We start from the raw sequence: 72,089 nt of genomic DNA on the forward strand, positions 1-72,089 counted from the left end.
GCAGATGTGGGTCAGATCCTTGGGGCTGAAGCTGCTCTGGGTCATATCTATTGGGCAGCAGCAGCTTTACATATGATGTGTGTCAGATCTATGGGGCAGGAGCTGCTGTGGGGCTGATGTGGGTCAGATCTATGGGGCAGGAGCTGCAGTGGAGATGATGTACGTCAGATCTATGGGGCAGGAGCTGCTGTGGGGCTGCTGTGGGTTAGATCTATGGGGCAGGAGCTGTTGTGGGTCATCTATTGGGCAGCAGCTGCTTTACATTTGATGTGTGTCAGAGCTATGGGGCAGGAGCTGCAGTGGGGCTGATGGGGGTCAGATCTATGGGGCAGGAGCTACTGTGGGGCTGATGTTGGTCAAATCAATGGGGCAGAGCTGCTCTAGGGAACATGTGGGTCAGATCAATGGGGCAGGAGCTGCTGTGGGGCTGCTGTGGGTCAGATCTATGGGGCAGGAGCTGCTGTGGTTAAGATCTATTTGGCAGGATCTGCTGTGGGGCAGATTTGGGTCAGATCTATGGGGCAGGAGCTGCAGTGGAGATGATGTACGTCAGATCTATGGGGCAGGAGCTACTGTGGGTCTGATGTGGGTCAAATCAATTGGACAGAGCTGCTCTTGGGAACATGTGGGTCAGATCTATGGGGCAGGAGCTGCTGTGGGGCTGATGTGGGTCAGATCTATAGGGCAGGAGCTGCTGTGGGTCATATCTATTGGGCAGCAGCTGCTTTACATATGATGTGTGTCAGATCTATGGGGCAGGAGCTGCTGTGGGGCTGATGTGGGTTGGATCTATGGAGCAGGAGCTGTTGTGGGGCTGATGGTGGACAGATCTATGGGGCAGGAGCTGCTGCGGGGCTGATGTAGGGCTTATCTATGGGTCAGCAGCTGCTGTGGGTCTGATGTGGGTCAGATCTATGGGGCAGGAGCTGCTGTGGGGCTGATGTGGGTCATATCTATGGGGCAGGATATGCTGTGGGTCAGATCTATGGGGCAGGAGCTGCTGTGGGGAACATGTGGGTCAGGTCTATGGGGCAGGAGCTGCTGTGGGGCAGATGTGGGTCAGATCTATGGGTCAGCAGCTGCTGTGGGTCTGATGTGGGTCAGATCTATGGGGCAGGAGCAGCTGTGGGGCTGATGTGGGTCAGATCTATGGGGCAGGAGCTGCTGTGGGACAGATGTGGGTTAGATCTATGGGGCAGGAGCTGTTGTGGGTCATATCAATTGGGCAGCAGCTGCTTTACATATGATGTGTGTCAGATCTATGGGACAGGAGCTGCTGTGGGGCTGATGTGGGACAGATCTATGGGGCAGGAGATGCTGTGGGGCAGATGTGGGTCAGATCCTTGGGGCTGAAGCTGCTGTGGGTCATATCTATTGGGCAGCAGCTGCTTTACATATGATGTGTGTCAGATCTATGGGGCAGGAGCTGCTGTGGGGCTGATGTGGGTTAGATCTATGGGGCAGGAGCTGTTGTGGGGCTGATGGGGGTCAGATCTATGGGGCAGGAGCTACTGTGGGCCTGATGTTGGTCAGATTTATGGAGCAGGAGCTGCTGTGTTGCAGATGTGGGTCAGATCTATGGTGCAGGAGCTGCTGTGGGGCAGATGTAGGGCATATCTATGGGGCAGGAGCTGCTGTGAGGCTGATGGGTGTTAGATCTATGGGGAGGAGCTGCTGTGGTGCAGATGTGGGTCAGAGCTATGGGGCAGGAGCTGCTGTGGGGCAGAAGTGGGTAAGATCTATGGGGTAGGAGATGGTGTGTGGCAGATGTGGGTCAGATCTATGGTGTAGGAGCTGCTGTGGGGCTGATGTGGGTCAGATCTATGGGGCAGGAGCTGCTGTGGTTAAGATCTATTTGGCAGGATCTGCTGTGGGGCAGATTTGGGTCAGATCTATGGGGCAGGAGCTGCTGTGTGGCAAATGTGGGTCAGATCTATGGGGCAGGAGCTGCTGTGGTTAAGATCTATTTGGCAGGATATGCTGTGGTTCAGATTTGGGTCAGATCTATGGGGCAGGAGCTGCCGTGGAGATGATGTACGACAGATCTATGGGGCAGGAGCTGCTGTGGGGCTGCTGTGGGTTAGGTCTATGGGGCAGGAGCTGTTGTTGGTCATATCTATTGGGCAGCAGCTGCTTTACATATGATGTGTGTCAGATCTATGGGGCAGGAGCTGCAGTGGGGCTGATGGGGGTCAGATCTATGGAGCAGGAGCTACTGTGGGGCTGATGTGGGTCAAAACAATGGGGCAGAGCTGCTCTTGGGAACATGTGGGTCAGATCTATGGGGCAGGAGCTGCTGTGGGGCTGCTGTGGGTTAGATCTATGGGGCAGGAGCTGCAGTGGAGATGATGTACGTCAGATCTATGGGGCAGGAGCTGCTGTGGGGCTGATGTGGGTCAGATCTATAGGGCAGGAGCTGCTCTGGGTCATATCTATTGGGCAGCAGCTGCTTTACATATGATGTGTGTCAGATCTATGGGGCAGGAGCTCCTGTGGGGCTGATGTGTGAGATCTATGGGGCAGGAGCAGTTGTGGGTCTGATGTGGGTCAGATCTATGGGGCAGGTGCTGCTGTGGGGCTGATGTGGGTCAGATCTATGGGGCAGGAGATGCTGTGTGTCAGATCTATGGGGCAGGAGCTGCTCTGGGGATGATGTGGGTTGGATCAATGGAACAGGAGCTGTTGTGGGGCTGATGGGGGTCAGATCTATGGGGCAGGAGCTGCTGCGGGGCTGATTTGGGTCAGATCTATGGGTCTGCAGCTGCTGTGGGTCTGATGTGGGTCAGATCTATGGGGCAGGAGCTGCTGTGGGGCTGATGAGGGTCAGATCTATGGGGCAGGAGATGCTGTGGGTCAGATCTATGGGGAAGGAGCTGCTGTGGGGAACATGTGGGTCAGGTCTATGGGGCAGGAGCTGCTGTTGGGCAGATGTGGGTCAGATCTATGGGTCAGCAGCTGCTGTGGTTCTGATGTGGGTCAGATCTACGGGGCAGGAGCAGCTGTGGGGATGATGTGGGTCAGATCTAAGGGGCAGGATCTGCTGTGGGTCAGATCTATGGGGCAGGAGCTGCTGTGGGCCTGATGTTGGTCAGATTTATGGAGCAGGAGCTGCTGTGTTGCAGATGTGGGTCAGATCTATGGGGCAGGTGCTGCTGTGCTACATATGTGGGTCAGATCTATGGGGCAGGAGCTGCTGTGGGGCTGATGTGGGACAGATCTATGGGGCAGGAGATGCTGTGGGGCAGATGTGGGTCAGATCTATGGGGCTGAAGCTGCTGTGGGTCATATCTATTGGGCAGCAGCTGCTTTACATATGATGTGTGTCAGATCTATGGGGCAGGAGCTGCTGTGGGGCTGATGTGGGTTAGATCTATGGGGCAGGAGCTGCTGTGGGTCAGATCTATGGGGCAGGAACAGATGTGGGCCTGATGTTGGTCAGATTTATGGAGCAGGAGCTGCTGTGTTGCAGATGTGGGTCAGATCTATGGGGCAGGTGCTGCTGTGCGACATATGTGGGTCAGAACTATGGGGCAGGATCTGCTGTGGGGATGATGTGGGAAAGATCAATGGGGCAGGAGATGCTGTGGGGCAGATGTGGGTCAGATCCTAGGGGCTGAAGCTGCTGTGGGTCATATCTATTGGGCAGCAGCTGCTTTACCTATGATGTGTGTCAGATCTATGGGGCAGGAGCTGCTGTGGGGCTGCTGTGGGTTAGATCTATGGGGCAGGAGCTGTTGTGGGTCATATCTATTGGGCTGCAGCTGCTTTACATATGATGTGTGTCAGATCTATGGGGCAGGAGCTGGTTTGGGGCTGATGTGGGAAAGATCTATGGGGCAGGAGCTGTTGTGGGGCTGATGGGGGTCAGATCTATGGGTCAGGAGCTACTGTTGGGCTGATGTTGGTCTGATCTATGGGGCAGGAGCTGCTGTGCGACAGATGTGGGTCAGATCTATGGGGCAGGTGCTGCTGTGCTACATATGTGGGTCAGATCTATGGGGCAGGATCTGCTGTGAGGCTGATGTGGGAAAGATCTATGGGGCAGGATCTGCTGTGGGGCAGATTTGGGTCAGATCTATGGGGCAGGAGCTGCTGTGTGGCAAATGTGGGTCAGATCTATGGGGCAGGAGCTGCTGTGGGTCAGATCTATGGGGCAGGAACAGATGTGGGCCTGATGTTGGTCAGATCTATGGAGCAGGAGCTGCTGTGTTGCAGATGTGGGTCAGATCTATGGGGCAGGTGCTGCTGTGGGGCAGATGTAGGGCTTATCTATGGGGCAGGAGCTGCTGTGAGGCTGATGGGTGTTAGATCTATGGGGAGGAGCTGCTGTGGTGCAGATGTGGGTCAGAGCTATGGGGCAGGAGCTCCTGTGTGGCAGATGTGGGTCAGATCTATGGTGCAGGAGCTGCTGTGGGGCAGATGTGGGTCAGATCTATGGGGCAGGAGCTGCTGTGGGGCAGATGTAGGGCATATCTATGGGGCAGGAGCTGCTGTGAGGCTGATGGGTGTTAGATCTATGGAGAGGAGCTGCTGTGGTGCAGATGTGGGTCAGAGCTATGGGGCAGGAGCTGCTGTGGGGCAGAAGTGGGTAAGATCTATGGGGTAGGAGATGGTGTGTGGCAGATGTGGGTCAGATCTATGGTGTAGGAGCTGCTGTGGGGCTGATGTGGGTCAGATCTATGGGGCAGGAGCTGCTGTGGTTAAGATCTATTTGGCAGGATCTGCTGTGGGGCAGATTTGGGTCAGATCTATGGGGCAGGAGCTGCAGTGGAGATGATGTACGTCAGATCTATGGGGCAGGAGCTGCTGTGGGGCTGCTGTGGGTTAGATCTATGGGGCAGGAGCTGTTGTGGGTCATATCTATTGGGCAGCAGCTGCTTTACATTTGATGTGTGTCAGATCTATGGTGCAGGAGCTGCAGTGGGGCTGATGGGGGTCAGATCTATGGGGCAGGAGATTCTGTGGGGCTGATGTGGGTCAGATCTATGGGTCAGCAGCTGCTTTGGGTCTGATGTGGGTCAGATCTATCGGCAGGAGCTGCTGTGGGGCTGATGTGGGTCAGGTCGATGGGGCAGGAGCTGCTGTGGGGAACATGTGGGTCAGGTCTATGGGGCAGTTGCTGCTGTGGGGCTGATGTGGGTCAGATCTATGGGTCAGCAGCTGCTGTGGGTCTGATGTGGTTCAGATCTATGGGGCAGGAGCTGCTGTGGGGCAGAAGTGGGTAATATCTATGGGGTAGGGGATGGTGTGTGGCAGATGTGGGTCAGATCTATGGTGTAGGAGCTGCTGTGGGGCTGATGTGGGTCAGATCTATGGGGCAGGAGCTGCTGTGGTTAAGATCAATTTGGCAGGATCTGCTGTGGGGCAGATTTGGGTCAGATCTATGGGGCAGGAGCTGCTGTGGTTAGGATCTATTTGGCAGGATCTGCTGTGGGGCAGATATGGGTCAGATCTATGGGGCAGGAGCTGCAGTGGAGATGATGTACGTCAGATCTATGGGGCAGGAGCTGCTGTGGGGCTGCTGTGGGTTAGATCTATGGGGCAGGAGCTGTTGTGGGTCATATCTATTGGGCAGCAGCTGGTTTACATATGATGTGTGTCAGATCTATAGGGTAGGAGCTGCAGTGGGGCTGATTGGGGTCAGATCTATGGGGCAGGAGCTACTGTGGGGCTGATGTGGGTCAAATCAATGGGGCAGAGCTGCTCTTGGGAACATGTGGGTCAGATCTATGGGGCAGGAGCTGCTGTGGGGCTGATGTGGGTTAGATCTATGGGGCAGGAGCTGTTGTGGGTCATATCTATTGGGCAGCAGCTGCTTTACATATGATGTGTGTCAGATCTATGGGGCAGGAGCTGCTGTGGGGCTGATGTGGGTTAGATCTATGGGGCAGGAGCTGTTGTGGGGCTGATGGGGGTCAGATCTATGGGGCAGGAGCTGCTGCGGGGCTGATTTGGTCAGATCTATGGGTCAGCAGCTGCTGTGGGTCTGATGTGGGTCAGATCTATGGGGCAGGAGCTGCTGTGGGGCTGATGTGGGTCAGATCTATGGGGCAGGAGATTCTGTGGGTCAGATCTATGGGGCAGGAGCTGCTGTGGGGAACATGTGGGTCAGGTCTATGGGGCAGGACCTACTGTGGGGCAGATGTGGGTCAGATCTATGGGTCAACAGCTGCTGTGTGTCTGATGTGGGTCAGATCTATGGGGCAAGAGCTGCTGTGGGGCTGATGTGGGTCAGATCTATGGGGCAGGAGCTTCTGTGGGTCAGATCTATGGGGCAGGAACAGATGTGGGCCTGATGTTGGTCAGATATATGGAGCAGGAGCTGCTGTGTTGCAGATGTGGGTCAGATCTATGGGGCAGGTGCTGCTGTGCGAAATATGTGGGTCAGATCTATGGGGCAGAATCTGCTGTGGGGCTGATGTGGGAAAGATCTATGGGGCAGGAGATGCTGTGGGGCAGATGTGGGTCAGATCTATGGGGCAGGAGTTGCTGTGGGGCTGATGTGGGTCACATCCTTGGGGCTGAAGCTGCTGTGGGTCATATCTATTGGGCAGCAGCTGCTTTACATATGATGTGTGTCAGATCTATGGGGCAGGAGCTGCTGTGGGGCTGATGTGGGTTAGATCTATGGGGCAAGAGCTGTTGTGGGGCTGATGGGGGTCAGATCTATGGGGCAGGAGCTAGTGTGGGGCTGATGTTGGTCTGATCTATGGGGCAGGAGCTGCTGTGCGACAGATGTGGGTCAGATCTATGGGGCAGGTGCTGCTGTGGGGCTGATGTGGGAAAGATCTATGGGGCAGGATCTGCTGTGCGGCAGATTTGGGTCAGATCTATGGGGCAGGAGCTGCTGTGTGGCAAATGTGGGTCAGATCTATGGGGCAGGAGCTGCTGTGGGTCAGATCTATGGGGCAGGAACAGATGTGGGCCTGATGTTGGTCAGATTTATGGAGCAGGAGCTGCTGTGTTGCAGATGTGGGTCAGATCTATGGTGCAGGACCTGCTGTGGGGCAGATGTAGGGCTTATCTATGGGGCAGGAGCTGCTGTGAGGCTGATGGGTGTTAGATCTATGGGGAGGAGCTGCTGTGGTGCAGATGTGGGTCAGAGTTATGGGGCAGGAGCTGCTGTGGGGCAGATGTGGGTCAGATCTATGGGGCAGGAGCTGCAGTGGAGATGATGTGGGTCAGATCTATGGGGCAGGAGCTGCTGTGGGGCTGCTGTGGGTTAGATCTGTGGGGCAGGAGCTGCAGTGGAGATGATGTACGTCAGATCTATGGGGCAGGAGCTGCTTTGGGGAACATGTGGGTTAGATCTATGGGGCAGGAGCTGTTGTGGGTCATATATATTGGGCAGCAGTTGCTTTACATATGATGTGATTCAGATCTATGGGGCAGGAGCTGCTGTGTGGCTGATGTGTGTCAGATCTATAGGGCAGGAGCTGCTGTGGGTCATATCTATTGGGCAGCAGCTGCTTTACATATGATGTGTGTCAGATCTATGGGGCAGGAGCTGCTGTGGGGCTGATGTGGGTCAGATCTATGGGGCAGGTGCTGCTTTGGGGCTGATTTGGGTCAGATCTATGGGGCAGGTGCTGCTGTGCGACATATGTGGGTCAGATCTATGGGGCAGGATCTGCTGTGGGGCTGATGTGGGAAAGATCTATGGGGCAGGATCTGCTGTGGGGCAGATTTGGGTCAGATCTATGGGGCAGGAGCTGCTGTGTGGCAAATGTGGGTCAGATCTATGGGGCAGGAGCTGCTGTGGGTCAGATCTATGGGGCAGGAACAGATGTGGGCCTGATGTTGGTCAGATTTATGGAGCAGGAGCTGCTGTGTTGCAGATGTGGGTCAGATCTATGGTGCAGGAGCTGCTGTGGGGCAGATGTAGGGCTTATCTATGGGGCAGGAGCTGCTGTGAGGCTGATGGGTGTTAGATCTATGGGGAGGAGCTGCTGTGGTGCAGATGTGGGTCAGAGTTATGGGGCAGGAGCTGCTGTGGGGCAGATGTGGGTCAGATCTATGGTGTAGGAGCTGCTGTGGGGCTGATGTGGGTCAGATCTATGGGGCAGGAGCTGCAGTGGAGATGATGTACGTCAGATCTATGGGACAGGAGCTGCTTTGGGGAACATGTGGGTTAGATCTATGGGGCTGAAGCTGCTGTGGGTCATATCTATTGGGCAGCAGCTGCTTTACATAGGATGTGTGTCAGATCTATGGGGCAGGAGCTGCTGTGTGGCTGATGTGGGTTAGATCTATGGGACAGGAGCAGTTGTGGGTCTGATGTGGGTCAGATCTATGGGGCAGGTGCTGCTTTGGGGCTGATTTGGGTCAGATATATGGGGCAGGAGATGCTGTGGGTCAGATCTATGGGGCAGGAGCTGCTGTGGGGAACATGTGGGTCAGGTCTATGGGGCAGGAGCTGCTGTTGGGCAGATGTGGGTCAGATCTATGGGTGAGCAGCTGCTGTGGGTCTGATGTGGGTCAGATCTATGGGGCAGGAGCTGCAGTGGAAATGATGTACGTCAGATCTATGGGGCAGGAGCTGCTGTGGGGCTGCTGTGGGTTAGATCTATGGGGCAGGAGCTGTTGTGGGTCATCTATTGGGCAGCAGCTGCTTTACATTTGATGTGTGTCAGAGCTATGGGGCAGGAGCTGCAGTGGGGCTGATGGGGGTCAGATCTATGGGGCAGGAGCTACTGTGGGGCTGATGTGGGTCAAATCAATGGGGCAGAGCTGCTCTAGGGAACATGTGGGTCAGATCTATGGGGCAGGAGCTGCTGTGGGGCTGCTGTGGGTTAGATCTATGGGGCAGGAGCTGCCTTAGAGATGATGTACGTCATATCTATGGGGCAGGAGCTGCTGTGGGGCTGCTGTGGGTTAGATCTATGGGGCAGAAGATGTTGTGGGTCATATCTATTGGGCAGCAGCTGCTTTACATATGATGTGTGTCAGATCAATGGGGCAGGAGCTGCAGTGGGGCTGATGGGTTCAGATCTATGGGGCAGGAGCTACTGTGGGTCTGATGTGGGTCAAATCAATTGGACAGAGCTGCTCTTGGGAACATGTGGGTCAGATCTATGGGGCAGGAGCTGCTGTGGGGCTGATGTGGGTCAGATCTATAGGGCAGGAGCTGCAGTGGGTCATATCTATTGGGCAGCAGCTGCTTTACATATGATGTGTGTCAGATCTATGGGGCACTAGCTGCTGTGGGGCTGATGTGGGACAGATCTATGGGGCAGGAGATGCTGTGGGGCAGATGTGGGTCAGATCCTTGGGGCTGAAGCTGCTGTGGGTCATATCTATTGGGCAGCAGCTGCTTTACATATGATGTGTGTCAGATCTATGGGGCAGGAGCTGCTGTGGGGCTGATGTGGGTTAGATCTATGGGGCAGGACCTGTTGTGGGGCTGATGGGGGTCAGATCTATGGGGCAGGAGCTACTGTGGGGCTGATGTTCGTCTGATCTGTGGGGCAGGAGCTGCTGTGCGACAGATGTGGGTCAGATCTATGGGGCAGGTGCTGCTGTGCGACATATGTGGGTCAGATCTATGGGGCAGGATCTGCTGTGGGGCTGATGTGGGAAAGATCTATGGGGCAGGATCTGCTGTGGGGCAGATTTGGGTCAGATCTATGGGTCAGGAGCTGCTGTGTGGCAAATGTGGGTCAGATCTATGGGGCAGGAGCTGCTGTGGGTCAGATCTATGGGGCAGGAACAGATGTGGACCTGATGTTGGTCAGATTTATGGAGCAGGAGCTGCTGTGTTGCAGATGTGGGTCAGATCTATGGTGCAGGAGCTGTTGTGGGGCAGATGTAGGGCTTATCTATGGGGTAGGAGCTGCTGTGAGGCTGATGGGTGTTAGATCTATGGGGAGGAGCTGCTGTGGTGCTGATGTGGGTCAGAGCTATGGGGCAGGAGCTGCTGTGTTGCAGATGTGGGTCAGATCTATGGTGTAGGAGCTGCTGTGGGGCTGATGTGGGTCAGATCTATGGGGCAGGAGCTGCAGTGGAGATGATGTACGACAGATCTATGGGGCAGGAGCTGTTGTGGGTCATATCTATTGGGCAGCAGCTGCTTTACATATGATGTGTGTCAGATCTATGGGGCAGGAGCTGTTGTGGGGCTGATGGGGGTCAGATCTATGGGGCAGGAGCTACTGTGGGCCTGATGTTGGTCAGAGTTATGGAGCAGGAGCTGCTGTGTTGCAGATGTGGGTCAGATCTATGGTGCAGGAGCTGCTGTGGGGCAGATGTAGGGCATATCTATGGGGCAGGATCTGCTGTGAGGCTGATGGGTGTTAGATCTATGGGGAGGAGCTGCTGTGGTGCAGATGTGGGTCAGAGCTATGGGGCAGGAGCTGCTGTGGGGCAGAAGTGGGTAAGATCTATGGGGTAGGAGATGGTGTGTGGCAGATGTGGGTCAGATCTATGGTGTAGGAGCTGCTGTGGGGCTGATGTGGGTCAGATCTATGGGGCAGGAGCTGCTGTTGTTAAGATCTATTTGGCAGGATCTGCTGTGGGGCAGATTTGGGTCAGATCTATAGGGCAGGAGCTGCTGTGTGGCAAATGTGGGTCAGATCTATGGGGCAGGAGCTGCTGTGGGTCAGATCTATGGGGCAGGAACAGATGTGGGCCTGATGTTGGTCAGATTTATGGAGCAGGAGCTGCTGTGTTGCAGATGTGGGTCAGATCTATGGGGCAGGTGCTGCTGTGGGGCAGATGTGGGTCAGATCCTTGGGGCTGAAGCTGCTGTGGGTCATATCTATTGGGCAGCAGCTGCTTTACATATGATGTGTGTCAGATCTATGGGGCAGGAGCTGCTGTGGGGCTGCTGTGGGTTAGATCTATGGGGCAGGAGCTGTTGTGGGTCATATCTATTGGGCAGCACCTGCTTTACGTATGATGTGTGTCAGATCTATGGGGCAGGAGCAGCTGTGGGGCTGATGTGGTTCAGATCTATGGGGCAGGAGCTGCTGTGTGGCAAATGTGGGTCAGATCTATTGGACAGGAGCTACTGTGGGTCAGATCTATGGGGCAGGAACAGATGTGGGCCTGATGTTGGTCAGATTTATGGAGCAGGAGCTGCTGTGTTGCAGATGTGGGTCAGATCTATGGGGCAGGTGCTGCTGTGCGACATATGTGGGTCAGATCTATGGGGCAGGATCTGCTGTGGGGCAGATGTAGGGCTTATCTATGGGGCAGGAGCTGCTGTGAGGCTGATGGGTGTTAGATCTATGGGGAGGAGCTGCTGTGGTGCAGATGTGGGTCAGAGCTATGGGGCAGGAGCTGCTGTGTGTCAGATGTGGGTCAGATCTATGGTGTAGGAGCTGCTGTGGGGCTGATGTGGGTCAGATCTATGGGGCAGGAGATGCTGTGGGGCAGATGTGGGTCAGATCCTTGGGGCTGAAGCTGCTGTGGTTCATATCTATTGGGCAGCAGCTGCTTTACATATGATGTGTGTCAGATCTATGGGGCAGGAGGTGCTGTGGGGCTGCTGTGGGTTAGATCTATGGGGCAGGAGCTGTTGTGGGTCATATCTATTGGGCAGCAGCTGCTTTACATATGATGTGTGTCAGATCTATGGGGCAGGAACTGCTGTGGGGCTGATGTAGGTTAGGTCTATGGGGCAGGAGCTGTTGTGGGGCTGATGGGGGTCAGATCTATGGGGCAGGAGCTACTGTGGGGCTGATGTTGGTCTGATCTATGGGGCAGGAGCTGCTGTGCGACAGATGTGGGTCAGATCTATGGGGCAGGATCTGCTGTGGGGCTGATGTGGGAAAGATCTATGGGGCAGGATCTGCTGTGGGGCAGATTTGGGTCAGATCTATGGGGCAGGAGCTGCTGTGTGGCAAATGTGGGTCAGATCTATGGGGCAGGAGCTGCTGTGGGTCAGATCTATGGGGCAGGAACAGATGTGGGCCTGATGTTGGTCAGATTTATGGAGCAGGATCTGCTGTGTGGCAGATGTGGGTCAGATCTATGGTGCAGGAGCTGCTGTGGGGCAGATGTAGGGCTTATCTATGGGGCAGGAGCTGCTGTGAGGCTGATGGGTGTTAGATCTATGGGGAGGAGCTGCTGTGGTGCAGATGTGGGTCAGAGCTATGGGGCAGGAGCTGCTGTGGGGCAGATGTGGGTCAGATCTATGGGGCAGGTGCTGCTGTTCTACATATGTGGGTCAGATCTATGGGGCAGGATCTGCTGTGGGGATGATGTGGGAAAGATCTATGGGGCAGGAGATGCTGTGGGGCAGATGTGGGTCAGATCCTAGGGGCTGAAGCTGCTGTGGGTCATATCTATTGGGCAGCAGCTGCTTTACATTTGCTGTGTTTCAGATCTTTAGGGCAGGAGCTGCTGTGCGACAGATGTGGGTCAGATCTATGGGGCAGAGCTGCTCTTGGGAACATGTGGGTCAGATCTATGGGGCAGGAGCTGCTGTGGGGCTGCTGTGGGTTAGATCTATGGGGCAGGAGCTGCAGTGGAGATGATGTACGTCAGATCTATGGTGCAGGAGCCTCGGTGGGGCTGCTGTGGGTTAGATCTCTGGGGCAGGAGCTGTTGTGGGTCATATCTATTGGGCAGCAGCTGCTTTACATATGATGTGTGTCAGATCTATGGGGCAGGAGCTGCTGTGTGACATATGTGGGATGGATCTATGGAGCAGGAGCTATTGTGGGGCTGATGGGGGTCAGATCTATGGGGCAGGAGCTGCTGCGGGGCTGATTTGGGTCAGATCTATGGGTCAGCAGCTGCTGTGGGTCTGATGTGGGTCAGATCTATGGGGCAGGTGCTGCTGTGCGACATATGTGGGTCAGATCTATGGGGCAGGAGATGCTGTGGGTCAGATCTATGGGGCAGGAGCTGCTGTGGGGAACATGTGGGTCAGGTCTATGGGGCAGGAGCTGCTGTGGGGCAGATGTGGGTCAGATCTATGGGTCAGCAACTGCTGTGGGTCTGATGTGGGTCAGATCTGTGGGGCAGGAGCAGCTGTGGGGCTTATGTGGGTCAGATCTATGGGGCAGGAGCTGCTGTGGGTCAGATCTATGGGGCAGGAACAGATGTGGGCCTGATGTTGGTCAGATTTATGGAGCAGGAGCTGCTGTGTTGCAGATGTGGGTCAGATCTATGGGGCAGGTGCTGCTGTGGGACATATCTGGGTCAGATCTATGGGGCAGGATCTGCTGTGGGGCTGATGTGGGACAGATCTATGGGGCAGGAGATGCTGTGGGGCAGATGTGGGTCAGATCCTTGGGGCTGAACCTGCTGTGGGTCATATCTATTGGGCAGCAGCTGCTTTACATATGATGTGTGTCAGATCTATGGGGCAGGAGCTGCTGTGGGGCTGATGTGGGTTAGATCTATGGGGCAGGAGCTGTTGTGGGGCTGATGGGGGTCAGATCTATGGGGCAGGAGCTACTGTGGGGCTGATGTTGGTCTGATCTATGGGGCAGGAGCTGCTGTGCGACAGATGTGGGTCAGATCTATGGGGCAGGTGCTGCTGTGCGACATATGTGGGTAAGATCTTTGGGGCAGGATCTGCTGTGGGGCTGATGTGGGAAAGATCTATGGGGCAGGATCTGCTGTGGGGCAGATTTGGGTCAGATCTATGCGGCAGGAGCTGCTGTGTGGCAAATGTGGGTCAGATCTATGGGGCAGGAGCTGCTGTGGGTCAGATCTATGGGGCAGGAACAGATGTGGGCCTAATATTGGTCAGATTTATGGAGCAGGAGCTGCTGTGTTGCAGATGTGGGTCAGATCTATTGTGCAGGAGCTGCTTTGGGGCAGATGTAGGGCATATCTATGGGGCAGGAGCTGCTGTGAGGCTGATGGGTGTTAGATCTATGGGGAGTAGCTGCTGTGGTGCAGATGTGGGTCAGAGCTATGGGGCAGGAGCTCCTGTGGGGCAGAAGTGGGTCAGATCTATGGGGTAGGAGATGGTGTGTGGCAGATGTGGGTCATATCTATGGTGTAGGAGCTGCTGTGGGGCTGATGTGGGTCAGATCTATGGGGCAGGAGCTGCTGTGGTTAAGATCTATTTGGCAGGATCTGCTGTGGGGCAGATTTGGGTCAGATCTATGGGGCAGGAGCTGCAGTGGAGATGATGTATGTCAGATCTATGGGGCAGGAGCTGCTGTGGGGCTGATGTGGGTCAAATCAATGGGGCAGAGCTGCTCTTGGGAACATGTGGGTCAGATCTATGGGGCAGGAGCTGCTGTGGGGCTGCTGTGGGTTAGATCTATGGGGCAGGAGCTGCAGTGGAGATGATGTACGTCAGATCTCTGGGGCAGGAGCTGCTGTGGGGCTGCTGTGGGTTAGATCAATGGGGCAGGAGCTGTTGTGGGTCATTACTATTGGGCAGCAGCTGCTTTACATATGATGTGTGTCAGATCTATGGGGCAGGAGCTGCAGTGGGGCTGATGGGGGTCAGATCTATGGGGCAGGAGCTACTGTGGGGCTGATGTGGGTCAAATCAATGGGGCAGAGCTGCTCTTGGGAACATGTGGGTCAGATCTATGGGGCAGGAGCTGCTGTGGGGCTGCTGTGTGTTAGATCTATAGGGCAGGAGCTGTTGTGGGTCATATCTATTGGGCAGCAGTTGCTTTACATATAATGTGTGTCAAATCTATGGGGCAGGAGCTGCTGTGGGGCTGATGTGGGTTAGATCTATGGGGCAGGAGCTGTTGTGGGGCTGATTGGAGTCAGATCTATGGGGCAGGAGCTGCTCCGGGGCTGATTTGGGTCAGATCTATGGGTCAGCAGCTGCTGTGGGTCTGATGTGGGTCAGATCTATGGGGCAGGAGCTGCTCTGGGGCTGATGTGGGTCAGATCTATGGGGCAGGAGATGCTGTGGGTCAGATCTATGGGGCAGGAGCTGCTTTGGGGAACATGTGGGTCAGGTCTATGGGGCAGGAGCTGCTGTCGGGCAGATGTGGGTCAGATCTATGGGTCAGCAGCTGCTGTGGGTCTGATGTGGGTCAGATCTATGGGGCAGGAGCTGCTGTGTGGCAAATGTGGGTCAGATCTATGAGGTAGGAGCTGCTGTGGGTCAGATCTATGGGGCAGGAACAGATGTGGGCCTGATGTTGGTCAGATTTATGGAGCAGGAGCTGCTGTGTTGCAGATGTGGGTCAGATCTATGGGGCAGGTGCTGCTGTGCTACATATGTGGGTCAGATCTATGGGGCAGGATCTGCTGTGGGGCTGATGTGGGTCAGATCTATAAGGCAGGAGCTGCTGTGGGGCAGATGTGGGTCAGATCCTTGGGGCTGAAGCTGCTCTGGGTCATATCTATTGGGCAGCAGCAGCTTTACATATGATGTGTGTCAGATCTATGGGGCAGGAGCTGCTGTGGGGCTGATGTGGGTCAGATCTATGGGGCAGGAGCTGCAGTGGAGATGATGTACGTCAGATCTATGGGGCAGGAGCTGCTGTGGGGCTGCTGTGGGTTAGATCTATGGGGCAGGAGCTGTTGTGGGTCATCTATTGGGCAGCAGCTGCTTTACATTTGATGTGTGTCAGAGCTATGGGGCAGGAGCTGCAGTGGGGCTGATGGGGGTCAGATCTATGGGGCAGGAGCTACTGTGGGGCTGATGTTGGTCAAATCAATGGGGCAGAGCTGCTCTAGGGAACATGTGGGTCAGATCAATGGGGCAGGAGCTGCTGTGGGGCTGCTGTGGGTCAGATCTATGGGGCAGGAGCTGCTGTGGTTAAGATCTATTTGGCAGGATCTGCTGTGGGGCAGATTTGGGTCAGATCTATGGGGCAGGAGCTGCAGTGGAGATGATGTACGTCAGATCTATGGGGCAGGAGCTACTGTGGGTCTGATGTGGGTCAAATCAATTGGACAGAGCTGCTCTTGGGAACATGTGGGTCAGATCTATGGGGCAGGAGCTGCTGTGGGGCTGATGTGGGTCAGATCTATAGGGCAGGAGCTGCTGTGGGTCATATCTATTGGGCAGCAGCTGCTTTACATATGATGTGTGTCAGATCTATGGGGCAGGAGCTGCTGTGGGGCTGATGTGGGTTGGATCTATGGAGCAGGAGCTGTTGTGGGGCTGATGGTGGACAGATCTATGGGGCAGGAGCTGCTGCGGGGCTGATGTAGGGCTTATCTATGGGTCAGCAGCTGCTGTGGGTCTGATGTGGGTCAGATCTATGGGGCAGGAGCTGCTGTGGGGCTGATGTGGGTCATATCTATGGGGCAGGATATGCTGTGGGTCAGATCTATGGGGCAGGAGCTGCTGTGGGGAACATGTGGGTCAGGTCTATGGGGCAGGAGCTGCTGTGGGGCAGATGTGGGTCAGATCTATGGGTCAGCAGCTGCTGTGGGTCTGATGTGGGTCAGATCTATGGGGCAGGAGCAGCTGTGGGGCTGATGTGGGTCAGATCTATGGGGCAGGAGCTGCTGTGGGACAGATGTGGGTTAGATCTATGGGGCAGGAGCTGTTGTGGGTCATATCAATTGGGCAGCAGCTGCTTTACATATGATGTGTGTCAGATCTATGGGACAGGAGCTGCTGTGGGGCTGATGTGGGACAGATCTATGGGGCAGGAGATGCTGTGGGGCAGATGTGGGTCAGATCCTTGGGGCTGAAGCTGCTGTGGGTCATATCTATTGGGCAGCAGCTGCTTTACATATGATGTGTGTCAGATCTATGGGGCAGGAGCTGCTGTGGGGCTGATGTGGGTTAGATCTATGGGGCAGGAGCTGTTGTGGGGCTGATGGGGGTCAGATCTATGGGGCAGGAGCTACTGTGGGCCTGATGTTGGTCAGATTTATGGAGCAGGAGCTGCTGTGTTGCAGATGTGGGTCAGATCTATGGTGCAGGAGCTGCTGTGGGGCAGATGTAGGGCATATCTATGGGGCAGGAGCTGCTGTGAGGCTGATGGGTGTTAGATCTATGGGGAGGAGCTGCTGTGGTGCAGATGTGGGTCAGAGCTATGGGGCAGGAGCTGCTGTGGGGCAGAAGTGGGTAAGATCTATGGGGTAGGAGATGGTGTGTGGCAGATGTGGGTCAGATCTATGGTGTAGGAGCTGCTGTGGGGCTGATGTGGGTCAGATCTATGGGGCAGGAGCTGCTGTGGTTAAGATCTATTTGGCAGGATCTGCTGTGGGGCAGATTTGGGTCAGATCTATGGGGCAGGAGCTGCTGTGTGGCAAATGTGGGTCAGATCTATGGGGCAGGAGCTGCTGTGGGTCAGATCTATGGGGCAGGAACAGATGTGGGCCTGATGTTGGTCAGATTTATGGAGCAGGAGCTGCTGTGTTGCAGATGTGGGTCAGATCTATGGGGCAGGTGCTGCTGTGGGGCAGATGTGGGTCAGATCCTTGGGGCTGAAGCTGCTGTGGGTCATATCTATTGGGCAGCAGCTGCTTTACATATGATGTGTGTCAGATCTATGGGGCAGGAGCTGCTGTGGGGCTGATGTGGGTCAGATCTATTAGGCAGGAGCTGCTGTGTGGCAAATGTGGGTCAGATCTATTGGGCAGGAGCTACTGTGGGTCAGATCTATGGGGCAGGAACAGATGTGGGCCTGATGTTTGTCAGATTTATGGAGCAGGAGCTGCTGTGTTGCAGATGTGGGTCAGATCTATGGGGCAGGTGCTGCTGTGCGACATATGTGGGTCAGATCTATGGGGCAGGATCTGCTGTGGGGCTGATGTGGGAAAGATCTATTGGGCAGGATCTGCTGTGGGGCAGATTTGGGTCAGATCTATGGGGCAGGAGCTGCTGTGTGGCAAATGTGGGTCAGATCTATGGGGCAGGAGCTGCTGTGGGTCAGATCTATGGGGCAGGAACAGATGTGGGCCTGATGTTTTTCAGATTTATGGAGCAGGAGCTGCTGTGTTGCAGATGTGGGTCAGATCTATGGTGCAGGAGCTGCTGTGGGGCAGATGTAGGGCTTATCTATGGGGCAGGAGCTGCTGTGAGGCTGATGGGTGTTAGATCTATGGGGAGGAGCTGCTGTGTGGCAGATGTGGGTCAGATCTATGGGGCAGGAGCTGCTGTGGTTAAGATCTATTTGGCAGGATCTGCTGTGCGGCAGATTTGGGTCAGATCTATGGGGCAGGAGCTGCTGTGGAGATGATGTACGTCAGATCTATGGGGCAGGAGCTGCTGTGGGGCTTCTGTGGGTTAGATCTATGGGGCAGGAGCTGTTGTGGGTCATATCTATTGGGCAGCAGCTGCTTTACATATGATGTGTGTCAGATCTATGGGGCAGGAGCTGCTGTGGGGCTGCTGTGGGTTAGATCTATGGGGCAGGAGCTGTTGTGGGTCATATCTATTGGGCAGCAGCTGCTTTACATATGATGTGTGTCAGATCTATGGGGCAGGAGCTGCTGTGGGGCTGATGTGGGTTAGATCTATGGGGCAGGAGCTGTTGTGGGGCTGATGGGGGTCAGATCTGTGGGGCAGGAGATACTGTGGGGCTGATGTTGGTCTGATCTATGGGGCAGGAGCTGCTGTGCGACAGATGTGGGTCAGATCTATGGGGCAGGTGCTGCTGTGCGACATATGTGGGTCAGATCTATGGGGCAGGATCTGCTGTGGGGCTGATGTGGGAAAGATCTATGGGGCAGAATCTGCTGTGGGGCAGATTTGGGTCAGATCTATGGGGCAGGAGCTGCTGTGTGGCAAATGTGGGTCAGATCTATGGGGCAGGAGCTGCTGTGGGTCAGATCTATGGGGCAGGAACAGATGTGGGCCTGATGTTGGTCAGATTTATGGAGCAGGAGCTGCTGTGTTGCAGATGTGGGTCAGATCTATGGTGCAGGAGCTGCTGTGGGGCAGATGTAGGGCTTATCTATGGGGCAGGAGCTGCTGTGAGGCTGATGGGTGTTAGATCTATGGGGAGGAGCTGCTGTGGTGCAGATGTGGGTCAGAGCTATGGGGCAGGAGCTGCTGTGGGGCAGAAGTGGGTAAGATCTATGGGGTAGGAGATGGTGTGTGGCAGATGTGGGTCAGATCTATGGTGTAGGAGCTGCTGTGGGGCTGATGTGGGTCAGATCTATGGGGCAGGAGCTGCTGTGGTTAAGATCTATTTGGCAGGATCTGCTGTGGGGCAGATTTGGGTCAGATCTATGGGGCAGGAGCTGCTGTGTGGCAAATGTGGGTTAGATCTATGGGGCAGGAGCTGCTGTGGGTCAGATCTATGGGGCAGGAACAGATGTGGGCCTGATGTTGGTCAGATTTATGGAGCAGGAGCTGCTGTGTTGCAGATGTGGGTCAGATCTATGGTGCAGGAGTTGCTGTGGGGCAGATGTAGGGCTTATCTATGGGGCAGGAGCTGCTGTGAGGCTGATGGGTGTTAGATCTATGGGGAGGAGCTGCTGTCGTGCAGATGTGGATCAGAGCTATGGGGCAGGAGCTGCTGTGTGGCAGATGTGGGTCAGATCTATGGTGTAGGAGCTGTTGTGGGGCTGATGTGGGTCAGATCTATGGGGCAGGAGCTGCTTTGGGGCTGATGTGGGTCAGATCCTTGGGGCTGAAGCTGCTGTGGGTCATATCTATTGGGCAGCAGCTGCTTTACATATGATGTGTGTCAGATCTATGGGGCAGGAGCTGCTGTGGGGCTGCTGTGGGTTAGATCTATGGGGCAGGAGCTGTTGTGGGTCATATCTTTTGGGCAGCAGCTGCTTTACATATGACGTGTGTCAGATCTATGGGGCAGGAGCTGCTGTGGGGCTGATGTGGGTTAGATCTATGGGGCAGGAGCTGTTGTGGGGCTGATGGGGGTCAGATCTATGGGGCAGGAGCTACTGTGGGGCTGATGTTGGTCTGATCTATGGGGCAGGAGCTGCTGTGCGACAGATGTGGGTCAGATCTATGGGGCAGGTGCTGCTCTGCGACATATGTGGGTCAGATCTATGGGGCAGGATCTGCTGTGGGGCTGATGTGGGAAAGATCTATGGGGCAGGATCTGCTGTGGGGCAGATTTGGGTCAGATCTATGGGGCAGGAGCTGCTGTGGGTCAGATCTATTGGGCAGGAACAGATGTGGGCCTGATGTTGGTCAAATTTATGGAGCAGGATCTGCTGTGTTGCAGATGTGGGTCAGATCTATGGTGCAGGAGCTGCTGTGGGGCAGATGTAGGGCATATCTATGGGGCAGGAGCTGCTGTGAGGCTGATGGGTGTTAGATCTATGGGGAGGAGCTGCTGTGGTGCAGATGTGGGTCAGAGCTATGGGGCAGGAGCTGCTGTGTTGCAGATGTGGGTCAGATCTATGGTGTAGGAGCTGCTGTGGGGCTGATGTGGGTCAGATCTATGGGGCAGGAGCTGCAGTGGGGCTGATGTGGGTCAGATCTATGGGGCAGGAGCTACTGTGGGGCTGATGTGGGTCAAATCAATGGGGCAGAGCTGCTCTTGAGAACATGTGGGTCAGATCTATGGGGCAGGAGCTGCTGTGGGGCTGCTGTGGGTTAGATCTATGGGGCAGGAGATGCAGTGGAGATGATGTACGTCAGATCTATGGGGCAGGAGCTGCTGTGGGGCTGCTGTGGGTTAGATCTATGGGGCAGGAGCTGTTGTGGGTCATATCTATTGGGCAGCAGCTGCTTTACATATGATGTGTGTCAGATCTATGGGGCAGGAGCTGCAGTGGGGCTGATGTGGGTCAGATCTATGGGGCAGGAGATGCAGTGGAGATGATGTACGTCAGATCTATGGGGCAGGAGCTGCTGTGGGGCTGCTGTGGGTTAGATCTATGGGGCAGGAGCTGTTGTGGGTCATATCTATTGGGCAGCAGCTGCTTTACATATGATGTGTGTCAGATCTATGGGGCAGGAGCTGCAGTGGGGCTGATGTGGGTCAGATCTATGGGGCAGGAGCTACTGTGGGGCTGATGTGGGTCAAATCAATGGGGCAGAGCTGCTCTTGGGAACATGTGGGTCAGGTCTATGGGGCAGGAGCTGCTGTGGGGCAGATGTGGGTCAGATCTATGGGTCAGCAGCTGCTGTGGGTCTGATGTGGGTCAGATCTAAGGGGCAGGAGCTGCTGTGGGGCTGATGTGGGTCAGATCTATGGGGCAGGAGCTGCTGTGGGTCAGATCAATGGGGCAGGAACAGATGTGGGCCTGATGTTGGTCAGATTTATGGAGCACGAGCTGCTGTGTTGCAGATGTGGGTCAGATCTATGGTGCAGGAGCTGCTGTGGGGCTGATGTGGGTCAGATCTATGGGGCAGGAGCTGCTGTGGTTAAGATCTATTTGGCAGGATCTGCTGTGGGGCAGATTTGGGTCAGATCTATGGGGCAGGAGCTGCTGTGTGGCAAATGTGGGTCAGATCTCTGGGGCAGGAGCTGCTGTGGGTCAGATCTATTGGGCAGGAACAGATGTGGGCCTGATGTTGGTCAGATTTATGGAGCAGGAGCTGCTGTGTTGCAGATGTGGGTCAGATCTATGGTGCAGGAGCTGCTGTGGGGCAGATGTAGGGCTTATCTATGGGGCAGGAGCTGCTGTGAGGCTGATGGGTGTTAGATCTATGGGGAGGAGCTGCTGTGGTGCAGATGTGGGTCAGAGCTATGGGGCAGGAGCTGCTGTGGGGCTGATGTGGGTCAGATCTATGGGGCAGGAGCTGCTGTGGTTAAGATCTATTTGGCAGGATCTGCTGTGGGGCAGATTTGGGTCAGATCTATGGGGCTGGAGCTGCAGTGGAGATGATGTACGTCAGATCTATGGGGCAGGAGCTACTGTGGGGCTGCTGTGGGTTAGATCTAAGGGGCAGGAGCTGTTGTGGGTCATATCTACTGGGCAGCAGCTGCTTTACATATGATGTGTGTCAGATCTATGGGGCAGGAGCTGCAGTGGGGCTGATGGGGGTCAGATCTATGGGGCAGGAGCTACTGTGGGGCTGATGTTGGTCTGATCTATGGGGCAGGAGCTGCTGTGCGACAGATGTGGGTCAGATCTATGGGGCAGGATCTGCTGTGGGGCTGATGTGGGAAAGATCTATGGGGCAGGATCTGCTGTGGGGCAGATTTGGGTCAGATCTATGGGGCAGGAGCTGCTGTGGGTCAGATCTATTGGGCAGGAACAGATGTGGGCCTGATGTTGGTCAAATTTATGGAGCAGGATCTGCTGTGTTGCAGATGTGGGTCAGATCTATGGTGCAGGAGCTGCTGTGGGGCAGATGTAGGGCATATCTATGGGGCAGGAGCTGCTGTGAGGCTGATGGGTGTTAGATCTATGGGGAGGAGCTGCTGTGGTGCAGATGTGGGTCAGAGCTATGGGGCAGGAGCTGCTGTGTTGCAGATGTGGGTCAGATCTATGGTGTAGGAGCTGCTGTGGGGCTGATGTGGGTCAGATCTATGGGGCAGGAGCTGCTGTGGTTAAGATCTATTTGGCAGGATCTGCTGTGCGGCAGATTTGGGTCAGATCTATGGGGCAGGAGCTGCAGTGGGGCTGATGTGGGTCAGATCTATGGGGCAGGAGCTACTGTGGGGCTGATGTGGGTCAAATCAATGGGGCAGAGCTGCTCTTGAGAACATGTGGGTCAGATCTATGGGGCAGGAGCTGCTGTGGGGCTGCTGTGGGTTAGATCTATGGGGCAGGAGCTGCAGTGGAGATGATGTACGTCAGATCTATGGGGCAGGAGCTGCTGTGGGGCTGCTGTGGGTTAGATCTATGGGGCAGGAGCTGTTGTGGGTCATATCTATTGGGCAGCAGCTGCTTTACATATGATGTGTGTCAGATCTATGGGGCAGGAGCTGCAGTGGGGCTGATGTGGGTCAGATCTATGGGGCAGGAGCTACTGTGGGGCTGATGTGGGTCAAATCAATGGGGCAGAGCTGCTCTTGGGAACATGTGGGTCAGATCTATGGGGCAGGAGCTGCTGTGGGGCTGATGTGGGTCAGATCTATAGGGCAGGAGCTGCTGTGGGTCATATCTATTGGGCAGCAGCTGCTTTACATATGATGTGTGTCAGATCTATGGGGCAGGATCTGCTGTGGGGCTGATGTGGGTTGGATCTATGGGGCAGGAGCTGTTGTGGGGCTGATGGGGGTCAGATCTATGGGGCAGGAGCTGCTGCGGGGCTGATTTGGGTCAGATCTATGGGTCAGCAGCTGCTGTGGGTCTGATTTGGGTCAGATCTATGGGGAGGAGCTGCTGTGATGCAGATGTGGGTCAGATCTATGGGGCAGGAGATGCTGTGGGTCAGATCTATGGGGCAGGAGCTGCTGTGGGGAACATGTGGGGCAGGTCTATGGGGCAGGAGCTGCTGTGGGGCAGATGTGGGTCAGATCTATGGGTCAGCAGCTGCTGTGGGTCTGATGTGGGTCAGATCTAAGGGGCAGGAGCTGCTGTGGGGCTGATGTGGGTCAGATCTATGGGGCAGGAGCTGCTGTGGGTCAGATCAATGGGGCAGGAACAGATGTGGGCCTGATGTTGGTCAGATTTATGGAGCACGAGCTGCTGTGTTGCAGATGTGGGTCAGATCTATGGTGCAGGAGCTGCTGTGGGGCTGATGTGGGTCAGATCTATGGGGCAGGAGCTGCTGTGGTTAAGATCTATTTGGCAGGATCTGCTGTGGGGCAGATTTGGGTCAGATCTATGGGGCAGGAGCTGCTGTGTGGCAAATGTGGGTCAGATCTCTGGGGCAGGAGCTGCTGTGGGTCAGATCTATTGGGCAGGAACAGATGTGGGCCTGATGTTGGTCAGATTTATGGAGCAGGAGCTGCTGTGTTGCAGATGTGGGTCAGATCTATGGTGCAGGAGCTGCTGTGGGGCAGATGTAGGGCTTATCTATGGGGCAGGAGCTGCTGTGAGGCTGATGGGTGTTAGATCTATGGGGAGGAGCTGCTGTGGTGCAGATGTGGGTCAGAGCTATGGGGCAGGAGCTGCTGTGGGGCTGATGTGGGTCAGATCTATGGGGCAGGAGCTGCTGTGGTTAAGATCTATTTGGCAGGATCTGCTGTGGGGCAGATTTGGGTCAGATCTATGGGGCTGGAGCTGCAGTGGAGATGATGTACGTCAGATCTATGGGGCAGGAGCTACTGTGGGGCTGCTGTGGGTTAGATCTAAGGGGCAGGAGCTGTTGTGGGTCATATCTACTGGGCAGCAGCTGCTTTACATATGATGTGTGTCAGATCTATGGGGCAGGAGCTGCAGTGGGGCTGATGGGGGTCAGATCTATGGGGCGGGAGCTACTGTGGGGCTGATGTGGGTCAAATCAATGGGGCAGAGCTGCTCTTGGGAACATGTGGGTCAGATCTATGGGGCAGGAGCTGCTGTGGGGCTGCTGTGGGTTAGATCTATGGGGCAGGAGCTGCAGTGGAGATGATGTACGTCAGATCTATGGGGCAGGTGCTGCTGTGGGGCTGTTGTGGGTTAGATCTAAGGGGCAGTAGCTGTTGTGGGTCATATCTATTGGGCAGCAGCCGCTTTACATATGATGTGTGTCAGATCTATGGGGCAGAAGCTGCAGTGGGGCTGATGGGGGTCAGATCTATGGGGCGGGAGCTACTGTGGGGCTGATGTGGGTCAAATCAATTGGGCAGAGCTGCTCTTGGGAACATGTGGGTCAGATCTATGGGGCAGGAGCTGCTGTTGGGCTGATGTGGGTTGGATCTATGGGGCAGGAGCTGTTGTGGGGCTGATGGGGGTCAGATCTATGGGGCAGGAGCTGCTGTGGGGCTGCTGTGGGTTAGATCTATAGGGCAGGAGCTGTTGTGGGTCATATCTATTAGGCAGCAGCTGCTTTACATATGATGTGTGTCGGATCTATGGGGCAGGAGCTGCTGTGGGGCTGATGTGGGTTAGATCTATGGGGCAGGAGCTGTTGTGGGGCTGATGGGGGTCAGATCTATGGGGCAGGAGCTGCTGCGGGGCTGATTTGGGTCAGATCTATGGGTCAGCAGCTGCTGTGGGTCTGATGTGGGTCAGATCTATGGGGCAGGAGCTGCTGTGGGGCTGATGTGGGTCAGATCTATGGGGCAGGAGATGCTGTGGGTCAGATCTATGGGGCAGGAGCTGCTGTGGGGAACATGTGGGTCAGGTCTATGGGGCAGGAGCTGCTGTGGGGCAGATGTGGGTCAGATCTATGGGTCAGCAGCTGCTGTGGGTCTGATGTGGGTCAGATCTATGGGGCAGGAGCTGCTGTGGGGCTGATGTGGGTCAGATCTACGGGGCAGGAGCTGCTGTGGGTCAGATCTATGGGGCAGGAACAGACGTGGGCCTGATGTTGGTCAGATTTATGGAGCAGGAGCTGCTGTGTTGCAGATGTGGGTCAGATCTATGGGGCAGGTGCTGCTGTGCGACATATGTGGGTCAGATCTATGGGGCAGGATCTGCTGTGGGGCTGATGTGGGAAAGATCTATGGGGCAGGAGCTGTTGTGGGGCTGATGGGGGTCAGATCTATGGGGCAGGAGCTACTGTGGGGCTGACGTTGTTCTGATCTATGGGGCAGGAGCTGCTGTGCGACAGATGTGGGTCAGATCTATGGGGCAGGTGCTGCTGTGTGACATATGTGGGTCAGATCTATGGGGCAGGATCTGCTGCGAGGCTGATGTGGGAAAGATCTATGGGGCAGGATCTGCTGTGGGGCAGATGTAGGGCTTATCTATGGGGCAGGAGCTGCTGTGAGGCTGATGGGTGTTAGATCTATGGGGAGGAGCTGCTGTGGTGCAGATGTGGGTCAGAGCTATGGGGCAGGAGCTGCTGTGGGGCAGAAGTGGGTAAGATCTATGGGGTAGGAGATGGTGTGTGGCAGATGTGGGTCAGATCTGTGGTGTAGGAGCTGCTGTGGGGCTGATGTGGGTCAGATCTATGGGGCAGGAGCTGCTGTGGTTAAGATCTATTTGGCAGGATCTGCTGTGGGGCAGATTTGGGTCAGATCTATGGGGCAGGAGCTGCTGTGTGACAAATGTGGGTCAGATCTATGGGGCAGGAGCTGCAGTGGGGCTGATGGGTTCAGATCTATGGGGCAGGAGCTACTGTGGGTCTGATGTGGGTCAAATCAATTGGGCAGAGCTGCTCTTGGGAACATGTGGGTCAGATCTATGGGGCAGGAGCAGTTGTGGGGCTGATGGGGGTCAGATCTATGGGGCAGGAGCTGCTGCGGGGCTGATTTGGGTCAGCTCTATGGGGCAGGAGATGCTGTGGGTCAGATCTATGGGGCAGGAGCTGCTGTGGGTCTGATGTGGGTCAGGTCTATGGGGCAGGAGCTGCTGTGGGGCTGATGTGGGTCAGATCTATGGGGCAGGAGCTGCTGTGGGTCAGATCTATGGGGCAGGAACAGATGTGGGCCTGATGTGTGTCAGATCTATGGGGCAGGAGCTGCTGTGTTGCAGATGTGGGTCAGATCTATGGTGCAGGAGCTGTGGGGCAGATGTAGGGCTTATCTATGGGGCAGGAGCTGCTGTGAGGCTGATGGGTGTTAGATCTATGGGGAGGAGCTGCTGTGGGTCAGAGCTATGGGGCAGGAGCTGCTGTGGGGCAGAAGTGGGTAAGATCTATGGGGTAGGAGATGGTGTGTGGCAGATGTGGGTCAGATCTATGGTGTAGGAGCTGCTGTGGGGCTGATGTGGGTCAGATCTATGGGGCAGGAGCTGCTGTGGTTAAGATCTATTTGGCAGGATCTGCTGTGGGGCAGATTTGGGTCAGATCTATGGGGCAGGAGCTGCTGTGTGGCAAATGTGGGTCAGATCTATGGGGCAGGAGCTGCTGTGGGTCAGATCTATTGGGCAGGAACAGATGTGGGCCTGATGTTGGTCAGATTTATGGAGCAGGAGCTGCTGTGTTGCAGATGTGGGTCAGATCTATGGTGCAGGAGCTGCTGTGGGGCAGATGTAGGGCTTATCTATGGGGCAGGAGCTGCTGTGAGGCTGATGGGTGTTAGATCTATGGGGAGGAGCTGCTGTGGTGCAGATGTGGGTCAGAGCTATGGGGCAGGAGCTGCTGTGTGGCAGATGTGGGTCAGATCTATGGTGTAGGAGCTGCTGTGGGGCTGATGTGGGTCAGATCTATGGGGCAGGAGCTGCTGTGGTTAAGATCTATTTGGCAGGATCTGCTGTGGGGCAGATTTGGGTCAGATCTATGGGGCAGGAGCTGCAGTGGAGATGATTTACGTCAGATCTATGGGGGAGGAGCTACTGTGGGGCTGCTGTGGGTTAGATCTAAGGGGCAGGAGCTGTTGTGGGTCATATCTACTGGGCAGCAGCTGCTTTACATATGATGTGTGTCAGATCTATGGGTCAGGAGCTGCAGTGGGGCTGATGGGGGTCAGATCTATGGTGCGGGAGCTACTGTGGGGCTGATGTGGGTCAAATCAATGGGGCAGAGCTGCTCTTGGGAACATGTGGGTCAGATCTATGGGGCAGGAGCTGCTGTGGGGCTGCTGTGGGTTAGATCTATGGGGCAGGAGCTGCAGTGGAGATGATGTACGTCAGATCTATGGGGCAGGATCTGCTGTGGGGCTGTTGTGGGTTAGATCTAAGGGGCAGTAGCTGTTGTGGGTCATATCTATTGGGCAGCAGCCGCTTTACATATGATGTGTGTCAGATCTATGGGGCAGAAGCTGCAGTGGGGCTGATGGGGGTCAGAGCTATGGGGCGGGAGCTACTGTGGGGCTGATGTGGGTCAAATCAATGGGGCAGAGCTGCTCTTGGGAACATGTGGGTCAGATCTATGGGGCAGGAGCTGCTGTGGGGCTGCTGTGGGTTAGATCTATGGGGCAGGAGCTGCAGTGGAGATGATGTACGTCAGATCTATGGGGCAGGAGCTGCTGTGGGGCTGCTGTGGGTTAGATCTATGGGGCAGGAGCTGTTGTGGGTCATATCTATTGGGCAGCAGCTGCTTTACATATGATGTGTGTCAGATCTATGGGGCAGGAGCTGCAGTGGGGCTGATGTGGGTCAAATCAATGGGGCAGAGCTGCTCTTGGGAACATGTGGGTCAGATCTATGGGGCAGGAGCTGCTGTGGGGCTGATGTGGGTCAGATCTATGGGGCAGGAGCTACTGTGGGGCTGATGTGGGTCAAATCAATGGGGCAGAGCTGCTCTTGGGAACATGTGGGTCAGATCTATGGGGCAGGAGCTGCTGTGGGGCTGATGTGGGTCAGATCTATAGGGCAGGAGCTGCTGTGGGTCATATCTATTGGGCAGCAGCTGCTTTACATATGATGTGTGTCAGATCTATGGGGCAGGATCTGCTGTGGGGCTGATGTGGGTTGGATCTATGGGGCAGGAGCTGTTGTGGGGCTGATGGGGGTCAGATCTATGGGGCAGGAGCTGCTGCGGGGCTGATTTGGGTCAGATCTATGGGTCAGCAGCTGCTGTGGGTCTGATTTGGGTCAGATCTATGGGGAGGAGCTGCTGTGATGCAGATGTGGGTCAGATCTATGGGGCAGGAGATGCTGTGGGTCAGATCTATGGGGCAGGAGCTGCTGTGGGGAACATGTGGGTCAGGTCTATGGGGCAGGAGCTGCTGTGGGGCTGATGTGGGTCAGATCTATGGGTCAGCAGCTGCTATGGGTCTGATGTGGGTCAGATCTAAGGGGCAGGAGCTGCTGTGGGGCTGATGTGGGTCAGATCTATGGGGCAGGAGCTAATGTGGGTCAGATCTATGGGGCAGGAACAGATGTGGGCCTGATGTTGGTCAGATTTATGGAGCAGGACCTGCTGTGTTGCAGATGTGGGTCAGATCTATGGTGCAGGAGCTGCTGTGGGGCAGATGTAGGGCTTATCTATGGGGCAGGAGCTGCTGTGAGGCTGATGGGTGTTAGATCTATGGGGAGGAGCTGCTGTGGGGCTGATGTGGGTCAGAGCTATGGGGCAGGAGCTGCTGTGGGGCAGATGTGGGTCAGATCTATGGTGTAGGAGCTGCTGTGGGGCTGATGTGGGTCAGATCTATGGGGCAGGAGCTGCTGTGGTTAAGATCTATTTGGCAGGATCTGCTGTGGGGCAGATTTGGGTCAGATCTATGGGGCAGGAGCTGCTGTGTGGCAAATGTGGGTCAGATCTATGGGGCAGGAGCTGCTGTGGGTCAGATCTATTGGGCAGGAACAGATGTGGGCCTGATGTTGGTCAGATTTATGGAGCAGGAGCTGCTGTGTTGCAGATGTGGGTCAGATCTATGGTGCAGGAGCTGCTGTGGGGCAGATGTTGGGCTTATCTATGGGGCAGGAGCTGCTGTGAGGCTGATGTGTGTTAGATCTATGGGGAGGAGCTGCTGTGGTGCAGATGTGGGTCAGAGCTATGGGGCAGGAGCTGCTGTGGGGCTGATGTGGGTCAGATCTATGGGGCAGGAGCTGCTGTGGTTAAGATCTATTTGGCAGGATCTGCTGTTGGGCAGATTTGGGTCAGATCTATGGGGCAGGAGCTGCAGTGGAGATGATGTACGTCAGATCTATGGGGCAGGAGCTACTGTGGGGCTGCTGTGGGTTAGATCTAAGGGGCAGGAGCTGTTGTGGGTCATATCTACTGGGCAGCAGCTGCTTTACATATGATGTGTGTCAGATCTATGGGGCAGGAGCTGCAGTGGGGCTGATGGGGGTCAGATCTATGGTGCGGGAGCTACTGTGGGGCTGATGTGGGTCAAATCAATGGGGCAGAGCTGCTCTTGGGAACATGTGGGTCAGATCTATGGGGCAGGAGCTGCTGTGGGGCTGCTGTGGGTTAGATCTATGGGGCAGGAGCTGCAGTGGAGATGATGTACGTCAGATCTATGGGGCAGGTGCTGCTGTGGGGCTGTTGTGGGTTAGATCTAAGGGGCAGTAGCTGTTGTGGGTCATATCTATTGGGCAGCAGCCGCTTTACATATGATGTGTGTCAGATCTATGGGGCAGGAGCTGCAGTGGGGCTGATGGGGGTCAGATCTATGGGGCGGGAGCTACTGTGGGGCTGATCTGGGTCAAATCAATGGGGCAGAGCTGCTCTTAGGAACATGTGGGTCAGATCTATGGGGCAGGAGCTGCTGTTGGGCTGATGTGGGTTGGATCTATGGGGCAGGAGCTGTTGTGGGGCTGATGGGGGTCAGATCTATGGGGCAGGAGCTGCTGTGGGGCTGCTGTGGGTTAGATATATAGGGCAGGAGCTGTTGTGGGTCATATCTATTAGGCAGCAGCTGCTTTACATATGATGTGTGTCGGATCTATGGGGCAGGAGCTGCTGTGGGGCTGATGTGGGTTAGATCTATGGGGCAGGAGCTGTTGTGGGGCTGATGGGGGTCAGATCTATGGGGCAGGAGCTGCTGCGGGGCTGATTTGGGTCAGATCTATGGGTCAGCAGCTGCTGTGGGTCTGATGTGGGTCAGATCTATGGGGCAGGAGCTGCTGTGGGGCTGATGTGGGTCAGATCTATGGGGCAGGAAATGCTGTGGGTCAGATCTATGGGGCAGGAGCTGCTGTGGGGAACATGTGGGTCAGGTCTATGGGGCAGGAGCTGCTGTGGGGCAGATGTGGGTCAGATCTATGGGTCAGCAGCTGCTGTGGGTCTGATGTGGGTCAGATCTATGGGGCAGGAGCTGCTGTGGGGCTGATGTGGGTCAGATCTACGGGGCAGGAGCTGCTGTGGGTCAGATCTATGGGGCAGGAACAGACGTGGGCCTGATGTTGGTCAGATTTATGGAGCAGGAGCTGCTGTGTTGCAGATGTGGGTCAGATCTATGGGGCAGGTGATGCTGTGCGACATATGTGGGTCAGATCTATGGGGCAGGATCTGCTGTGGGGCTGATGTGGGAAAGATCTATGGGGCAGGAGCTGTTGTGGGGCTCATGGGGGTCAGATCTATGGGGCAGGAGCTACTGTGGGGCTGACGTTGTTCTGATCTATGGGGCAGGAGCTGCTGTGCGACAGATGTGGGTCAGATCTATGGGGCAGGTGCTGCTGTGCGACATATGTGGGTCAGATCTATGGGGCAGGATCTGCTGCGAGGCTGATGTGGGAAAGATCTATGGGGCAGGATCTGCTGTGAGGCAGATGTAGGGCATATCTATGGGGCAGGAGCTGCTGTGAGGCTGATGGGTGTTAGATCTATGGGGAGGAGCTGCTGTGGTGCAGATGTGGGTCAGAGCTATGGGGCAGGAGCTGCTGTGGGGCAGAAGTGGGTAAGATCTATGGGGTAGGAGATGGTGTGTGGCAGATGTGGGTCAGATCTGTGGTGTAGGAGCTGCTGTGGGGCTGATGTGGGTCAGATCTATGGGGCAGGAGCTGCTGTGGTTAAGATCTATTTTGCAGGATCTGCTGTGAGGCAGATTTGGGTCAGATCTATGGGGCAGGAGCTGCTGTGTGACAAATGTGGGTCAGATCTATGGGGCAGGAGCTGCAGTGGGGCTGATGGGTTCAGATCTATGGGGCAGGAGCTACTGTGGGTCTGATGTGGGTCAAATCAATTGGGCAGAGCTGCTCTTGGGAACATGTGGGTCAGATCTATGGGGCAGGAGCAGTTGTGGGGCTGATGGGGGTCAGATCTATGGGGCAGGAGCTGCTGCGGGGCTGATTTGGGTCAGATCTATGGGGCAGGAGATGCTGTGGGTCAGATCTATGGGGCAGGAGCTGCTGTGGGTCTGATGTGGGTCAGGTCTATGGGGCAGGAGCTGCTGTGGGGCTGATGTGGGTCAGATCTATGGGGCAGGAGCTGCTGTGGGTCAGATCTATGGGGCAGGAACAGATGTGGGCCTGATGTGTGTCAGATCTATGGGGCAGGAGCTGCTGTGTTGCAGATGTGGGTCAGAACTATGGTGCAGGAGCTGCTGTGGGGCAGATGTAGGGCTTATCTATGGGGCAGGAGCTGCTGTGAGGCTGATGGGTGTTAGATCTATGGGGAGGAGCTGCTGTGGTTCAGATGTGGGTCAGAGCTATGGGGCAGGAGCTGCTGTGGGGCAGAAGTGGGTAAGATCTATGGGGTAGGAGATGGTGTGTGGCAGATGTGGGTCAGATCTATGGTGTAGGAGCTGCTGTGGGGCTGATGTGGGTCAGATCTATGGGGCAGGAGCTGCTGTGGTTAAGATCTATTTGGCAGGATCTTCTGTGGGGCAGATTTGGGTCAGATCTATGGGGCAGGAGCTGCTGTGTGGCAAATGTGGGTCAGATCTATGGGGCAGGAGCTGCTGTGGGTCAGATCTATTGGGCAGGAACAGATGTGGGCCTGATGTTGGTCAGATTTATGGAGCAGGAGCTGCTGTGTTGCAGATGTGGGTCAGATCTATGGTGCAGGAGCTGCTGTGGGGCAGATGTAGGGCTTATCTATGGGGCAGGAGCTGCTGTGAGGCTGATGGGTGTTAGATCTATGGGGAGGAGCTGCTGTGGTGCAGATGTGGGTCAGAGCTATGGGGCAGGAGCTGCTGTGTGGCAGATGTGGGTCAGATCTATGGTGTAGGAGCTGCTGTGGGGCTGATGTGGGTCAGATCTATGTGGCAGGAGCTGCTGTGGTTAAGATCTATTTGGCAGGATCTGCTGTGGGGCAGATTTGGGTCAGATCTATGGGGCAGGAGCTGCAGTGGAGATGATGTACGTCAGATCTATGGGGCAGGAGCTACTGTGGGGCTGCTGTGGGTTAGATCTAAGGGGCAGGAGCTGTTGTGGGTCATATCTACTGGGCAGCAGCTGCTTTACATATGATGTGTGTCAGATCTATGGGGCAGGAGCTGCAGTGGGGCTGATGGGGGTCAGATCTATGGTGCGGGAGCTACTGTGGGGCTGATGTGGGTCAAATCAATGGGGCAGAGCTGCTCTTGGGAACATGTGGGTCAGATCTATGGGGCAGGAGCTGCTGTGGGGCTGCTGTGGGTTAGATCTATGGGGCAGGAGCTGCAGTGGAGATGATGTACGTCAGATCTATGGGGCAGGTGCTGCTGTGGGGCTGTTGTGGGTTAGATCTAAGGGGCAGTAGCTGTTGTGGGTCATATCTATTGGGCAGCAGCCGCTTTACATATGATGTGTGTCAGATCTATGGGGCAGAAGCTGCAGTGGGGCTGATGGGGGTCAGATCTATGGGGCGGGAGCTACTGTGGGTCTGATGTGGGTCAAATCAATGGGGCAGAGCTGCTCTTGGGAACATGTGGGTCAGATCTATGGGGCAGGAGCTGCTGTGGGGCTGCTGTGGGTTAGATCTATGGGGCAGGAGCTGCAGTGGAGATGATGTACGTCAGATCTATGGGGCAGGTGCTGCTGTGGGGCTGTTGTGGGTTAGATCTATGGGGCAGGAGCTGTTGTGGGTCATATCTATTGGGCAGCAGCTGCTTTACATATGATGTGTGTCGGATCTATGGGGCAGGAGCTGCTGTGGGGCTGATGTGGGTTAGATCTATGGGGCAGGAGCTGTTGTGGGGCTGATGGGGGTCAGATCTATGGGGCAGGAGCTGCTGTGGGTCTGATGTGGGTCAGATCTATGGGGCAGGAGCTGCTGTGGGGCTGATGTGGGTTAGATCTATGGGGCAGGAGCTGTTGTGGGGCTGATGGGGGTCAGATCTATGGGGCAGGAGCTGCTGTGGGTCAGATCTATGGGGCAGGAGCTGCTGTGGGGCTGATGTGGGTCAGATCTATGGGGCAGGAAATGCTGTGGGTCAGATCTATGGGGCAGGAGCTGCTGTGGGGAACATGTGGGTCAGGTCTATGGGGCAGGAGCTGCTGTGGGGCAGATGTGGGTCAGATCTATGGGTCAGCAGGTGCTGTGGGTCTGATGTGGGTCAGATCTATGGGGCAGGAGCTGCTGTGGGGCTGATGTGGGTCAGATCTACGGGGCAGGAGCGGCTGCGGGTCAGATCTATGGGGCAGGAACAGATGTGGGCCTGATGTTGGTCAGATTTATGGAGCAGGAGCTGCTGTGTTGCAGATGTGGGTCAGATCTATGGGGCAGGTGCTGCTGTGCGACATATGTGGGTCAGATCTATGGGGCAGGATCTGCTGTGGGGCTGATGTGGGAAAGATCTATGGGGCAGGAGATGTTGTGGGGCTGATGGGGGTCAGATCTATGGGGCAGGAGCTACTGTGGGGCTGACGTTGGTCTGATCTATGGGGCAGGAGCTGCTGTGCGACAGATGTGGGTCAGATCTATGGGGCAGGTGCTGCTGTGCGACATATGTGGGTCAGATCTATGGGGCAGGATCTGCTGTGGGGCTGATGTGGGAAAGATCTATGGGGCAGGATCTGCTGTGGGGCAGATGTAGGGCATATCTATGGGGCAGGAGCTGCTGTGAGGCTGATGGGTGTTAGATCTATGGGGAGGAGCTGCTGTGGTGCAGATGTGGGTCAGAGCTATGGGGCAGGAGCTGCTGTGGGGCAGAAGTGGGTAAGATCTATGGGGTAGGAGATGGTGTGTGGCAGATGTGGGTCAGATCTATTGTGTAGGAGCTGCTGTGGGGCTGATGTGGGTCAGATCTATGGTGTAGGAGCTGCTGTGGGGCTGATGTGGGTCAGATCTATGGGGCAGGAGCTGCTGTGGTTAAGATCTATTTGGCAGGATCTGCTGTGGGGCAGATTTGGGTCAGATCTATGGGGCAGGAGCTGCTGTGTGACAAATGTGGGTCAGATCTATGGGGCAGGAGCTGCAGTGGGGCTGATGGGTTCAGATCTATGTGGCAGGAGCTACTGTGGGTCTGATGTGGGTCAAATCAATTGGGCAGAGCTGCTCTTGGGAACATGTGGGTCAGATCTATGGGGCAGGAGCTGTTGTGGGGCTGATGGGGGTCAGATCTATGGGGCAGGAGCTGCTGCGGGGCTGATTTGGGTCAGATCTATGGGGCAGGAGATGCTGTGGGTCAGATCTATGGGGCAGGAGCTGCTGTGGGGAACATGTGGGTCAGATCTATGGGGCAGGAGCTGCTGTGGGTCAGATGTGGGTCAGATCTATGGGTCAGCAGCTGCTGTGGGTCTAATGTGGGTCAGATCTATGGGGCAGGAGCTGCAGAGGGGCTGATGTGGGTCAGATCTATGGGGCAGGAGCTGCTGTGGGTCAGATCTATGGGGCAGGAACAGATGTGGGCCTGATGTGTGTCAGATCTATGGGGCAGGAGCTGCTGTGTTGCAGATGTGGGTCAGATCTATGGTGCAGGAGCTGCTGTGGGGCAGATGTAGGGCTTATCTATGGGGCAGGAGCTGCTGTGAGGCTGATGAGTGTTAGATCTATGGGGAGGAGCTGCTGTGGTGCAGATGTGGGTCAGAGCTATGGGGCAGGAGCTGCTGTGGGGCAGAAGTGGGTAAGATCTATAAGGTAGGAGATGGTGTGTGGCAGATGTGGGTCAGATCTATGGTGTAATAGCTGCTGTGGGGCTGCTTTGGGTCAGATCTATGGGGCAGGAGCTGCTGTGGTTAAGATCTATTTGGCAGGATCTGCTGTGGGGCAGATTTGGGTCAGATCTATGGGGCAGGAGCTGCTGTGTGGCAAATGTGGGTCAGATCTATGGGGCAGGAGCTGCTGTGGGTCAGATCTATGGGGCAGGAACAGATGTGGGCCTGATGTTGGTCAGATTTATGGAGCAGGAGCTGCTGTGTTGCAGATGTGGGTCAGATCTATGGTGCAGGAGCTGCTGTGGGGCAGATGTAGGGCTTATCTATGGGGCAGGAGCTGCTGTGAGGCTGATGGGTGTTAGATCTATGGGGAGGAGCTGCTGTGGTGCAGATGTGGGTTAGATCTATGGGGCAGGAGCTGCAGTGGAGATGATGTACGTCAGATCTATGGGGCAGGAGCTGCTGTGGGGCTGCTGTGAGTTAGATCTATGGGGCAGGAGCTGTTGTGGGTCATATCTATTGGGCCGCAGCTGCTTTACATATGATGTGTGTCAGATCTATGGGGCAGGAGCTGCAGTGGGGCTGATGGGGGTCAGATCTATGGGGCAGGAGCTACTGTGGGGCTGATGTGGGTCAAATCAATGGGGCAGAGCTGCTCTTGGGAACATGCGGGTCAGATCTATGGGGCAGGAGCTGCTGTGGGTTAGATCTATAGGGCAGGAGCTGTTGTGGGTCATATCTATTGGGCAGCAGCTGCTTTACATATGATGTGTGTCAGATCTATGGGGCAGGAGCTGCTGTGGGGCTGATGTGGGTTAGATCTATGGGGCAGGAGCTGTTGTGGGGCTGATGGGGGTCAGATCTATGGGGCAGGAGCTGCTGCAGGGCTGATTTGGGTCAGATCTATGGGTCAGCAGCTGCTGTGGGTCTGATGTGGGTCAGATCTATAAAGCAGGAGCTGCTGTGGGGCTGATGTGTATCAGATCTATGGGGCAGGAGATGCTGTGGGTCAGATCTATGGGGCAGGAGCTGCTGTGGGGAACATGTGGGTCAGGTCTATGGGGCAGGAGCTGCTGTGGGGCAGATGTGGGTCAGATCTATGGGTCAGCAGCTGCTGTGGGTCTGATGTGGGTCAGATCTATGGGGCAGGAGCTGCTGTGGGGCTGATGTGGGTCAGATCTATGGGGCAGGAGCTGCTGTGGCTCAGATCTATGGGGCAGGAACAGATGTGGTCCTGATGTTGGTCAGATTTATGGAGCAGGAGCTGCTGTGTTGCAGATGTGGGTCAGATCTATGGGGCAGGTGCTGCTGTGCGACATATGTGGGTCAGATCTATGGGGCAGGATCTGCTGTGGGGCTGATGTGGGAAAGATCTATGGGGCAGGAGCTGTTGTGGGGCTGATGGGGGTCAGATCTATGGGGCAGCAGCTACTGTGGGGCTGAAGTTGGTCTGATATATGGGGCAGGAGCTGCTGTGTTGCAGATATGGGTCAGATCTATGGGGCAGGTGCTGCTGTGCGACATATGTGGGTCAGATCTATGGGGCAGGATCTGCTGTGGGGCTGATGTGGGAAAGATCTATGGGGCAGGATCTGCTGTGGGGCTGATGTGGGTCAGATCTATGGGGCAGGAGCTGCTGTGTGGCAAATGTTTTTCAGATCTATGGGGCAGGAGCTGCTGTGAGGCTGATGGGTGTTAGATCTATGGGGAGGAGCTGCTGTGGTGCAGATGTGGGTTAGAGCTATTGGGCAGGAGCTGCTGTGGGGCAGAAGTGGGTAAGATCTATGGGGTAGGAGATGGTGTGTGGCAGATGTGGGTCAGATCTATGGTGTAGGAGCTGCTGTGGGGCTGATGTGGGTCAGATCTATGGGGCAGGAGCTGCTGTGGTTAAGATCTATTTGGCAGGATCTGCTGTGGGGCAGATTTGGGTCAGATCTATGGGGCAGGAGCTGCTGTGTGGCAAATGTGGGTCAGATCTATGGGGCAGGAGCTGCTGTGGGTCAGATCTATGGGGCAGGAACAGATGTGGGCCTGATGTTGGTCAGATTATTGGAGCAGGAGCTGCTGTGTTGCAGATGTGGGTCAGATCTATCGTGCAGGAGCTGCTGTGGGGCAGATGTAGGGCTTATCTATGGGGCAGGAGCTGCTGTGAGGCTGATGGGTGTTAGATCTATGGGGAGGAGCTGCTGTGGTGCAGATGTGGGTCAGAGCTATGGGGCAGGAGCTGCTGTGGGTCAGATCTATGGGGCAGGAACAGATGTGGGCCTGATGTTGGTCAGATTTATGGAGCAGGAGCTGCTGTGTTGCAGATGTGGGTCAGATCTATGGTGCAGGAGCTGCTGTGGGGCAGATGTAGGGCTTATCTATGGGGCAGGAGCTGCTGTGAGGCTGATGGGTGTTAGATCTATGGGGAGGAGCTGCTGTGGTGCAGATGTGGGTTAGATCTATGGGGCAGGAGCTGCAGTGGAGATGATGTACGTCAGATCTATGGGGCAGGAGCTGCTGTGGGGCTGCTGTGGGTTAGATCTATGGGGCAGGAGCTGTTGTGGGTCATATCTATTGGGCAGCAGCTGCTTTACATATGATGTGTGTCAGATCTATGGGGCAGGAGCTGCAGTGGGGCTGATGGGGGTCAGATCTATGGGGCAGGAGCTACTGTGGGGCTGATGTGGGTCAAATCTATGGGGCAGAGCTGCTCTTGGGAACATGCGGTTCAGATCTATGGGGTAGGAGCTGCTGTGGGGCTGCTGTGGGTTAGATCTATAGGGCAGGAGCTGTTGTGGGTCATATCTATTGGGCAGCAGCTGCTTTACATATGATGTGTGTCAGATCAATGGGGCAGGAGCTGCTGTGGGGCAGAAGTGGGTAAGATCTATGGGGTAGGAGATGGTGTGTGGCAGATGTGGGTCAGATCTGTGGTGTAGGAGCTGCTGTGGGGCTGATGTGGGTCAGATCTATGGGGCAGGAGCTGCTGTGGTTAAGATCTATTTTGCAGGATCTGCTGTGAGGCAGATTTGGGTCAGATCTATGGGGCAGGAGCTGCTGTGTGACAAATGTGGGTCAGATCTATGGGGCAGGAGCTGCAGTGGGGCTGATGGGTTCAGATCTATGGGGCAGGAGCTACTGTGGGTCTGATGTGGGTCAAATCAATTGGGCAGAGCTGCTCTTGGGAACATGTGGGTCAGATCTATGGGGCAGGAGCAGTTGTGGGGCTGATGGGGGTCAGATCTATGGGGCAGGAGCTGCTGCGGGGCTGATTTGGGTCAGATCTATGGGGCAGGAGATGCTGTGGGTCAGATCTATGGGGCAGGAGCTGCTGTGGGTCTGATGTGGGTCAGGTCTATGGGGCAGGAGCTGCTGTGGGGCTGATGTGGGTCAGATCTATGGGGCAGGAGCTGCTGTGGGTCAGATCTATGGGGCAGGAACAGATGTGGGCCTGATGTGTGTCAGATCTATGGGGCAGGAGCTGCTGTGTTGCAGATGTGGGTCAGAACTATGGTGCAGGAGCTGCTGTGGGGCAGATGTAGGGCTTATCTATGGGGCAGGAGCTGCTGTGAGGCTGATGGGTGTTAGATCTATGGGGAGGAGCTGCTGTGGTTCAGATGTGGGTCAGAGCTATGGGGCAGGAGCTGCTGTGGGGCAGAAGTGGGTAAGATCTATGGGGTAGGAGATGGTGTGTGGCAGATGTGGGTCAGATCTATGGTGTAGGAGCTGCTGTGGGGCTGATGTGGGTCAGATCTATGGGGCAGGAGCTGCTGTGGTTAAGATCTATTTGGCAGGATCTTCTGTGGGGCAGATTTGGGTCAGATCTATGGGGCAGGAGCTGCTGTGTGGCAAATGTGGGTCAGATCTATGGGGCAGGAGCTGCTGTGGGTCAGATCTATTGGGCAGGAACAGATGTGGGCCTGATGTTGGTCAGATTTATGGAGCAGGAGCTGCTGTGTTGCAGATGTGGGTCAGATCTATGGTGCAGGAGCTGCTGTGGGGCAGATGTAGGGCTTATCTATGGGGCAGGAGCTGCTGTGAGGCTGATGGGTGTTAGATCTATGGGGAGGAGCTGCTGTGGTGCAGATGTGGGTCAGAGCTATGGGGCAGGAGCTGCTGTGTGGCAGATGTGGGTCAGATCTATGGTGTAGGAGCTGCTGTGGGGCTGATGTGGGTCAGATCTATGTGGCAGGAGCTGCTGTGGTTAAGATCTATTTGGCAGGATCTGCTGTGGGGCAGATTTGGGTCAGATCTATGGGGCAGGAGCTGCAGTGGAGATGATGTACGTCAGATCTATGGGGCAGGAGCTACTGTGGGGCTGCTGTGGGTTAGATCTAAGGGGCAGGAGCTGTTGTGGGTCATATCTACTGGGCAGCAGCTGCTTTACATATGATGTGTGTCAGATCTATGGGGCAGGAGCTGCAGTGGGGCTGATGGGGGTCAGATCTATGGTGCGGGAGCTACTGTGGGGCTGATGTGGGTCAAATCAATCGGGCAGAGCTGCTCTTGGGAACATGTGGGTCAGATCTATGGGGCAGGAGCTGCTGTGGGGCTGCTGTGGGTTAGATCTATGGGGCAGGAGCTGCAGTGGAGATGATGTACGTCAGATCTATGGGGCAGGTGCTGCTGTGGGGCTGTTGTGGGTTAGATCTAAGGGGCAGTAGCTGTTGTGGGTCATATCTATTGGGCAGCAGCCGCTTTACATATGATGTGTGTCAGATCTATGGGGCAGAAGCTGCAGTGGGGCTGATGGGGGTCAGATCTATGGGGCGGGAGCTACTGTGGGTCTGATGTGGGTCAAATCAATGGGGCAGAGCTGCTCTTGGGAACATGTGGGTCAGATCTATGGGGCAGGAGCTGCTGTGGGGCTGCTGTGGGTTAGATCTATGGGGCAGGAGCTGCAGTGGAGATGATGTACGTCAGATCTATGGGGCAGGTGCTGCTGTGGGGCTGTTGTGGGTTAGATCTATGGGGCAGGAGCTGTTGTGGGTCATATCTATTGGGCAGCAGCTGCTTTACATATGATGTGTGTCAGATCAATGGGGCAGGAGCTGCTGTGGGGCTGATGTGGGTTAGATCTATGGGGCAGGAGCTGTTGTGGGGCTGATGGGGGTCAGATCTATGGGGCAGGAGCTGCTGTGGGTCTGATGTGGGTCAGATCTATGGGGCAGGAGCTGCTGTGGGGCTGATGTGGGTTAGATCTATGGGGCAGGAGCTGTTGTGGGGCTGATGGGGGTCAGATCTATGGGGCAGGAGCTGCTGTGGGTCAGATCTATGGGGCAGGAGCTGCTGTGGGGCTGATGTGGGTCAGATCTATGGGGCAGGAAATGCTGTGGGTCAGATCTATGGGGCAGGAGCTGCTGTGGGGAACATGTGGGTCAGGTCTATGGGGCATGAGCTGCTGTGGGGCAGATGTGGGTCAATTCTATGGGTCAGCAGGTGCTGTGGGTCTGATGTGGGTCAGATCTATGGGGCAGGAGCTGCTGTGGGGCTGATGTGGGTCAGATCTACGGGGCAGGAGCGGCTGCGGGTCAGATCTATGGGGCAGGAACAGATGTGGGCCTGATGTTGGTCAGATTTATGGAGCAGGAGCTGCTGTGTTGCAGATGTGGGTCAGATCTATGGGGCAGGTGCTGCTGTGCGACATATGTGGGTCAGATCTATGGGGCAGGATCTGCTGTGGGGCTGATGTGGGAAAGATCTATGGGGCAGGAGATGTTGTGGGGCTGATGGGGGTCAGATCTATGGGGCAGGAGCTACTGTGGGGCTGACGTTGGTCTGATCTATGGGGCAGGAGCTGCTGTGCGACAGATGTGGGTCAGATCTATGGGGCAGGTGCTGCTGTGCGACATATGTGGGTCAGATCTATGGGGCAGGATCTGCTGTGGGGCTGATGTGGGAAAGATCTATGGGGCAGGATCTGCTGTGGGGCAGATGTAGGGCATATCTATGGGGCAGGAGCTGCTGTGAGGCTGATGGGTGTTAGATCTATGGGGAGGAGCTGCTGTGGTGCAGATGTGGGTCAGAGCTATGGGGCAGGAGCTGCTGTGGGGCAGAAGTGGGTAAGATCTATGGGGTAGGAGATGGTGTGTGGCAGATGTGGGTCAGATCTATTGTGTAGGAGCTGCTGTGGGGCTGATGTGGGTCAGATCTATGGTGTAGGAGCTGCTGTGGGGCTGATGTGGGTCAGATCTATGGGGCAGGAGCTGCTGTGGTTAAGATCTATTTGGCAGGATCTGCTGTGGGGCAGATTTGGGTCAGATCTATGGGGCAGGAGCTGCTGTGTGACAAATGTGGGTCAGATCTATGGGGCAGGAGCTGCAGTGGGGCTGATGGGTTCAGATCTATGTGGCAGGAGCTACTGTGGGTCTGATGTGGGTCAAATCAATTGGGCAGAGCTGCTCTTGGGAACATGTGGGTCAGATCTATGGGGCAGGAGCTGTTGTGGGGCTGATGGGGGTCAGATCTATGGGGCAGGAGCTGCTGCGGGGCTGATTTGGGTCAGATCTATGGGGCAGGAGATGCTGTGGGTCAGATCTATGGGGCAGGAGCTGCTGTGGGGAACATGTGGGTCAGATCTATGGGGCAGGAGCTGCTGTGGGTCAGATGTGGGTCAGATCTATGGGTCAGCAGCTGCTGTGGGTCTAATGTGGGTCAGATCTATGGGGCAGGAGCTGCAGAGGGGCTGATGTGGGTCAGATCTATGGGGCAGGAGCTGCTGTGGGTCAGATCTATGGGGCAGGAACAGATGTGGGCCTGATGTGTGTCAGATCTATGGGGCAGGAGCTGCTGTGTTGCAGATGTGGGTCAGATCTATGGTGCAGGAGCTGCTGTGGGGCAGATGTAGGGCTTATCTATGGGGCAGGAGCTGCTGTGAGGCTGATGAGTGTTAGATCTATGGGGAGGAGCTGCTGTGGTGCAGATGTGGGTCAGAGCTATGGGGCAGGAGCTGCTGTGGGGCAGAAGTGGGTAAGATCTATAAGGTAGGAGATGGTGTGTGGCAGATGTGGGTCAGATCTATGGTGTAATAGCTGCTGTGGGGCTGCTTTGGGTCAGATCTATGGGGCAGGAGCTGCTGTGGTTAAGATCTATTTGGCAGGATCTGCTGTGGGGCAGATTTGGGTCAGATCTATGGGGCAGGAGCTGCTGTGTGGCAAATGTGGGTCAGATCTATGGGGCAGGAGCTGCTGTGGGTCAGATCTATGGGGCAGGAACAGATGTGGGCCTGATGTTGGTCAGATTTATGGAGCAGGAGCTGCTGTGTTGCAGATGTGGGTCAGATCTATGGTGCAGGAGCTGCTGTGGGGCAGATGTAGGGCTTATCTATGGGGCAGGAGCTGCTGTGAGGCTGATGGGTGTTAGATCTATGGGGAGGAGCTGCTGTGGTGCAGATGTGGGTTAGATCTATGGGGCAGGAGCTGCAGTGGAGATGATGTACGTCAGATCTATGGGGCAGGAGCTGCTGTGGGGCTGCTGTGAGTTAGATCTATGGGGCAGGAGCTGTTGTGGGTCATATCTATTGGGCCGCAGCTGCTTTACATATGATGTGTGTCAGATCTATGGGGCAGGAGCTGCAGTGGGGCTGATGGGGGTCAGATCTATGGGGCAGGAGCTACTGTGGGGCTGATGTGGGTCAAATCAATGGGGCAGAGCTGCTCTTGGGAACATGCGGGTCAGATCTATGGGGCAGGAGCTGCTGTGGGTTAGATCTATAGGGCAGGAGCTGTTGTGGGTCATATCTATTGGGCAGCAGCTGCTTTACATATGATGTGTGTCAGATCTATGGGGCAGGAGCTGCTGTGGGGCTGATGTGGGTTAGATCTATGGGGCAGGAGCTGTTGTGGGGCTGATGGGGGTCAGATCTATGGGGCAGGAGCTGCTGCAGGGCTGATTTGGGTCAGATCTATGGGTCAGCAGCTGCTGTGGGTCTGATGTGGGTCAGATCTATAAAGCAGGAGCTGCTGTGGGGCTGATGTGTATCAGATCTATGGGGCAGGAGATGCTGTGGGTCAGATCTATGGGGCAGGAGCTGCTGTGGGGAACATGTGGGTCAGGTCTATGGGGCAGGAGCTGCTGTGGGGCAGATGTGGGTCAGATCTATGGGTCAGCAGCTGCTGTGGGTCTGATGTGGGTCAGATCTATGGGGCAGGAGCTGCTGTGGGGCTGATGTGGGTCAGATCTATGGGGCAGGAGCTGCTGTGGCTCAGATCTATGGGGCAGGAACAGATGTGGTCCTGATGTTGGTCAGATTTATGGAGCAGGAGCTGCTGTGTTGCAGATGTGGGTCAGATCTATGGGGCAGGTGCTGCTGTGCGACATATGTGGGTCAGATCTATGGGGCAGGATCTGCTGTGGGGCTGATGTGGGAAAGATCTATGGGGCAGGAGCTGTTGTGGGGCTGATGGGGGTCAGATCTATGGGGCAGCAGCTACTGTGGGGCTGAAGTTGGTCTGATATATGGGGCAGGAGCTGCTGTGTTGCAGATATGGGTCAGATCTATGGGGCAGGTGCTGCTGTGCGACATATGTGGGTCAGATCTATGGGGCAGGATCTGCTGTGGGGCTGATGTGGGAAAGATCTATGGGGCAGGATCTGCTGTGGGGCTGATGTGGGTCAGATCTATGGGGCAGGAGCTGCTGTGTGGCAAATGTTTTTCAGATCTATGGGGCAGGAGCTGCTGTGAGGCTGATGGGTGTTAGATCTATGGGGAGGAGCTGCTGTGGTGCAGATGTGGGTTAGAGCTATTGGGCAGGAGCTGCTGTGGGGCAGAAGTGGGTAAGATCTATGGGGTAGGAGATGGTGTGTGGCAGATGTGGGTCAGATCTATGGTGTAGGAGCTGCTGTGGGGCTGATGTGGGTCAGATCTATGGGGCAGGAGCTGCTGTGGTTAAGATCTATTTGGCAGGATCTGCTGTGGGGCAGATTTGGGTCAGATCTATGGGGCAGGAGCTGCTGTGTGGCAAATGTGGGTCAGATCTATGGGGCAGGAGCTGCTGTGGGTCAGATCTATGGGGCAGGAACAGATGTGGGCCTGATGTTGGTCAGATTATTGGAGCAGGAGCTGCTGTGTTGCAGATGTGGGTCAGATCTATGGTGCAGGAGCTGCTGTGGGGCAGATGTAGGGCTTATCTATGGGGCAGGAGCTGCTGTGAGGCTGATGGGTGTTAGATCTATGGGGAGGAGCTGCTGTGGTGCAGATGTGGGTCAGAGCTATGGGGCAGGAGCTGCTGTGGGTCAGATCTATGGGGCAGGAACAGATGTGGGCCTGATGTTGGTCAGATTTATGGAGCAGGAGCTGCTGTGTTGCAGATGTGGGTCAGATCTATGGTGCAGGAGCTGCTGTGGGGCAGATGTAGGGCTTATCTATGGGGCAGGAGCTGCTGTGAGGCTGATGGGTGTTAGATCTATGGGGAGGAGCTGCTGTGGTGCAGATGTGGGTTAGATCTATGGGGCAGGAGCTGCAGTGGAGATGATGTACGTCAGATCTATGGGGCAGGAGCTGCTGTGGGGCTGCTGTGGGTTAGATCTATGGGGCAGGAGCTGTTGTGGGTCATATCTATTGGGCAGCAGCTGCTTTACATATGATGTGTGTCAGATCTATGGGGCAGGAGCTGCAGTGGGGCTGATGGGGGTCAGATCTATGGGGCAGGAGCTACTGTGGGGCTGATGTGGGTCAAATCAATGGGGCAGAGCTGCTCTTGGGAACATGCGGTTCAGATCTATGGGGTAGGAGCTGCTGTGGGGCTGCTGTGGGTTAGATCTATAGGGCAGGAGCTGTTGTGGGTCATATCTATTGGGCAGCAGCTGCTTTACATATGATGTGTGTCAGATCAATGGGGCAGGAGCTGCTGTGGGGCTGATGTGGGTTAGATCTATGGGGCAGGAGCTGTTGTGGGGCTGATGGGGGTCAGATCTATGGGGCAGGAGCTGCTGCGGGGCTGATTTGGGTCAGATCTATGTGTCAGCAGCTGCTGTGGGTCTGATGTGGGTCAGATCTATAAAGCAGGAGCTGCTGTGGGGCTGATGTGGGTCAGATCTATGGGGCAGGAGATGCTGTGGGTCAGATCTATGGGGCAGGAGCTGCTGTGGGGAACATGTGGGTCAGGTCTATGGGGCAGGAGCTGCTGTGGGGCAGATGTGGGTCAGATCTATGGGTCAGCAGCTGCTGTGGGTCTGATGTGGGTCAGATCTATGGGGCAGGAGCTGCTGAGGGGCTGATGTGGGTCAGATCTATGGGGCAGGAGCTGCTGTGGCTCAGATCTATGGGGCAGGAACAGATGTGGGCCTGATGTTGGTCAGATTTATGGAGCAGGAGCTGCTGTGTTGCAGATGTGGGTCAGATCTATGGTGCAGGAGCTGCTGTGGGGCAGATGTAGGGCATATCTATGGGGAGGAGCTGCTGTGGTGCAGATGTGGGTCACATCTATGGGGCAAGGGATGCTGTGTGGCTGATGTGGGTCAAATCTATGGGGCAGGAGCTGCTTTGGGGCTGATGGTGGTTAGATCTATGGGGCAGGAGCTGCTGTGAGGCGCATGTGAGTCAGACCTATGGGGCAGGAGCAGCTCTGGGGCACATGTGGGTCAGATCTATGGGGCAGGAGTTGCTGTTGGGCAGATGTGGGACATAACTATGGTGCAAAATGTGCTGTGGGGCTGATGTGGGTAAGATCTATGAGACAGGAGCTGCTGTGGTTCAGATCTATGGGGCAGGAGCAGCTCTGGGGCACATGTGGGTCAGATCTATGTGTTAGGAGCTGCTGTGGGGCACATGTGGGTCAGATCTATGGGGCAGGAGCTGCTGTCGAGATGATGTGGGTCAGATCTTTGGGTAGGGGCTGCTGTGGGGCAGATCTGAGTAAGATGTATGGGGCAGGAGCTGCTGTGGGTCAGATGTGGGTCAGATCTATGGGGCAGGAGCTGCTGTGGGGCAGATGTGGGTCAGCTCTATGGGGCAGGAGATGCTGTGGGGCAGATGTGGGTCAGATCTATGGGGCAAAGGCTGCTGTGTGGCAGATGTGGGTCAGATCTATGGGGCAGGAGCTGCTGTGGGTCAGATGTGGGTCAGATCTATAGGTCAGGAGCTGCTGTGGCTGATGTGGGCCAGTTCTATGGGGCAGGAGATGCTGTGAGTCAGATGTATGAGGCAGGAGCTGCTGTGGGGCAGATGGGGGTCAGATCTATGGGCAGGAGATGCTGTTGAGCAGATGTGGGTCAGATCTATAGGTCAGGAGCTGCTGTGGCTGATGTGGGCCAGTTCTATGGGGCAGGAGATGCTGTGAGTCAGATGTATGAGGCAGGAGCTGCTGTGGGGCAGATGGGGGTCAGATCTATGGGGCAGGAGATGCTGTGGAGCTGATGTGGGTCAGATCTATGGGGCAGGAGCTGCTGGGGGGCGGATGTGGGTCAGATCTATGGGCAGGAGCTGTTGTGCTGCACATGTTGGTAGGGTCTATGGGGCAGGAGCTGCTGTGGGGCAGATATGTGTCAGATCTATTGGGCAGGAGCTGCTGTGGGGCACATGTTGGTCAGATCTTTGGGGCAGCAGCTGCTGTGGAGCAGATCTGGGTAAGATCTATGTCGCAGGAGCTGCTGTGGGGCAGACGTGGCACATATCTATGGGGCAAAATCTGCTGTGGGGCTGATGTGGGTCAGATCCATGGGGCAGGATCTGCTGTGGGGCTGATGTGGGTCAAATCAATGGGGCAGAGCTGCTCTGGGGCACATGTGGGTCAGATCTATGGAGCAGGAGCTGCTGTGGGGCAGATTTGAATCAGATCTATAGGGCAGGAGCTGCTGTGGGTCAGATCTATGGGCAGGAGCTGCTGTGGGGCACATGTGAGTTAGATCTATGGGTCAGGAGATGGTGTGGGGCAGATTTGGGTCAGATGTATGGGTCAGGAGCTGCTGTGTTGCTGATGAGGGTCAGATCTATGGGGCATAGGCTGCTGTGGTTCAGATCTACGGGACTGGAGCTGCAGTGGAGCACATGTGGGTCAGATCTATGGGGTAGAAGCTGTTGTGGTGCTGATGGGGGTCATATCTATAAGGCAGGAGCTGCTGTGGGGCTGACTTGGGTCAGATCTATGGGGCAGGAGCTGCTTTGGGGCTGATGGTGGTTAGATCTATATGGCAGGAGCTGCTGTGGGGCACATGTGGGTCAGATCTATGGGGCAGGAGATGCTGTGGGGCTGATTTGGGTCAGATCTATGTGGCAGGAGATGCTGTGGGTCAGATCTATGGGGCAGGAGCTGCTGTGGGGAACATGTGTGTCAGGTCTATGGGGCAGGAGCTGCTGTGGGCACATGTGGGTCACACTGGGACCCATATGGGGACAAAGGGAGACATCATAGAGACTCATAGGGACCTATTGGGACCAATAGGGACCCAAAGAGAGACATAGAGACCCCATAAAAACCCATGGAGACCCCATAGAGGCACAAAGTGACACATAGAGGGACACCAAGACCCATAGAAACCAGATAGAGACTCCATATAGACACATAGGAACACATAGAGACCCACTGGGACAGTGAGACCACATATAGACTCATAGGGACACATTAGGAGCCATTAAGACCCATAGGGACACATAGGACGACTTTGAAACTTATAGATACCCAAAGGAAGACATTTGGGCCAAGAGATAACCATAAGAGACCCCATAGAGACCCCATAGGGGCACATAGCAACCCATAGGGGGGACATTGGGACACATAGGTACACATTGTGACCCGTAGGAAGACACTGGGACCCATAGGGGGACATTGGGACACATAGGGACCCAATGAATTACAGTGGGGGACAGTGAGACCCATAGAGATACATAAGGACCCCGCTGAGACCCATAAGAGACCCCATAGAGGCACCTAGGGACCACATTGAAACTCATAGATACTTGTAGGAAGACATTTGGGCCCAGAGATATCCATAAGAGACCCCACAGAGACCCCATAGAGGCACATAGCAACCCATAGTGGGGACACTGGGACACGTAGGGAAACATTCTGACCCATAGGGAGACACTGGGACCCATATGGGGACATTGGGACACATAGGGACCCCTTGGACTACAGTGGGGGACAGCCAGACCCATAGAGACACATAGAAACCCCGCTGAGACCCATAAGAGACCCCATAGAGGCACATAGGGACCACATTGAAACCCATAGATAGCTATAGGAAGATATTTGGGCCCAGAGATACCCATAAGAAACCACATACAAGCACATAGCAACCCACAGGGGGGACATTGGGACACATAGTGACCCATAGGGGGACATTGGGACACATAGGTACACATAGGGAGACACTGGGACCCATAGGGGGACATTGGGACACATAGTGACCCCATGGATTAAAGTGGGGGACAGTCAGATCCATCGAGACACATAGGGACCCTGCTGAGACCCATAAGAGACCCCATAGAGGAACATAGCAACCCATAGGGGGGACATAGGGACACATAGGGACACACCGTGACCCATGAGGAGACACTGGATCCCATAGGGGGACAATGGGACACATAAGGACCCCATGGATTACAGTGGGGGACAGTGAGACCCATAGAGACACATAGGGAACCCGCTGAGACCCATAAGAGACCCCATAGAGGCACATAGGGACCTCATGTAACCCATAGATACCCACAGGGAGACATTTGGGCCCAGAGCTATCCATAAGAGAGCCCATTGAGGCACATAGCAACCCATAGGGGGGACATTGGGACACATAGGGACACATAGTGACCCATAGGGAGACACTGGGACCCATATGGGGATATTGGGACACATAGGGACCACATGGATTACAGTGGTGGACAGTGAGACCCATAGAGACACATAGGGACTTCGTTGAGACCCATAAGAGACCCCATAGAGGCACATAGGGACCACATTGAAACCCATAGATACCCTTAGGAATACATTTGGGACGATAGTTACCCATAAAAGACCCCATAGAGACCCCATAGAGGCACATAGCAAACCATAGTGGGGACATTGGGACACATAGGGACCCCATAGAGAGACATAGAGACATATAGGGACCCATTTAGAGGCATAATAACCCCATAGAGTCCTATAGGGACACCCAGAGATCCATAGGGAAACATTGGGACCCACAGGGGCTGTGTGGGAGATTGGTAATCACAGCCTGAACCTCTGATTAATCAGCTGAGGCAAGTGTGGGGTCAGCTGCGGGAGCACAGGTGAGAGTAATGGAGCTGTGCTCCCGGGAGGGCTGGAGCTCGACTCCACCTCCTCTGAGACCTCATTTAAGGGCTGACCCTCACTCGAGCCGCTTTCCATTATCTTTCCGAGCTCCCTGTTACCGGGTGAGGTCCCAGAAGACTGGAGGCTTGCCAACGTGACTCCCATTTCCAAGCAAGGTTGTCAGGAGGATCCGGGCAACTCCAGGCCTGTTAGCCTGACCTCGGTGCCAGGGAAGGGAATGGAACGAATTGTCTTGAGGGAGATGACAGATGCGGCAGGTGTGGGATGAGCAGGAGATCAGACCTAGCCAGCATGGGTTCGTGAAGGGCAGCTCCTGCTTGACCAATCTGATCTCCTTCTACGATCCTGTGACCCATCTGATGGATGAAGGAAAGAAAGAAAGGCTGTTGATGTGCTCTACTTGGACTTCAGCAAAGCCTTCACAACTGTCTCCCATGCTATTCTCCTACAAAAGCTGGCAGCCCTTTTCCAACCTTGAGAATTCTGTGATTCTGTGAGGCAGCATCTCTTGGACATCGCTCTGCAGTGAAGACCGCCCCAGCTTCCTCAGCGAAGGCATCACCACTGGTGAGTTTCTCTCTCGCTTAGAACCTCTGTACATTTGTTACCATCTTTGTTACCATCTGTATAGTTACCACCTAGACAGGGGGACATAGAGAGACACTGGGACCCCTAGGGACCCATAGAGATCCAGAGGAAGACATTGGGACCCATAGAGAGACACTGGGACCCATAGGGACACATAGAGAGACACTGGGACCCATAGGGACACATAGAGACCCATAGACAGTCATTGGGAGCCATAAGGATAAATTGAGACCCATAGAGACCCCATTGAGACCCATAGTGCCTCAAAGAAACCCATAGCGACCCCATAGTCACCCATAGCGCCCCATAGGAACACAAAGATACCCCATAGAGCCCCATAGTGACCCATAGGGGCCCAAAGAGACCCCATAGCACCCCATAGCTACTCCATAGTGCCCCATAGCAGCCCATGGAGCCTCATAGACACTCCATTGTGCCCCAGAGCACCCCATTGCACCCCATAGGGACCCATAGACACAGCATACTGCTCCATAGAGCCCCATAGACACCCCATAGTTCCCCACAGCACCCCATAGCAGCCCACAGTGCCCCATAGACACCACATAAGGCCCTACAGCCACACCATAGAGCCCAATTGAACCAAATAGACACCCCATATCGCCCCATAGTGCCTGTAGACACCCCATAGAGCCCCATAGAGACCCACTGAACCCCATACAGACCCCATGCAGACCCCATAGAGCCCCACAGACAACCCATAGATCCCCAAGGACACCCCATAGACTCCCCATAGAGCCCCATAGGGACCCCATAGCGCCCCATAGAGACCCCATTCTTCCGCATAGAGCCCCATAGCAAACCATAGCACCCCATAGTCACCCATAGCGCCCCATAGGAACCCAAGTATACCCCAAAGCACCCACATAGACACCACATAGTGACCCATAGTGACCCATAGGGGCCCAAAGAGACCCCATAGCACCCCATAGCTACTCCATCGTGCCCCATAGCAGCCCATGGAGCCTCCTAGAAACTCCTTGGAGCCCCACGGCACCCCATTGCACCCCATAGGGACCCATAGACACAACATACTGCTCCATAGAGCCCCATAGACACCCCATAGTTCCCCACATCTTTGTTACCATCTGTATAGTTACTACCTAGACAGGGGGACATAGAGAGACACTGGGACCCATAGGGACCCATAGAGATCCAGAGGAAGACATTGGGACCCATAGAGAGACACTGGGACCCATCGGGACCCTTTGAGAGACACTGGGACCCATAGGGACACATAGAGACCCATAGGCTGTCATTGGGAGCCATAAGGATTAATTGAGACCCATAGTGGCCCATAATGCCCCAAAGGAACCCATAGCAACCCCATAGTCACCCATAGCGCCCCATAGGAACACAAAGATACCCCATAGAGCCCCATAGGGGCCCAAAGAGACCCCATAGCACCCCATAGCTACTCCATAGTGCCCCAGAGCAGCCCATGGAGCCTCATAGACACTCCATTGTGCCCCACAGCACCCCATTGCACCCCATAGGGACCCATAGACACAGCATACTGCTCCATAGAGCCCCATAGACACCCCATAGTTCCCCACAGCACCCCATAGCAGCCCACAGTGCCCCATAGACACCACATAAGGCCCTACAGCCACACCATAGAGCCCAATTGAACCACATAGACACCCCATATCGCCCCATAGTGCCTGTAGACACCCCATAGAGCCCCATAGAGACCCACTGAACCCCATACAGACCCTATGCAGACCCCATAGAGCCTGACAGACAACCCGTAGATCCCCATAGACACCCCATAGTGCCCCATAGAGCCTCATAGGGACCCAAGAGCGCTCCATAGACACCCCATAGATAACCATAGAGAACCCATAGCCACCCACAGAACACCATAGAGCCCAATAGGCACCACATAGCACACAATAGACACCCCATAGCACACCATAGACACCTCATAGTGCTTCGTAGAGACCCCATTCTTCTGCATAGAGCCCCAAAGTGCCGCATAGGAACCCAAGGATACCTCAAAGCACCGCATAGCCACCCTACAGCACCCCATAGCCACTCCATAGAGCCCCATAGACACCACATAGTGACCCATAGCGCCACATAGGGGCACAAAGAGACCCCAAATCATCCCATAGCTACTCCACAGTGCCCCATAGCAGCCCAAGGAGCCTCATAGACACACCCTTGTGCCCCACAGCACCCCATTGCACCCCATAAGGTCCCACAGACACCCTATACTGCTCCATAGAGCCCCATAGCACCCCATAGTGCCTCACAGCACCTCATAGCACAACATAGTGCCACATAGACACCACATAAGGACATATAGCCGCGCCATAGAGCCCCATAGAGCCCCGTAGGCAACCCATTGTGCCCCATAGAGCTCCCATAGCCACCCATAGAAACTCATTTTGCCACATAGACACACCATAGCGTTCCATAGACACCCCATAGAAACCTCAGAACGCCCCATAGAACCCCATAGAGCTCCATAGGCACACCATAGAGCCCCATAGAGAACCCATAGAGGCACATAGCAACCCATAGGGGGGACATTGGGACACATAGGGACACCATGGATTACAGTGGGGGACAGTGATACCCGTAGAGACACATAGAGACTCTGCTGAGACCCATAAGAGACCACATAGAGGCACATAGGGACCACACTGAACGCCCCATAGATACCCATAGGAGGACATTTAAGCCCATAGATACAAATAAGAGACCCCATAGAGGCACATAGCTACCCATAGGGGGGATATTGGGACATATAGGGACACATAGTGACCCATAGGGAGACACTGGGACCCATAGGGGGACATTGGGACACAGAGAGACCCCATGGATTAAGGTGGAGGACAGTGAGACCCATAGAGGCACATAGGGACCACATTGAAACCCATAGATACCCATAGGAAGACATTTGGGCCCAGAGATACCCATAAGAGACCACATAGAGACCCCATAGAGGTACATAGCAACCCATAGTGTGGACATTGGGACACAGAGGGACCCCATGGATTACAGTGGGGAACAGTGAGACCCATAGAGACACATAGGGACCTCGCTGAGACCAATAAGAGATTCCATAGAGGCACATAGGGACTGCATTGAAACCCATAGATACCCATAGGAAAACATTTGGGCCCAGAGATATCCATGAGACCCCATAGAGTCCTCATAGAGACCCCATAGTGGCACATAGCAACCCATAGGGGGGACATTGGGACACATAGGGACACATAGTGACCCATAGGGGGACATTGGGACACATAGGGGGACATTGGGACACATAGTGACCCCATGGATTAAAGTGGGGGACAGTCAGATCCATCGAGACACATAGGGACCCTGCTGAGACCCATAAGAGACCCCATAGAGGAACATAGCAACCCATAGGGGGGACATAGGGACACATAGGGACACACCGTGACCCATGAGGAGACACTGGATCCCATAGGGGGACAATGGGACACATAAGGACCCCATGGATTACAGTGGGGGACAGTGAGACCCATAGAGACACATAGGGAACCCGCTGAGACCCATAAGAGACCCCATAGAGGCACATAGGGACCTCATGTAACCCATAGATACCCACAGGGAGACATTTGGGCCCAGAGCTATCCATAAGAGAGCCCATTGAGGCACATAGCAACCCATAGGGGGGACATTGGGACACATAGGGACACATAGTGACCCATAGGGAGACACTGGGACCCATATGGGGATATTGGGACACATAGGGACCACATGGATTACAGTGGTGGACAGTGAGACCCATAGAGACACATAGGGACTTCGTTGAGACCCATAAGAGACCCCATAGAGGCACATAGGGACCACATTGAAACCCATAGATACCCTTAGGAATACATTTGGGACGATAGTTACCCATAAAAGACCCCATAGAGACCCCATAGAGGCACATAGCAAACCATAGTGGGGACATTGGGACACATAGGGACCCCATAGAGAGACATAGAGACATATAGGGACCCATTTAGAGGCATAATAACCCCATAGAGTCCTATAGGGACACCCAGAGATCCATAGGGAAACATTGGGACCCACAGGGGCTGTGTGGGAGATTGGTAATCACAGCCTGAACCTCTGATTAATCAGCTGAGGCAAGTGTGGGGTCAGCTGCGGGAGCACAGGTGAGAGTAATGGAGCTGTGCTCCCGGGAGGGCTGGAGCTCGACTCCACCTCCTCTGAGACCTCATTTAAGGGCTGACCCTCACTCGAGCCGCTTTCCATTATCTTTCCGAGCTCCCTGTTACCGGGTGAGGTCCCAGAAGACTGGAGGCTTGCCAACGTGACTCCCATTTCCAAGCAAGGTTGTCAGGAGGATCCGGGCAACTCCAGGCCTGTTAGCCTGACCTCGGTGCCAGGGAAGGGAATGGAACGAATTGTCTTGAGGGAGATGACAGATGCGGCAGGTGTGGGATGAGCAGGAGATCAGACCTAGCCAGCATGGGTTCGTGAAGGGCAGCTCCTGCTTGACCAATCTGATCTCCTTCTACGATCCTGTGACCCATCTGATGGATGAAGGAAAGAAAGAAAGGCTGTTGATGTGCTCTACTTGGACTTCAGCAAAGCCTTCACAACTGTCTCCCATGCTATTCTCCTACAAAAGCTGGCAGCCCTTTTCCAACCTTGAGAATTCTGTGATTCTGTGAGGCAGCATCTCTTGGACATCGCTCTGCAGTGAAGACCGCCCCAGCTTCCTCAGCGAAGGCATCACCACTGGTGAGTTTCTCTCTCGCTTAGAACCTCTGTACATTTGTTACCATCTTTGTTACCATCTGTATAGTTACCACCTAGACAGGGGGACATAGAGAGACACTGGGACCCCTAGGGACCCATAGAGATCCAGAGGAAGACATTGGGACCCATAGAGAGACACTGGGACCCATAGGGACACATAGAGAGACACTGGGACCCATAGGGACACATAGAGACCCATAGACAGTCATTGGGAGCCATAAGGATAAATTGAGACCCATAGAGACCCCATTGAGACCCATAGTGCCTCAAAGAAACCCATAGCGACCCCATAGTCACCCATAGCGCCCCATAGGAACACAAAGATACCCCATAGAGCCCCATAGTGACCCATAGGGGCCCAAAGAGACCCCATAGCACCCCATAGCTACTCCATAGTGCCCCATAGCAGCCCATGGAGCCTCATAGACACTCCATTGTGCCCCAGAGCACCCCATTGCACCCCATAGGGACCCATAGACACAGCATACTGCTCCATAGAGCCCCATAGACACCCCATAGTTCCCCACAGCACCCCATAGCAGCCCACAGTGCCCCATAGACACCACATAAGGCCCTACAGCCACACCATAGAGCCCAATTGAACCAAATAGACACCCCATATCGCCCCATAGTGCCTGTAGACACCCCATAGAGCCCCATAGAGACCCACTGAACCCCATACAGACCCCATGCAGACCCCATAGAGCCCCACAGACAACCCATAGATCCCCAAGGACACCCCATAGACTCCCCATAGAGCCCCATAGGGACCCCATAGCGCCCCATAGAGACCCCATTCTTCCGCATAGAGCCCCATAGCAAACCATAGCACCCCATAGTCACCCATAGCGCCCCATAGGAACCCAAGTATACCCCAAAGCACCCACATAGACACCACATAGTGACCCATAGTGACCCATAGGGGCCCAAAGAGACCCCATAGCACCCCATAGCTACTCCATCGTGCCCCATAGCAGCCCATGGAGCCTCCTAGAAACTCCTTGGAGCCCCACGGCACCCCATTGCACCCCATAGGGACCCATAGACACAACATACTGCTCCATAGAGCCCCATAGACACCCCATAGTTCCCCACATCTTTGTTACCATCTGTATAGTTACTACCTAGACAGGGGGACATAGAGAGACACTGGGACCCATAGGGACCCATAGAGATCCAGAGGAAGACATTGGGACCCATAGAGAGACACTGGGACCCATCGGGACCCTTTGAGAGACACTGGGACCCATAGGGACACATAGAGACCCATAGGCTGTCATTGGGAGCCATAAGGATTAATTGAGACCCATAGTGGCCCATAATGCCCCAAAGGAACCCATAGCAACCCCATAGTCACCCATAGCGCCCCATAGGAACACAAAGATACCCCATAGAGCCCCATAGGGGCCCAAAGAGACCCCATAGCACCCCATAGCTACTCCATAGTGCCCCAGAGCAGCCCATGGAGCCTCATAGACACTCCATTGTGCCCCACAGCACCCCATTGCACCCCATAGGGACCCATAGACACAGCATACTGCTCCATAGAGCCCCATAGACACCCCATAGTTCCCCACAGCACCCCATAGCAGCCCACAGTGCCCCATAGACACCACATAAGGCCCTACAGCCACACCATAGAGCCCAATTGAACCACATAGACACCCCATATCGCCCCATAGTGCCTGTAGACACCCCATAGAGCCCCATAGAGACCCACTGAACCCCATACAGACCCTATGCAGACCCCATAGAGCCTGACAGACAACCCGTAGATCCCCATAGACACCCCATAGTGCCCCATAGAGCCTCATAGGGACCCAAGAGCGCTCCATAGACACCCCATAGATAACCATAGAGAACCCATAGCCACCCACAGAACACCATAGAGCCCAATAGGCACCACATAGCACACAATAGACACCCCATAGCACACCATAGACACCTCATAGTGCTTCGTAGAGACCCCATTCTTCTGCATAGAGCCCCAAAGTGCCGCATAGGAACCCAAGGATACCTCAAAGCACCGCATAGCCACCCTACAGCACCCCATAGCCACTCCATAGAGCCCCATAGACACCACATAGTGACCCATAGCGCCACATAGGGGCACAAAGAGACCCCAAATCATCCCATAGCTACTCCACAGTGCCCCATAGCAGCCCAAGGAGCCTCATAGACACACCCTTGTGCCCCACAGCACCCCATTGCACCCCATAAGGTCCCACAGACACCCTATACTGCTCCATAGAGCCCCATAGCACCCCATAGTGCCTCACAGCACCTCATAGCACAACATAGTGCCACATAGACACCACATAAGGACATATAGCCGCGCCATAGAGCCCCATAGAGCCCCGTAGGCAACCCATTGTGCCCCATAGAGCTCCCATAGCCACCCATAGAAACTCATTTTGCCACATAGACACACCATAGCGTTCCATAGACACCCCATAGAAACCTCAGAACGCCCCATAGAACCCCATAGAGCTCCATAGGCACACCATAGAGCCCCATAGAGAACCCATAGAGGCACATAGCAACCCATAGGGGGGACATTGGGACACATAGGGACACCATGGATTACAGTGGGGGACAGTGATACCCGTAGAGACACATAGAGACTCTGCTGAGACCCATAAGAGACCACATAGAGGCACATAGGGACCACACTGAACGCCCCATAGATACCCATAGGAGGACATTTAAGCCCATAGATACAAATAAGAGACCCCATAGAGGCACATAGCTACCCATAGGGGGGATATTGGGACATATAGGGACACATAGTGACCCATAGGGAGACACTGGGACCCATAGGGGGACATTGGGACACAGAGAGACCCCATGGATTAAGGTGGAGGACAGTGAGACCCATAGAGGCACATAGGGACCACATTGAAACCCATAGATACCCATAGGAAGACATTTGGGCCCAGAGATACCCATAAGAGACCACATAGAGACCCCATAGAGGTACATAGCAACCCATAGTGTGGACATTGGGACACAGAGGGACCCCATGGATTACAGTGGGGAACAGTGAGACCCATAGAGACACATAGGGACCTCGCTGAGACCAATAAGAGATTCCATAGAGGCACATAGGGACTGCATTGAAACCCATAGATACCCATAGGAAAACATTTGGGCCCAGAGATATCCATGAGACCCCATAGAGTCCTCATAGAGACCCCATAGTGGCACATAGCAACCCATAGGGGGGACATTGGGACACATAGGGACACATAGTGACCCATAGGGGGACATTGGGACACATAGGGGGACATTGGGACACATAGTGACCCCATGGATTAAAGTGGGGGACAGTCAGATCCATCGAGACACATAGGGACCCTGCTGAGACCCATAAGAGACCCCATAGAGGAACATAGCAACCCATAGGGGGGACATAGGGACACATAGGGACACACCGTGACCCATGAGGAGACACTGGATCCCATAGGGGGACAATGGGACACATAAGGACCCCATGGATTACAGTGGGGGACAGTGAGACCCATAGAGACACATAGGGAACCCGCTGAGACCCATAAGAGACCCCATAGAGGCACATAGGGACCTCATGTAACCCATAGATACCCACAGGGAGACATTTGGGCCCAGAGCTATCCATAAGAGAGCCCATTGAGGCACATAGCAACCCATAGGGGGGACATTGGGACACATAGGGACACATAGTGACCCATAGGGAGACACTGGGACCCATATGGGGATATTGGGACACATAGGGACCACATGGATTACAGTGGTGGACAGTGAGACCCATAGAGACACATAGGGACTTCGTTGAGACCCATAAGAGACCCCATAGAGGCACATAGGGACCACATTGAAACCCATAGATACCCTTAGGAATACATTTGGGACGATAGTTACCCATAAAAGACCCCATAGAGACCCCATAGAGGCACATAGCAAACCATAGTGGGGACATTGGGACACATAGGGACCCCATAGAGAGACATAGAGACATATAGGGACCCATTTAGAGGCATAATAACCCCATAGAGTCCTATAGGGACACCCAGAGATCCATAGGGAAACATTGGGACCCACAGGGGCTGTGTGGGAGATTGGTAATCACAGCCTGAACCTCTGATTAATCAGCTGAGGCAAGTGTGGGGTCAGCTGCGGGAGCACAGGTGAGAGTAATGGAGCTGTGCTCCCGGGAGGGCTGGAGCTCGACTCCACCTCCTCTGAGACCTCATTTAAGGGCTGACCCTCACTCGAGCCGCTTTCCATTATCTTTCCGAGCTCCCTGTTACCGGGTGAGGTCCCAGAAGACTGGAGGCTTGCCAACGTGACTCCCATTTCCAAGCAAGGTTGTCAGGAGGATCCGGGCAACTCCAGGCCTGTTAGCCTGACCTCGGTGCCAGGGAAGGGAATGGAACGAATTGTCTTGAGGGAGATGACAGATGCGGCAGGTGTGGGATGAGCAGGAGATCAGACCTAGCCAGCATGGGTTCGTGAAGGGCAGCTCCTGCTTGACCAATCTGATCTCCTTCTACGATCCTGTGACCCATCTGATGGATGAAGGAAAGAAAGAAAGGCTGTTGATGTGCTCTACTTGGACTTCAGCAAAGCCTTCACAACTGTCTCCCATGCTATTCTCCTACAAAAGCTGGCAGCCCTTTTCCAACCTTGAGAATTCTGTGATTCTGTGAGGCAGCATCTCTTGGACATCGCTCTGCAGTGAAGACCGCCCCAGCTTCCTCAGCGAAGGCATCACCACTGGTGAGTTTCTCTCTCGCTTAGAACCTCTGTACATTTGTTACCATCTTTGTTACCATCTGTATAGTTACCACCTAGACAGGGGGACATAGAGAGACACTGGGACCCCTAGGGACCCATAGAGATCCAGAGGAAGACATTGGGACCCATAGAGAGACACTGGGACCCATAGGGACACATAGAGAGACACTGGGACCCATAGGGACACATAGAGACCCATAGACAGTCATTGGGAGCCATAAGGATAAATTGAGACCCATAGAGACCCCATTGAGACCCATAGTGCCTCAAAGAAACCCATAGCGACCCCATAGTCACCCATAGCGCCCCATAGGAACACAAAGATACCCCATAGAGCCCCATAGTGACCCATAGGGGCCCAAAGAGACCCCATAGCACCCCATAGCTACTCCATAGTGCCCCATAGCAGCCCATGGAGCCTCATAGACACTCCATTGTGCCCCAGAGCACCCCATTGCACCCCATAGGGACCCATAGACACAGCATACTGCTCCATAGAGCCCCATAGACACCCCATAGTTCCCCACAGCACCCCATAGCAGCCCACAGTGCCCCATAGACACCACATAAGGCCCTACAGCCACACCATAGAGCCCAATTGAACCAAATAGACACCCCATATCGCCCCATAGTGCCTGTAGACACCCCATAGAGCCCCATAGAGACCCACTGAACCCCATACAGACCCCATGCAGACCCCATAGAGCCCCACAGACAACCCATAGATCCCCAAGGACACCCCATAGACTCCCCATAGAGCCCCATAGGGACCCCATAGCGCCCCATAGAGACCCCATTCTTCCGCATAGAGCCCCATAGCAAACCATAGCACCCCATAGTCACCCATAGCGCCCCATAGGAACCCAAGTATACCCCAAAGCACCCACATAGACACCACATAGTGACCCATAGTGACCCATAGGGGCCCAAAGAGACCCCATAGCACCCCATAGCTACTCCATCGTGCCCCATAGCAGCCCATGGAGCCTCCTAGAAACTCCTTGGAGCCCCACGGCACCCCATTGCACCCCATAGGGACCCATAGACACAACATACTGCTCCATAGAGCCCCATAGACACCCCATAGTTCCCCACATCTTTGTTACCATCTGTATAGTTACTACCTAGACAGGGGGACATAGAGAGACACTGGGACCCATAGGGACCCATAGAGATCCAGAGGAAGACATTGGGACCCATAGAGAGACACTGGGACCCATCGGGACCCTTTGAGAGACACTGGGACCCATAGGGACACATAGAGACCCATAGGCTGTCATTGGGAGCCATAAGGATTAATTGAGACCCATAGTGGCCCATAATGCCCCAAAGGAACCCATAGCAACCCCATAGTCACCCATAGCGCCCCATAGGAACACAAAGATACCCCATAGAGCCCCATAGGGGCCCAAAGAGACCCCATAGCACCCCATAGCTACTCCATAGTGCCCCAGAGCAGCCCATGGAGCCTCATAGACACTCCATTGTGCCCCACAGCACCCCATTGCACCCCATAGGGACCCATAGACACAGCATACTGCTCCATAGAGCCCCATAGACACCCCATAGTTCCCCACAGCACCCCATAGCAGCCCACAGTGCCCCATAGACACCACATAAGGCCCTACAGCCACACCATAGAGCCCAATTGAACCACATAGACACCCCATATCGCCCCATAGTGCCTGTAGACACCCCATAGAGCCCCATAGAGACCCACTGAACCCCATACAGACCCTATGCAGACCCCATAGAGCCTGACAGACAACCCGTAGATCCCCATAGACACCCCATAGTGCCCCATAGAGCCTCATAGGGACCCAAGAGCGCTCCATAGACACCCCATAGATAACCATAGAGAACCCATAGCCACCCACAGAACACCATAGAGCCCAATAGGCACCACATAGCACACAATAGACACCCCATAGCACACCATAGACACCTCATAGTGCTTCGTAGAGACCCCATTCTTCTGCATAGAGCCCCAAAGTGCCGCATAGGAACCCAAGGATACCTCAAAGCACCGCATAGCCACCCTACAGCACCCCATAGCCACTCCATAGAGCCCCATAGACACCACATAGTGACCCATAGCGCCACATAGGGGCACAAAGAGACCCCAAATCATCCCATAGCTACTCCACAGTGCCCCATAGCAGCCCAAGGAGCCTCATAGACACACCCTTGTGCCCCACAGCACCCCATTGCACCCCATAAGGTCCCACAGACACCCTATACTGCTCCATAGAGCCCCATAGCACCCCATAGTGCCTCACAGCACCTCATAGCACAACATAGTGCCACATAGACACCACATAAGGACATATAGCCGCGCCATAGAGCCCCATAGAGCCCCGTAGGCAACCCATTGTGCCCCATAGAGCTCCCATAGCCACCCATAGAAACTCATTTTGCCACATAGACACACCATAGCGTTCCATAGACACCCCATAGAAACCTCAGAACGCCCCATAGAACCCCATAGAGCTCCATAGGCACACCATAGAGCCCCATAGAGAACCCATAGAGGCACATAGCAACCCATAGGGGGGACATTGGGACACATAGGGACACCATGGATTACAGTGGGGGACAGTGATACCCGTAGAGACACATAGAGACTCTGCTGAGACCCATAAGAGACCACATAGAGGCACATAGGGACCACACTGAACGCCCCATAGATACCCATAGGAGGACATTTAAGCCCATAGATACAAATAAGAGACCCCATAGAGGCACATAGCTACCCATAGGGGGGATATTGGGACATATAGGGACACATAGTGACCCATAGGGAGACACTGGGACCCATAGGGGGACATTGGGACACAGAGAGACCCCATGGATTAAGGTGGAGGACAGTGAGACCCATAGAGGCACATAGGGACCACATTGAAACCCATAGATACCCATAGGAAGACATTTGGGCCCAGAGATACCCATAAGAGACCACATAGAGACCCCATAGAGGTACATAGCAACCCATAGTGTGGACATTGGGACACAGAGGGACCCCATGGATTACAGTGGGGAACAGTGAGACCCATAGAGACACATAGGGACCTCGCTGAGACCAATAAGAGATTCCATAGAGGCACATAGGGACTGCATTGAAACCCATAGATACCCATAGGAAAACATTTGGGCCCAGAGATATCCATGAGACCCCATAGAGTCCTCATAGAGACCCCATAGTGGCACATAGCAACCCATAGGGGGGACATTGGGACACATAGGGACACATAGTGACCCATAGGGGGACATTGGGACACATAGGGGGACATTGGGACACATAGTGACCCCATGGATTAAAGTGGGGGACAGTCAGATCCATCGAGACACATAGGGACCCTGCTGAGACCCATAAGAGACCCCATAGAGGAACATAGCAACCCATAGGGGGGACATAGGGACACATAGGGACACACCGTGACCCATGAGGAGACACTGGATCCCATAGGGGGACAATGGGACACATAAGGACCCCATGGATTACAGTGGGGGACAGTGAGACCCATAGAGACACATAGGGAACCCGCTGAGACCCATAAGAGACCCCATAGAGGCACATAGGGACCTCATGTAACCCATAGATACCCACAGGGAGACATTTGGGCCCAGAGCTATCCATAAGAGAGCCCATTGAGGCACATAGCAACCCATAGGGGGGACATTGGGACACATAGGGACACATAGTGACCCATAGGGAGACACTGGGACCCATATGGGGATATTGGGACACATAGGGACCACATGGATTACAGTGGTGGACAGTGAGACCCATAGAGACACATAGGGACTTCGTTGAGACCCATAAGAGACCCCATAGAGGCACATAGGGACCACATTGAAACCCATAGATACCCTTAGGAATACATTTGGGACGATAGTTACCCATAAAAGACCCCATAGAGACCCCATAGAGGCACATAGCAAACCATAGTGGGGACATTGGGACACATAGGGACCCCATAGAGAGACATAGAGACATATAGGGACCCATTTAGAGGCATAATAACCCCATAGAGTCCTATAGGGACACCCAGAGATCCATAGGGAAACATTGGGACCCACAGGGGCTGTGTGGGAGATTGGTAATCACAGCCTGAACCTCTGATTAATCAGCTGAGGCAAGTGTGGGGTCAGCTGCGGGAGCACAGGTGAGAGTAATGGAGCTGTGCTCCCGGGAGGGCTGGAGCTCGACTCCACCTCCTCTGAGACCTCATTTAAGGGCTGACCCTCACTCGAGCCGCTTTCCATTATCTTTCCGAGCTCCCTGTTACCGGGTGAGGTCCCAGAAGACTGGAGGCTTGCCAACGTGACTCCCATTTCCAAGCAAGGTTGTCAGGAGGATCCGGGCAACTCCAGGCCTGTTAGCCTGACCTCGGTGCCAGGGAAGGGAATGGAACGAATTGTCTTGAGGGAGATGACAGATGCGGCAGGTGTGGGATGAGCAGGAGATCAGACCTAGCCAGCATGGGTTCGTGAAGGGCAGCTCCTGCTTGACCAATCTGATCTCCTTCTACGATCCTGTGACCCATCTGATGGATGAAGGAAAGAAAGAAAGGCTGTTGATGTGCTCTACTTGGACTTCAGCAAAGCCTTCACAACTGTCTCCCATGCTATTCTCCTACAAAAGCTGGCAGCCCTTTTCCAACCTTGAGAATTCTGTGATTCTGTGAGGCAGCATCTCTTGGACATCGCTCTGCAGTGAAGACCGCCCCAGCTTCCTCAGCGAAGGCATCACCACTGGTGAGTTTCTCTCTCGCTTAGAACCTCTGTACATTTGTTACCATCTTTGTTACCATCTGTATAGTTACCACCTAGACAGGGGGACATAGAGAGACACTGGGACCCCTAGGGACCCATAGAGATCCAGAGGAAGACATTGGGACCCATAGAGAGACACTGGGACCCATAGGGACACATAGAGAGACACTGGGACCCATAGGGACACATAGAGACCCATAGACAGTCATTGGGAGCCATAAGGATAAATTGAGACCCATAGAGACCCCATTGAGACCCATAGTGCCTCAAAGAAACCCATAGCGACCCCATAGTCACCCATAGCGCCCCATAGGAACACAAAGATACCCCATAGAGCCCCATAGTGACCCATAGGGGCCCAAAGAGACCCCATAGCACCCCATAGCTACTCCATAGTGCCCCATAGCAGCCCATGGAGCCTCATAGACACTCCATTGTGCCCCAGAGCACCCCATTGCACCCCATAGGGACCCATAGACACAGCATACTGCTCCATAGAGCCCCATAGACACCCCATAGTTCCCCACAGCACCCCATAGCAGCCCACAGTGCCCCATAGACACCACATAAGGCCCTACAGCCACACCATAGAGCCCAATTGAACCAAATAGACACCCCATATCGCCCCATAGTGCCTGTAGACACCCCATAGAGCCCCATAGAGACCCACTGAACCCCATACAGACCCCATGCAGACCCCATAGAGCCCCACAGACAACCCATAGATCCCCAAGGACACCCCATAGACTCCCCATAGAGCCCCATAGGGACCCCATAGCGCCCCATAGAGACCCCATTCTTCCGCATAGAGCCCCATAGCAAACCATAGCACCCCATAGTCACCCATAGCGCCCCATAGGAACCCAAGTATACCCCAAAGCACCCACATAGACACCACATAGTGACCCATAGTGACCCATAGGGGCCCAAAGAGACCCCATAGCACCCCATAGCTACTCCATCGTGCCCCATAGCAGCCCATGGAGCCTCCTAGAAACTCCTTGGAGCCCCACGGCACCCCATTGCACCCCATAGGGACCCATAGACACAACATACTGCTCCATAGAGCCCCATAGACACCCCATAGTTCCCCACATCTTTGTTACCATCTGTATAGTTACTACCTAGACAGGGGGACATAGAGAGACACTGGGACCCATAGGGACCCATAGAGATCCAGAGGAAGACATTGGGACCCATAGAGAGACACTGGGACCCATCGGGACCCTTTGAGAGACACTGGGACCCATAGGGACACATAGAGACCCATAGGCTGTCATTGGGAGCCATAAGGATTAATTGAGACCCATAGTGGCCCATAATGCCCCAAAGGAACCCATAGCAACCCCATAGTCACCCATAGCGCCCCATAGGAACACAAAGATACCCCATAGAGCCCCATAGGGGCCCAAAGAGACCCCATAGCACCCCATAGCTACTCCATAGTGCCCCAGAGCAGCCCATGGAGCCTCATAGACACTCCATTGTGCCCCACAGCACCCCATTGCACCCCATAGGGACCCATAGACACAGCATACTGCTCCATAGAGCCCCATAGACACCCCATAGTTCCCCACAGCACCCCATAGCAGCCCACAGTGCCCCATAGACACCACATAAGGCCCTACAGCCACACCATAGAGCCCAATTGAACCACATAGACACCCCATATCGCCCCATAGTGCCTGTAGACACCCCATAGAGCCCCATAGAGACCCACTGAACCCCATACAGACCCTATGCAGACCCCATAGAGCCTGACAGACAACCCGTAGATCCCCATAGACACCCCATAGTGCCCCATAGAGCCTCATAGGGACCCAAGAGCGCTCCATAGACACCCCATAGATAACCATAGAGAACCCATAGCCACCCACAGAACACCATAGAGCCCAATAGGCACCACATAGCACACAATAGACACCCCATAGCACACCATAGACACCTCATAGTGCTTCGTAGAGACCCCATTCTTCTGCATAGAGCCCCAAAGTGCCGCATAGGAACCCAAGGATACCTCAAAGCACCGCATAGCCACCCTACAGCACCCCATAGCCACTCCATAGAGCCCCATAGACACCACATAGTGACCCATAGCGCCACATAGGGGCACAAAGAGACCCCAAATCATCCCATAGCTACTCCACAGTGCCCCATAGCAGCCCAAGGAGCCTCATAGACACACCCTTGTGCCCCACAGCACCCCATTGCACCCCATAAGGTCCCACAGACACCCTATACTGCTCCATAGAGCCCCATAGCACCCCATAGTGCCTCACAGCACCTCATAGCACAACATAGTGCCACATAGACACCACATAAGGACATATAGCCGCGCCATAGAGCCCCATAGAGCCCCGTAGGCAACCCATTGTGCCCCATAGAGCTCCCATAGCCACCCATAGAAACTCATTTTGCCACATAGACACACCATAGCGTTCCATAGACACCCCATAGAAACCTCAGAACGCCCCATAGAACCCCATAGAGCTCCATAGGCACACCATAGAGCCCCATAGAGAACCCATAGAGGCACATAGCAACCCATAGGGGGGACATTGGGACACATAGGGACACCATGGATTACAGTGGGGGACAGTGATACCCGTAGAGACACATAGAGACTCTGCTGAGACCCATAAGAGACCACATAGAGGCACATAGGGACCACACTGAACGCCCCATAGATACCCATAGGAGGACATTTAAGCCCATAGATACAAATAAGAGACCCCATAGAGGCACATAGCTACCCATAGGGGGGATATTGGGACATATAGGGACACATAGTGACCCATAGGGAGACACTGGGACCCATAGGGGGACATTGGGACACAGAGAGACCCCATGGATTAAGGTGGAGGACAGTGAGACCCATAGAGGCACATAGGGACCACATTGAAACCCATAGATACCCATAGGAAGACATTTGGGCCCAGAGATACCCATAAGAGACCACATAGAGACCCCATAGAGGTACATAGCAACCCATAGTGTGGACATTGGGACACAGAGGGACCCCATGGATTACAGTGGGGAACAGTGAGACCCATAGAGACACATAGGGACCTCGCTGAGACCAATAAGAGATTCCATAGAGGCACATAGGGACTGCATTGAAACCCATAGATACCCATAGGAAAACATTTGGGCCCAGAGATATCCATGAGACCCCATAGAGTCCTCATAGAGACCCCATAGTGGCACATAGCAACCCATAGGGGGGACATTGGGACACATAGGGACACATAGTGACCCATAGGGGGACATTGGGACACATAGGGACCCCATAGAGAGACATAGAGACACATAGGGACCCATTTAGAGGCATAATAACCCCATAGAGACCTATAGGGACAGCTAGAGACCCATAGGGAAACATTGGGACCCATAGGGGCTGTATGGGAGATTGGTAATCACAGCCTGAACCTCTGATTAATCAGCTGAGGCAAGTGTGGGGTCAGCTGCGGGAGCACAGGTGAGAGTAATGGAGCTGTGCTCCCGGGAGGGCTGGAGCTCGACTCCACCTCCTCTGAGAGCTCATTTAAGGGCTGACCCTCACTCGAGCCGCTTTCCATTATCTTTCCGAGCTCCCTGTTACCGGGTGAGGTCCCAGAAGACTGGAGGCTTGCCAACGTGACTCCCATTTCCAAGCAAGGTTGTCAGGAGGATCCGGGCAACTCCAGGCCTGTTAGCCTGACCTCGGTGCCAGGGAAGGGAATGGAACGAATTGTCTTGAGGGAGATGACAGATGCGGCAGGTGTGGGATGAGCAGGAGATCAGACCTAGCCAGCATGGGTTCGTGAAGGGCAGCTCCTGCTTGACCAATCTGATCTCCTTCTACGATCCTGTGACCCATCTGATGGATGAAGGAAAGAAAGGCTGTTGATGTGCTCTACTTGGACTTCAGCAAAGCCTTCACAACTGTCTCCCATGCTATTCTCCTACAAAAGCTGGCAGCCCTTTTCCAACCTTGAGAATTCTGTGATTCTGTGAGGCAGCATCTCTTGGACATCGCTCTGCAGTGAAGACCGCCCCAGCTTCCTCAGCGAAGGCATCACCACTGGTGAGTTTCTCTCTCGCTTAGAACCTCTGTACATTTGTTACCATCTTTGTTACCATCTGTATAGTTACCACCTAGACAGAGGGACATAGAGAGACACTGGGACCCATAGGGACCCATAGAGATCCAGAGGAAGACATTGCAACCCATAGAGAGACACTGGGACCCTTAGGGACACATAGAGAGACACTGGGACCCATAGGGACACTTAGAGAGACACTGGGACCCATAGGGACACATAGAGACCCATAGACAGTCATTGGGAGCCATAAGGATAAATTGAGACCCATGGAGACCCCATTGAGACCCATAGTGCCTCATAGTGCCCCAAAGAAACCCATAGCGACCCCATAGTGACCCATAGCGCTCCATAGGAACACAAAGATACTCCATAGGGGCCCCATAGACACCCCATAGACACCCCATAGTGACCCATAGGGGCCCAAAGAGACCCCATAGCACCCCATAGCTACTCCATCGTGCCCCATAGCAGCCCATGGAGCCTCCTAGAAACTCCTTGGAGCCCCACGGCACCCCATTGCACCCCATAGGGACCCATAGACACAACATACTGCTCCATAGAGCCCCATAGACACCCCATAGTTCCCCACATCTTTGTTACCATCTGTATAGTTACTACCTAGACAGGGGGACATAGAGAGACACTGGGACCCATAGGGACCCATAGAGATCCAGAGGAAGACATTGGGACCCATAGAGAGACACTGGGACCCATCGGGACCCTTTGAGAGACACTGGGACCCATAGGGACACATAGAGACCCATTGGCTGTCATTGGGAGCCATAAGGATTAATTGAGACCCATAGTGGCCCATAATGCCCCAAAGGAACCCATAGCAACCCCATAGTCACCCATAGCGCCCCATAGGAACACAAAGATACCCCATAGAGCCCCATAGGGGCCCAAAGAGACCCCATAGCACCCCATAGCTACTCCATAGTGCCCCAGAGCAGCCCATGGAGCCTCATAGACACTCCATTGTGCCCCACAGCACCCCATTGCACCCCATAGGGACCCATAGACACAGCATACTGCTCCATAGAGCCCCATAGACACCCCATAGTTCCCCACAGCACCCCATAGCAGCCCACAGTGCCCCATAGACACCACATAAGGCCCTACAGCCACACCATAGAGCCCAATTGAACCACATAGACACCCCATATCGCCCCATAGTGCCTGTAGACACCTCATAGAGCCCCATAGAGACCCACTGAACCCCATACAGACCCTATGCAGACCCCATAGAGCCTGACAGACAACCCGTAGATCCCCATAGACACCCCATAGTGCCCCATAGAGCCTCATAGGGACCCAAGAGCGCTCCATAGACACCCCATAGATAACCATAGAGAACCCATAGCCACCCACAGAACACCATAGAGCCCAATAGGCACCACATAGCACACAATAGACACCCCATAGCACACCATAGACACCTCATAGTGCTTCGTAGAGACCCCATTCTTCCGCATAGAGCCCCAAAGTGCCGCATAGGAACACAAGGATACCTCAAAGCACCGCATAGCCACCCTACAGCACCCCATAGCCACTCCATAGAGCCCCATAGACACCACATAGTGACCCATAGCGCCACATAGGGGCACAAAGAGACCCCAAATCATCCCATAGCTACTCCACAGTGCCCCATAGCAGCCCATGGAGCCTCATAGACACTCCCTTGTGCCCCACAGCGCCCCATTGCATCCCATAGGGACCCATAGACACCCTATACTGCTCCATAGAGCCCCATAGCACCCCATAGTGCCTCACAGCACCTCATAGCACAACATAGTGCCACATAGACACCACATAAGGACCTATAGCCGCCCCATAGAGACCCCATAGTGCCCATAGACATCCCATGGAGCCCCATAGGCAACCCATTGTGCCCCATAGAGCTCCCATAGCCACCCATAGAAACTCATTTTGCCACATAGACACCCCATAGCCATGCATAGTGCCCCTTAGAGCCCCATAGACACCCCATAGAAACCTCAGAATGCCCCATAGAACCCCATAGAGCTCCATAGGCACCCCATAGAGCCCAATAGCTACCCACAGAACACCACAGAGCCCAATAGGCACCCAATAGCCACCCCATAGTGCTCCACAGACATCACATAGAGCCCCATAGTTCCCCACATCGACACACAGTGCCCGATTGAACCCCATACATATTTCATAGAGCCCCATAGACACCCTATTCTACTCCATAGAGCCCCATAGGCACCCTACAGTGCCCCATAGCCAGTCCACAACACCCCATACTACCCCATAGAGCACCATAGACACCCTTAGCATCCCGTAGAAACCCATAGAGACCCATAAAGACCCATAGCACCCCATAGACACAACATAGAGACCCCATAGATGCACATAGACACCCATAGGGAGACATTGGGACACATAGGGGGACACTGGGACCCATAGAGACCCATAGACAGACATATGGACCACATAGAGACCCCATAGGGGAACACTGGGAGGCATAGAAATTCCATAGACACCCATTGAAACATCATAGGGACACACTGAGTACCATAGAGACCCATAGAAAGACACTGGGACCCATATGGGGACAAAGAGAGACATCATAGAGACTCATAGGGACCCATTGGGACCAATAGGGACCCATAGAGAGACCCCATAGAAACCCATGGAGACCCCATAGAGGCACATAGTGACACACTGAGAGAAGTTGGGACCCATAGAAACCACATAGAGACTCCATATAGACACATAGGAACACAAAGAGACACATTGGGACCTATAGAGACCCCATATAAACTCATAGGGACACATTAGGAGCCATTAAGACCAATAGGGACACATAGGACAACTTAGAAACACATAGAGACCAATAGGAAGATATTCGGGCCCAGAGATACCCATAAGAGACCCCATAGAGAACCCATAGAGGCACATAGCAACCCACAGGGGGGACGTTGGGACATATAGAGACATATAGTGAACCATAGGGAGACACTGGGACCAATAGGTGGACATTGGGACACATAGGGACCCCATGGATTACAGTGGGGGACAGTGAGACCCATACAGACACATAGGAACCGCACTGAAACCCATAGATACCCATAGGAAGACATTTGGGCCCAGAGATACCCATAAGAGACCCAATAAAGACTACATAGAGGCACAAGAAACTCATAGGTGGGACATTGGGACATATAGGGACACATAGTGACCCATAGGGAGACACTGAGACCCATAGGGGGACACTGGGACATATATGGACACCATGCATTACACTGGGGGACAGTGAGACCAATAGAGACACAGAGGGACCCAGCTGAGACCCATAAAAGAACCCATAGAGGCACATAGGGACCACATTGAAACCCATTAGATACCCACAGGAAGACATTTGGGCACAGAGATACGCATAAGAGACCCCATAGAAACCTTCTAAATGTGTCCCTATGTGTCTCTATGTCACTCTATGGGGTCCCAATGTGTCCCAATGTCCTCCTATGGATGTCTATGTCCCCCCATGGGTCCCAGTGTCTCCGTATGTGCCTCTATGGGGTCTCTTATGGGTCTCAGCGGGGTCCCTATGTGTCTCTATGGGTCTCACTGTCCCCCACTGTAATCCATGGGGTCCCTATGTGTCCCAATGTCCCCCTATTGGTCCCAGTGTCTCCCTATGGGTCACTATGTGTCCCAGTGTCCCCCCTGTGGGTTGCTATTTGCCTCTATG

This window comes from Coturnix japonica, chromosome 34 (genome assembly GCF_054131305.1).
Source record: "Coturnix japonica strain WE chromosome 34, WE-NBRP24, whole genome shotgun sequence".
NCBI classification, from domain to species: Eukaryota; Metazoa; Chordata; class Aves; order Galliformes; family Phasianidae; genus Coturnix; species Coturnix japonica.